We start from the raw sequence: 72,089 nt of genomic DNA, 5'->3' as shown, positions 1-72,089 counted from the left end.
CTACTACCCTTACCAGTGTCTCCTAGTCAATCAAAATTTACTTGTCTTACATTACTTTCCCTCAAAGCCCTGATGGGTAATTAAAACCAACATGACAAATCCATCACTATAAGGTTTTAATGCCTGATTGCTATTTGTTAACAACATACTACATTTCGGGGAACTGCTGCAATCAAGAAGAGAAGAGATTTTCAGCACACCTATCTACGACGTCAGAATTATTGAGTGCATCATCTGGGCTGCCATATTATTCTGTCTAATTGCTAGGACTGACCCCGTAGTGCACTTTTCTTTGTTGGTTTTGTTACCTGCTGGATGACATTTTAATGTAAGACAAAGTACTTATAATTCGGCCTTGTTAAGAAGGTCTTTGAAAGATGTCAGAGCAACCCTCAAGCTAGCCCCATGGTGGTTGGATGTTCACATTGACAGTGCCTCTGGATTTGGCCCCACATTTTCCAATGTACGTGACATTTGGGATGGGTGGGGGAACTCTTGATTTGGTACTCTGGGAAAAGTGAGAGGTCATCCATCTTTCTAATGTGTAGGTCACTTCTTACTGATTTGTTTGAGTATCAGTGGTTACATTCCAACATGTGGAACAAGTAGATTTGTCAGACATTTCAGAATTTGTAGCAAATAGGTACAGTGTGACTGCATGGACTAGGAAGAGAAATTAAGGGGAAATTAATTATTGGCCACTGCTAAAGACATTTTTTTACCCTTTTCAGTTAATCATCAGTCAGTCATTTAAACCATCCATACATCTTACTTGAACATTCATTTTACCAAAGTCAAGATGATGAAGCCACATGAAAACTAGAAAGAAGTATTGGACACTGTCCTTGCCCTCAAGGATCTCATAGTATGGTCAATGCAAGAATTCCCAAAGAAGTGTGGTGTGAGGTGGGGTAAAAGAGGGGTGGACACTCAGCAGAATCATCCAGACAACTTTTTCAAAATACGATTTCCTTGGCATTACTTTATATTTTCTGGATAAAGTCAACAGGAGCAATGCCACCCTGACATCTGTACTTCGAAAGCACTTCCCCAGGTCATTCTGGTGGGTGCTGAGGTTAATTAGATAAGGTACACAGACATGTGAGAAGTTAAGTAGGAACATGCGCCATAGGAAAGACTTCCTGGTGCCAACCGAAGGTGAGTGCAGGACAAGGTGAGAGCACCACGGATTCGAGTAGTCTGAGGGCCTCGGAGACAATAAATCTGAGTTACGTTCGGAAGGACAGGCAGGTTTTGAGCAGAACAAGATAGGTGAAGGGCGTTTCCTCCACTTTACTAGTCATCATATTTCCCAAATTTGTCGAGCCATTAAAATCATCCTTTATACTTGTGAAAAGTCAAATCTCAAACTCTATCCCAGAGCTAAAGGATCAAGTTTTCTTGGAGCAGATCCTGGGAAACTATATTTTAAACAGCTGCCCCAGATTATCCCAAGAGTTAAATAATTTTGTCAGACACTGCACTTTATCTTGACTTCATGAATCTTGTTAGGATTTTCGAATTGTGTTTGAGAAACAGGAAGTAAAACGATAGGGTACCATTGCTTCTCTTAAAGTAGCGGGGATAATGGGATGGTTTTTAGGGTTCATGATATGGAGAGTTTTCCATAGCAATTCATAAATTTTGAATTTAATGAGTATGAGGATGCCTTTAAACTTTTTCTTTTGAATAGAGGAAATCCAAGATAATATATTATTTCGAGTGATTAGCCTAATAGAGATCCCAAGGAAGGAGATAGGGAGGGAGAGAAAGAAGCTTGGATAGCTCAAATCAGTGCCAGGAACCTTTTGTTTTAGTGTGGAGTGAAGAGCCCAAGAAAGAACTGCAAATGTTGTAAGATACAGGTTAGAACTTATAGGCCGGGGGTTGACAGTGGGATAAGCACAATTACTTTCATTTGCCATCCCATGGAGAGGTCTATGACGGGCTGGGCACAGTTGGACACTCTACGAGTCCTGCTCCAGGAGAGGAACTCTCCTCTTATTTTTCTCCCTTTTTAATAGGTATTTTGGGAATGCGGAGCCTCCTATCAAGAGTATGAGACTGGGAGGTTTTGCTGTCATGAGAATACCCTGATAGAAAGGACCGACATCTTATAGGCAATGTCAGCTGCTTGGAGAAGTCACACACCTATGCTTACAGCCCCCAGAGACTTTGTGGGAAGATGAGACTGCTGAGGGCAGGAGAAGCCACTGGACTGGCTAGCTCTTACCAGGCAGTCCAGAAAGAGCTGCCAGAGTCATCCTGGGGTAACCCTAGTTCCAGGCAGGCTTCGGAGGTCTTATGGGTTCAGTTCCAGACCACCACTGTATAGTAAGTACTGCAGTAAAGCAAGTTGTAATCTTTTTGTTGGTGGAGGTATCTGTCTTTCATCTTTAAAAAACACAACATCTGTGAAGCGTAATGAAGTGAAGCGCAATAAAATGAGGTATGCCTGCATCCCTCCTAGAGCAGTCGCCCAAGGTTAGGAGGGGAGGGCGGGTTGGGAATGGAGGGCGTACTTTTTCTCTAATGCCTATCCTTCATCTAAATGTTGTGCAATTCTGTAAAGGAACAATTAAGGAAGAAAACTTTCCAGAAAATCAGTCAGTGAAAGCCCCTTCTCTCTCTTACATCATGGGTATTTCAACAGGTAGGACAGTCTCTGAGAGTTTTTAATTAGAGGAGGCCACACCTTCTAGTAAGCCACTTTTCAAATTCCTTCCCAGGCAAAGTCCTCACTCTGTAAATAAACTTGTAGTCACTTTTCCATAAAAGCATTTACTATATTAGCGTCTTCTCTGAAGGCTGGGTCAAAAGAAAATAGACAGGATCTCTTTCTGTCAGTTAGGATTGTGTTCATCTGCACTCTGCAGAAAGCCGGATTTCGGTGGCTTAAATCAACTAGGAGTTCCCCCCCCACCCCATAACAGGAAGGTCAGAGGTGGGTGAGCGTTGAAGTTGATTCTGAGGCTCGACAATGTTAAGGCTGACACCCTCTGGGGTCATCTTGGTTGGCCTAGTTGTTATGATTCGTGGCGGGTCCATCCACACATGAGTGTTCAAGGTAGGAAGAGGGTAGAGTGAGAAGAGGTGCGTTAGGTACATTTGTGTCTCTTTCTATCAGAATGCGAAAAGTGTTAAAGAAATTGCTTCTTCTGACCCAGCAGAACTCTGACCCTTGGCCCAGACCTGGGCATACAGTTACCCCTAACTTTAGTGTAAGTTGAGAAAATGAGTCATTTTTCCTTCCAGACTTCATGGAGGGGAATGGCAAGGGAGAAGGGCTGGAGATGACTCTTGGGTTGTCAAATATCAGTGTCTGCCTTACCACCCAGGCTCATTAAAGTAGAGCAGTGATTCTCAATTGTTGCCACACATTAGAATCAGCCAAGAGAGCTTTAAAAATCCAGAAGCCCAGCTACATCCCAGACCAATTTCATCCAGATCTATGAGGGTGGGACACAGGTATCAGTATTTTTTAAAGCTCCTCAGGTCAGCTCAGTGTTCAGTGAAAGTTGAGAACTACTGATATGACCCACTCCCCTGGAATTTTAAAAACAACTGCCCCAGGTAATATTGATGCAGGTAACTCATAAATCCTTTTGAAAAACAGTTAAACCCTCATTCATTGACAGCTTTTATCTTCCTTCCTTCCTTCCTTCCTTCCTTCCTTCCTTCCTTCCATTTCTTTTTTTTCTTTTCTTTTATTCAGAAGTATCTACTGAATGCCTCTCATATCTGTGAGTATAGAAGAAAAATAGGATTGTATTTATGCTTTATGCTCAGTTACTTCCAATGCCTTCTGATCGTGTAGTACATTACAATGAAGAGAAAATACTTTTATATACATGATCTCATTTAAACTTCAGAGCTAGGCTATGAGGCATTATTATTTTGGTTTAAGAGCCAGAGAAACTTGATTCTCAATAAGGTGAAGTGAGCTGCTCCAAGTCACTTTGCTCTGAGTTGATGTAAGTGGAGGTGTCATTGGAAAAGAGCTTCAGTCTCTGCCTTCAGTACTTTAGCCACTGGAAGTTAAAACCCACATGTACACTATAGCTAAAGTGTGCAAACTGAAATTCATTTTGCAAATGTGCCCAAAGTGAATGATGCAGGAATATGGTAAACATTGATTGATGAATTACTATCTAAAAACAATATTCTCAGTGCTGTATTGCATGCACTCACTCATTAGATCCTCATAACAAGCTTATTTGACAGGTACTCCAATCTCCACATTACTTACAAGGAAACTGGAGACTTAATTGCTTGTCCGAGGTCATAGTGTTAGTTGGAAAAGGAGATATGATTTGGACCCTTGCATCTGGTTCCAAACCTATGCTCTTAACTCAGAGCTGCCTTGTACAATTGAGCAGGATTTTCATTGCATAAAAGGGCCTAGCCAAGAGGGCTAGCGGGAGCTGAAATTCAGTCCAAGTTCAGTACACTAAGCCTCCATCCTGGCACAGGGCTGTATGATCCCAGAGGGACAGTGTTTCTGTAATTCCTGTGCAGGTAACCTGTAGACTGTGTGCATTCTGGTCTTAACCACTACCTATTGCCCCCCCCACCTCGCTTTTTTTTTAACATGACTTCATTTCATTCATTCATTTACTCACTAACCCACTTACTCATTCACAAATATCTGTACAGGCACACTTTACTGTGCTTCACAGGTGTTGCATTTTTTATGAAATGAAGGCAGAACCCTCCACTAGCAAAAACATTATAATTTGGTTAATTGTGGTACTCACTTTATTACGATAGTTAGATATGTAACTTGCAGTATCTCTAAGGTACGCCTGTAGAGGGCCTTCAGTGCTAGGGCATCTCTAGGAGACATTGACCAATATAGACTCCAAGTCCTTCCTGCCGATATCTGCGCATATTACTCATTAGAATTGATTAGCTGTATACCAAAGATATGATTGTAGGAATTCTTTTCTTATTCTTTCTCATCAAAGAAATATATATGTATATATACAGTAAGAAATCAGATAGTTCAGAAAAATTATGATAAAAAGCAGTAATCTCTCACATTGCCTGCTTTCTAGCCCTACTAGAGGTTCCTTTGATTTGGTCTTACACATCCTGATTCATAATGCATTCTGTGCCTTGAAGATGCTCTCAGGCTGTCTACCCAAGTTCTACCTGGCCGAAGGAGACCAGTGAGCTTGAATCTGAATATGTGGTTTTGACTTCCCTCATGTGGGTAGAGTCTCAGAAACTTTACTATAGTGTAACTTTATATTTGCCCTTTTCTTTACCCTATCTTTTCCTTTCTTTATTTTTCTCTCTCTCTCTCTGCTTAGCCTTTTGCATCTAGAATGGTATCTGACACACAGTAGGCCTTTAATAAATATTTATGAATGAGTAAAGGAGGGGATAGCAGTTATGGCTAATATTTATGTAAGACCTGACAATTTTCAAAGTGTTTTTCACATTGCAAACCTCATTCAATCTTAATAAGTTATGGATTTAACTTTATTATTAATATTAAATCTATCTTATGTATATGGAAATCGTATTTCAATGACATAAAACAACTTTCCCCGGTGTAAAATGGTGGACAAGTTCCTGAGCTGATCTTCAACTGAAAACAACTAAATATGCTGAATAAAAATTTAAATCCTTTTTGTAATTTGTGCATGAGCTTGCAAGAAGGTAAGGAATACCCAGGTATAGGACAGGATGAGGTGAGAGCTCAGTTACTGCCATGGGGGAATTTTCTGGGTAAAACTGACCATCATTTTTCAAATGGGGCTTGGGGTTGGAAAGACAAAGCGCAGGGCCTACCCAAGGTAGGGAATCTAATAAAAGACTCTCCAGAATGCTGCAGCTTTGTGGGGCTACGACAGCAGTGCAAAGGTGAATTAAAAATAAACAATTCCTCTGTCTACTCAGGGGACTTCAAGGAAAACCGTCTCAAACCTTGCCAAAGAACTAAAGGGGCAAAAAACTTCCTTGAAAATAGGTAATCATAAGCCATTTCTCACAAAGCTTCGCAGATCAAATTCACATCAATTCACATCATTTAGGGTGGCCTAAAATATCTCAAGCCGATCAGTTTCCTTAAAGTTTTCCAGTATTGGTACCAGTATTGGTAATGTCTCCATTCACTGATAAAAGCAAACACTAATCTCTTCTTGAGGAATCCACCTTCATCCTAGGCCTCAAAAATTTTCCACAGGTAAAACACTAAGATCAATTAACTATTTATAGTCGAAAGTCATTAAACATACAAAGAGATAAGATATCATTAACAAGAGTCAGGAGAAATAACAGATAACAAAATGAGACCTTAAAAAAACCTTCAGGTTTTAGAAAGATCAGCCCCAGAATATAGAATAATGTGTTTCATCAGACAAAGTAAAATATGAGTAAAGAGCAAGTAGATTGGTAAAAAGAATCTCTAGAAATAAAAATATGATACTTTTCTAATGACTGTTTTTACATATAACATTTTAACATCAATACATTTTTATACATATTATAATATGGTTTTTATAACATTTCTGTTATAAAGCCCTAATCTGTGTAAAACATTCTGTTGATGTGATATTTGCTTAAGACACTTATTTCTCTTTCCCTAATATTTCTATTTGGATGCCAATTTATACATGATCACGATGCTCTCAGTTTTAAGGACCAACCACAGTGAGAACCATCATGTGTTTCTGTTTAATGACTTGATGGTACTCTCTGGGAGGTACTTCAGCATGTGTGTGAATGTTTATTCACTAAAAGGTGGTGATAATAATACCACCTTTGTAGAGTTGTTCTGAGTGTAGTGATTGAGACCTTGCCTACTGGAGTCAGACAGACTGGGCTTGTATCCTGTCTGTACCGCTTACTACCTATGTGACCTGGAACAAGTTTTTCATTCTCTCTGTGCCTTGGTTTCCTCATTTGCAAAAGGGCATACTACAGTTCATGTCTCATAATGTTGTCAAAGGGGCAAATGAGACAGTGCATATCAAGAGCTTTGCACATGGCTAACACATAATCAGTGTTAATTATTGTGATTATATAGTGTATTAGTGTCTGGTACATAGCAGGCAGCCCATACAGTTCACCTAGTCCAGTCCCCTATCTTTACAGGCAAAAAACTTCAGGGTGTTGGAGTTTGAATCAGAGGCAGTCTTTCTGTCCTTTAGATCTGTGGAAATGGCAGGGAAGGAGAGAGAGAAAAATATGAGAATTTTAAACGTTAGTGGGTGAATCAAACCTTTATTCCTTTGCAATAAAAAGATATACTTGTGTTTCAGTGGACTTTTTCTCATGGAGCAGGACTGTCAGTGGAGCTGACTGGAATTGCCAGGAATAGGCAGAGATTTTAGGAGACGCTGAACATTGGAGCTGCTCTCATCTCCCGGGAGTATGACTGGAAGCAGGCCGGGTAGTGAGCCCAGTCAGCAGAAGTGCGGGCAAAGCCAGGCACTGAGTAAAGGTTAAACCTAGAAGGAGAGGTTTATGAGAGATGGAGGAAAGGGAGGTAGAGAGAATGTGAAGGCAGGGGGAGAGAATGTGAAAGAAGAGGAAAGGAGAGGTTCAGACATTTTGTATTAGAAGAAGAGAACCTCTGTGGCCAATTTATTATTACTTTAAAAATTATCCCATTTCACTTTATTCTAGAGATTATGTACAAAGTTGTTTTGAGCTTGAATGGATTGTAAAATATACCCCCAAGGCAATATGAAATCTGTCCATCATGAAACTGAGTTAAGTCTGTCAAAAATTTACATAACTTTTTGTCTTAAAAGATATCTGCTCTGCATAAGGATATAGGTGCCTTCATCAAGCAGTTTCTGAGGCTTTTTAAAAAAGTATCATTGAGACATTTTACAAGGCCGAAAGATCTGAGTACATTGCTAAGGTAGTTGAGAGCTTGATGTGACTAATTAAATCCTCTATAGAAATTAGTTTTAACAAGTTCTGCCAGATGCTCTCATTGCAAATAGCTGCTTGGGGATTAGGAAAGTTGGGACAAAAATGAATAAAGTAGAAACTTAACTACTTGTAGTTGTAGAGAAATAGAGAAGGCGGCTTGTGTACTCTTTGCTGTCACAGAGAGTAAGAGAAGAGAAGAGAAAGGAAAGAGAGGCTTTGAGTACTGAATTCATTCCAGCAGCCTGGAAGAGGTACCTAGAATATCTGTTAGTGAGACAGAAAGAAAATATATGGATGTTAGCAAAGCCCAGAGGGCTAGTTTAATCTGAGAGAACTCAGAAATTTTGGACAAATTGCAGAGAGGGGATTTTGATGCCAAGCTTAGCAATTCAGATCAGATTAAAGTTGAGCTAAGAATTAGTGAAAAGGTACTTAGTTGTACCTTAGATGTGTATTTCTTTAAAACCTGCTCTAAAATATAATCTTTGAGATCATCTATTTAAACATGGCTGTTAGTATCTCAAATATAGAAGACAATTCTGTTTCCACTTAGCACTTTCATTCTGAAGGAATTTATGCTAGAAGACAAGGAAACATTATTAGGTGGCTGCAAGTGTAGCTGTTTTTGACGTAACAGTGGCGGGAAAATAAGTCAGTAAAGAGGTCTAATAAGTCTATAAAGAGAAAGGTGTTAGTAGAGGTCTACTTCTGAATGGCAGGCAAAGCCAAAGGTTTTTTGTTTGAATCAGGTGACTGTACAGGACTGCCACTTGGTGGCAGCATTCTTAAAACGTGTGTACTAGTTTTCGAGTTGGAGTGATGAATAAAGTTCTTTTAAAAGTTGAAAGTGTGAAATAAAGGTTATGAAGTGACAAAAAAAGTTATAGCAATAGTGCTTGAATGGCTTAAACATGGCCAAGAAAATATAAAGTATCTCTTGTGCTACTAAGAATGAACACAGGGCTGGAAGAGATGTTTCCCCCCTATATTTTGTCTAGTTCTTTAAATTGTGTCTATTTATTCATTTTTTAAAGTTGTTACTTTCCTTCCCTTTTTGAGGAATGGGGAGAAAAAAACAAGTTATGATTAATCAACCTTTTGTAGACCGGAGAAATTATTTCCTCTTTTGGCTCTTTAATCACTGGATCACAGCCTTTAAGTGTGGGAAAATATGGATATTTACTTTACTCGAGAGGAAAAATATTTCAATGTCAGAAGAGATGTTTTTTGTTTGGTGGCTTGTTTTTGTTCTTAACATGAAAATCCATGGGTTGAACTAAATGAACTGTTGATTTGCTTTAGGCCTAGTTCAGAGTATTTTGGTGTTTCAGATTTGTCTAGTTCAGTAATATGAGAAAAATATATAGACCAATATTAACTGAACCAAGGTATGGCACTGGGTCTAGATTTGGAGGAGAAAAGTATTTCAGTTGGTGACGTCACTGAAAATGTTAATATTTGTGTTTACTGCATTTTACCTTAGTTTTGTGCTCCTACTTTGGTAGATTTAAGTTTCTCATAGGAAATAACAGGAATGTTGAGAATATAAATGTAGAGATATAAAGCATCTTTAATTAACAATATCTTGAAATAAGTTATTTTATTTTTGCTGCTGTTTATTAAAACATGCTCAATACCTCTTAGTCTTTTTCTGTACTGTATCACATGATGATTTGTAATCCTAAATTTACTGGGCTCTTATAATCTCTTCTTTCTCTATGACAAATGAGAACCTGCGACACAGAATATCAGTGCCTGGCTCACTAGCAGCCACCTTCTTCAGGTAGCAGCAGGCTCAGGTTGACAAATTCTGTTCACAAATCAAACATAGAATTATTATCTAGAGGTAATTGTTGGGTAATACTTTGATATCTTATAAGGACTTACCATGTGTTTGACCTTGAGTACCTTCTAAACCATCCCACAATAAAGTGAAAACTTGAAAAGTCTCTGATCATATTCTGAGGTCAAGCCATTGTGCCTCAGTGAGAAATGTCCTCCGAAATGAAGGGGAAAATATTAAGCCAGCATCATCTTTAAATTCTACCCTTCTTCTGCCTTGTGAGAGGGTGGCATAATTCATGTCATGGGGGTCAGAAATGTTGACACTGCATCCCTTCCCAGAGCTGATCCTAATGGGTGTTTGGAAAGCGTGAGGCCTGGAGCAGATATTGCAAGATGTGCAGAAGCTTTGGGTGTGGCCAGAGTCCAGCCTGGGGTGTAGACTATAGAGAATGGACTTATTCTACAAAATAAAATACAAGGATTTTTTTTTTTTAAAGTAACTAGAGGTGGGAAGAGAGAGGAGAGCCATGCAACATGACAGAGTGACTAAATTGTCCAAGAGAAATTGGGGTTTAACATTAAATTGTACCTTATTTGCAACACTGTGTTACAAACATCCCACATTACTATAGATCTTCAGTAAGATCCCCAATGCATACACATTCTTTGGGAGAGTGGTCTTAGTTTTGTGGCAATCAAGAAGGGTGCTGGGTTTTCGGCCAGTGTTGCTACAAAGCATGGAGAAAGGGGACTACCATGGAGGTTGGGCTGTATGAGATTGAGGCTGATCATCTCCTAGCAGCTGGCGCTCAGATCAGAAGTGTCTGTGAACTCCAGCGAATGTGTGACATATTGGAGAAGACAAGAAATAGAAGCCTTGGGCCTCAAGTTTAGATAGATGAGAGAGAAAGAGAGAGAGAGAGACAGACAGACAGAGAGACAGAGATAGACAGAGACAGACAGAGAGACAGAGACAGACAGAGGTAGAAACTTCCACCAGTATGTGACTGCTATGTGTTGAGAGCCCTCGCTGTCCTTTGTTCCATGTTAGGTACTATGCAGTGATAGAAGAATAACACTTGTGCCTTGCCCCCAAAGAGCCCATGAGCCAAGTTGGGAAAATCAATTTATCATATGATATGGCAGCAGTATTACTTCATATTTTCTAATATAGTAAAACCAGAAAATACTGAAGCAGAAGCAGCTTGGGAAAAATCGAGAAAGTGGTATCTTTGTGGCTTTTTTTCTAAGTAGAATTAGAGTCAGCAAAATGATGGAAAACTTCAGGGTCATGAATGAAGCTTTGTGTCTCTATAGAACTTTCCTCTTTCCCCAGGCTTCCTCAGCAAACTCTAGGATTCTAAAGAACATTCAGAATTAGTAATTGCTATGATGACTTGGAGGAACTACCATTTGATACCAACCCAACAGTGACACAAAAAGCTAACATTTGCTTGCAGCTTGATTTATCTAAGCATTTTGCAATTATTAATATTTAATTCCCAGAGAAATACTGATGAAGTAGATACCACTGTTTCCTCATTTTATAGATGAAAGCTCAAAGAGGTTAAGCAAACTGTTGAAAGCCATACAGCCAGTTGACAACTAAAATTTATTGGTCATCCCTTCGGTTGGTCAGTTCATGTCATTGTTTCTTTACAGGGGTGGCACCACCCTCCAAGAGACGTTTGGAATTTTTTGTAAGCACTTTTTGGTTGTCACAATGGTCAGTGGGCAGGAGCAGCAATGCAGACAATCTTAAGCTACAGAGAACTATCCTGTATCCATATGGCTTATAAATATCCCACTGGATATTCCCGGAGGTAAAATACACATGATTAACCAACATACTATATCACTCTGCATTTGTAGCAATTCATTCTCAGTAATTTGCTCTAAAAAGGCAAGAATCTGATGATTTTTTGTTTGTTTGTTTGTGCGTGTACCTTCCAGGGTAGCTGTGTCCCAGCAGTTACACATTGAAATCCATATATTTTTCGCATGCATCAGCCATCATTTACTTGTCTTTTACATGATAGCTAGGACATATTTAAATTTTTAAATTAGGTGTATAGGTGGGCTATGTTACCTGTAAATTTTATTTTAAAAGAGGAGAGAAGATGCTTCAAAATATTTGTTACAAGAGTGAGGCACTGTGGATGTCAGAGATCAAACTGATGGTACCACTGAGACCACTACTCTCAGGTGAGAGATTACAAAGTGATGGCTGACAAGCCAGATCGAGCCCACAGGCATATTTGGTATGATCTACAGAATATTCCAAAAGGTGTTCAAATATATTGCCAACATTAGAACAAGACTTTCAGAAAACTTCTGCATTTTTGATTTCTTTTGGAAATTCTCACAGTCTAGCAATACAAGGACCTAAATGGTCATGGCCACCCCATGCCCTTTGGAGGGACATCAGCTCTCTAAATTGGCGTGGTCCTAACCTGGCCAGCTTGACTCACGGAAGTTTCTGTCTAGTCCCCGGGGGCAGCTACAGCGTGACTCTTAGACACAGGGTGACTTATTTGGATTGTGCTTCTGGTCACCCCTCTTTTTCGTTCTGCATGGTATAAGTTGTGCTGAAAAGACTAGAATCCAGCTTCCTTCATCTGCAGTGCAGATGCTCCACCATAAGACTCCCTTACCTGCTCAGTGCACCCAGCTATCTAGTGCATGCCTGCAAGTGGCTGCTGCCCACTGTGATTTGGCCTCAGACTTGTGGATTAGACATGAGAGGTTTTGCTATCCGTGCCTAGCCTCCTGAATCATCCTCTCCCCCAAAGTCTCCATAGTTAATCATGATTTATAAGTACCCCGTTCCCTTTCATGTTTTTTTGTCATGTTAATTTGGTGTTTGGATTTTGAAGTTAGTGTTAAAAGAGATGAAGCCTAATAGTTGAGAACTTTTTTTTTTTTTAAGCAAGCAGAAAAACACTGCTGAGAAAGGGAACATGAAATACCCCTAAATTCATTTACTATAATTTTCTCCTACACAGATTTAAACTATTATTGTTTTCTGGCTATAGAGAATGAAGAAATAATTAAGGTCTAAAACATGGACTGTGTAGAGGGAATTATGAATGCCACATGTCTGCAATTGAAACTAGATAAATTTTGAAACCAAATTAATTGAGCATATAGTAAGAGGCTCTGAAAGTTTAGGAAGTGAATGGTAAGGCAACTTATTTTTTATTTTGCTTTATTTTTCTATTCCTAAACTTGTCTTTGGTATGTCCTTGATGATTTGTTCTCTAGGAGGCAGGCCTAGTTGGGGACAGCCTCTCTACCTGTTGGAATCTTGCACAAAAAATCAGACAGGCTTGGGTAGATTCTCTCCTCCCGGCTAAGGAGAGGCCTGGTTGGTTCAGTAACCAGCACCCCTGCTTCACTAATCATAGTCTGGTGGCTTAGTCACTCCTGAGAATAAATACTCCGCCCTGTTTGAAAACACAAGGAGAAAAGAGGAGAAAAGTATACAGTTAGAGATGAAGTTAAAACTCCCTTTTGATAAATGCTCTCACACTTCATGGGTCAGACCTCACTGACCAAGTCTGTCAAACAGGAAATTGTCATAGTGAGCAAACTGTGTCTTCTCATCGCCGGTGACCAAATCCAGGCTTTTAAAAAATAAGCATTTGATAATGTCTGTTGAAGGAATCAGTGACCAATGAAAATTGGTTAGCTTTAATCTCTCAAGATATTAATTTCTTTATAGCTTTATTCAATAACTCATTTATCCATGTGACAAAAGTATGCTGAATATCCACTCTGTTCCATGTGTGGGCACTGTTCCAGCTGCTAGGGATAGAGGAGTGGGTGAGACAGGTTCATGCCCTCAATTTTAGGAGACACAGAATAGACCAGGAAGCAACTACACAGGCATATACAGATAGGAGGAGGTGCGCTGAGCAAAATGAAGCAAGGGCTGTGGGAGCAAATGACTGGAGATGGGGCTAATTTGGATTGGGTATTCAGGGAAGGTTGCAGAGATGAGAAGAGATTTGAGAAGATTTGAATAAAAAGGAGTCAGGGATGCAAATATCTGGGGATACAGAACTCCAGGGACGGGGAACAGCACGTGTCCTAAGGTAGGAGTGAATCTGGTGTGTTCAAGGAACCAAAAGAAAGCTGGAGAATCAAGGAGAGTGGAATGAAATGAGATGGGAGAGGCAAAGGTAGGTCATGAGAAGAATCTGACAGAAAATCGCAGTAGGAAACCTTGGAAGGCTCCAAGCAGGGAATATCATGGTGGAACTACTCTTTCCTAAGATTAGTTGAAATGTAAATGGATAAATGCATTGTGGTGTATTCATGCAATGGGATATGCTATAATAGAGAAGACAAATGAACTACGAATCTGTACTTGTAACATGGATAAATCTCAAAAACATAATGTTGAGTGAAATAAGTAAACCACAGAAGAACATGCACAGCAGTATTCCATTTATGTGAAGTTCTAAAGCAGACCAAATTAGGCCATAAACTTTGGGGAAACAACTTGGGTTCACAAAAACCTAAAAATAAATAGCATCTTTTCTTAGTACATCTCTCTATATAAATGCACAGAAAAAAGACTAGACTGATAAAAACCCAAAACTTATGACAGTGGGTACCCCAGAAGAGGGAAATTGAATGAATGGGAGTAGAGGGGATGGTCGAGAAATATTTAAACCTTATCTATAGTTTTTGAACTTTACATTGTATTAGTTTCCCGTGGCTGCTGTAACAAGTTACCACAAACTTGGTGGCGAAAAGCACATACGTTTATTCTCTCACAGTTCTAGAGGCCAGAAACCCGAAATCAGTTTCACCAGGCTGAAATCAAGGTGTTGGCAGGGCTGTGTGTCTAAGGGGAATTTGTTTCTTGTCTCTTCCAGGCTTCTCGTGGCTGCCTGCATTCCTTGGCTTGTGTGTATCACTCCAACCTCTGTCTCCGTGGTCACATCACTTTCTCCTCTTCTGTGTCTATCTACTCTCTCTCTCTGCTTTTCTCTTTTAAGGACATTAGTGAAGATATTTAAAGCCCACTTGGGTAATACAGGATCATCTCATCTAGTTCATTTGACAATCCTTAATTACATCTGCAAGGACCCTTTTTCCACATATAGTCACATTTACAGGTCCAAGGTTAAAACATGGATATCTTTTGGGTGGGCACATTTTCAGCCTCCCACGGTACATTTATGTACTTGTTGCATAATTAAAAAGAAAAAACATTTTTCTGAAGGGTGGGTAAAAAACAATACCCCTGGCTGCTATGTGAAGACCAAGTAGGAGGTCATTGGACTTGTCCAGGTGACAGGTGACAGTAGCCTGGACTTGGGAGGTAGTGATGGAGATGAGGAGAGTGGAAGAAATTGTGATAAAATCTGGAGATAGATTTTAGGAGTGGCTGGTGGGTCAGATGCAGAGGAGGAGGGACAAAGGAAGAAACAGGACGACTTATACATTATGGCTTGAGAAACTAAGAGATGCTGTGTACTGAGATGGAGAACATGTAGGGAGGGGCAGTTTTGGAGGGACATTTGGGAACTTCAGCTATAAGACACTGGTAAATATTGCTAAATATATTTTCAGCCTTTGGAAAAATGCTCAGCATTACTGAGTCAAGAGAGTTTAGCATTTTAATAAATTGAGCAATTTCTCATTGTGGGCTACCGAAGTCTAGGAAAGAGGTTTGGTTAGATCCCAAGGAAGGCAGAAAGTTTAGTAGATGGTTTGCAGAGCACCTGACCCCTTTAGCAGATTGAGTGACGCAGGAAGAATTCTAGACAATGACCGCTGAAATGAGAACAGACGGAAGTGGGTTGGTCTTAGGTTCTGAGGTCTTTAGGTAAGCTTCCTTAAACCTGAACCCTGATATTTGCTCTCCACAGAGATAGTTCTTATTTTGTAGCTTCCACCTGTATACGTAATGATAGAACAAAGGAAGATTCTATTTGCATCTTCTCACCTCTCCCCTCCCACCCGATAGAAACACTTAATAGAAAACAAAATGTTTTATTTTGCAAATTCTGTACTCTCTGGCCTAGTAGGGGCTTTGGAGTCAGACAGATGCAGATCACAGGTATGGAGAGTGGCTCTGCCGTCTGCCACGTGACCCTGAGCTCATTACCCAGTCTCTCCAGGCCTGCACTTCCTCGTGGGATTGTTGTGAAGGTCAGATATGTGCTTGGTAAATGTTTGATGTTATTACCATTATCAGCTCAGCTTCCTAGCCTTTGGATGTCTCCCTGTAATTTACTTTATTTAGAAATGCTAAAAGGTAACATTTCCTTCATAATAAAAACAAGCCAAAGACAATTCAGGTACCTTTTTTTTCTCTACCCTGTGCAAAGTCTACCTTTAAAGATTGTCCATAAATGAACAATTGTAATATTTCTACAAACGGCTTAAACATTTTCTCTTCTAATAGTTATTCTTTTTCTACTCTGCCCAGATAGACTCAGCTGCAGTTATCTGGAAAATGATTGCAAACTAACCCACTTGCTTTGGCTTGATTTCTCTAGATCCCTGAGGCAAAAATGGGGATAATTACTGAGGGGGATTATCAAGGAACAGTGATATCATCACCTAACCCTTCTCTAGGATTCCTTAGTGCAGACTTTGCAAACAAATCAGCAGAGAGCCTGTGAAATTACATTTGGTATGAGTGTTTTTTGTTTCTAAAGCTAAATAATGGCATGATCTCTTTGGCCCCTACCCCCTCCTCCCACTTTTTTTTTTTTTTTTAAGACGGAAAATATAGCAGGAAATTCCATGCAATCATTGCTTTCGTATGAATTAACCAAACAGGGTCTGGCCTAAGTTTGCAAATGAAGACAATCCAAACTGAATTTGGAAACATCATATTTGTAAACAAGTAGCTGAAATAAATGACAGTTGTTTAAGGATAAAAGACATGATTACAAAAGGACAGCTTTAACCATCATGAAGTGTTCGTTCTTTTCTTTCTTTCTTCCCTTCCCTTCCCTTCCCTTCCCTTCCTTTCTTTCTTTCTTTCTCTCTTTCCTCTTTCTCTCTCTCTCTCTCTCTTTCTTTTCCTTTAACAAACACTGCTTTCTTTCTGCTTTCTTTCATAACTTTCTTTCTTTTCAACTTTAACTCTCTCCTCTCTCTCTCTCTCTCTCTCTCTCTCTCTCTCTCTCTCTCTTTCTCTCTCTCTTTTTCTTTTCTTCTCTCTTTTTGCTCTTTAAGTGAAGTGATTTTCCTAATGAATATGGTGAATTTAACAATTCGGTGCCTTTTCTCCCAGATGCTAGAACATCTGAGTCCCAGGCTGCTTCCTTCTAGGTTATAAACACTAATCCTTCCCCTAGTCAAGAGGCTTGAGGGCTCCTGTGAAGACAGGCCCGTCTAGGAGGGGATTGCTTTCTTAAAACGAGCTCTGGATTCGGTCTTGGACGGACCTAGGCCTGCGCTTTTTCTCCCTCACACTTATTTCCAATGACAGCTCTGATGGAGTCTAAGAATGCAACATCCGGAAGTCACAGTTTAACTGTGTTTAAGGAAACAGAGGCCATAGCTGCAGCTCATGGATTCTCTAAATGCACTGCCCAGGACCAGCAACATCAGTATCACCTGGGAACGTGTTAGGAAGGCAAATGTCTGGGCCCCATCCCAGATCGCCTGAATCAGAAACTCTAGGGCTTAAACAGGCCCTGAAGGTGATTCTGACGCATGCTGAGATTTGAGAGCCGCAGGTCTAGTTCTTGGAAAAATTCAGATAAATTGAGTCAAAAGTTATTTATTCTCTCACCTTCTCCCAATTCTTCTTTTAGACATATACAAATTGGACAGGCAGAGTCATTGCCAGGCAAAGTGTTTGATTCTGGCAGGTCCTCTAAGATTGGCAGAAATGCCCCTGCTGGGGTCCAGCCTCTCAAGACAAACATCTGGAAGCTTTATTTCTGTACCTTCAGCCCAGACAAGTGGGAGGTAGAGAGAAAAGTAACTATCCCTTTTCTGTTTGAAAATATTTAGCTTGAGTGATGTAGAGATTTCAGTAGATCTGTGACAAGATCAAAGACCATAAGTTATTTAACATAATTTGCTGTTCAGCTTCCCATCCTTCATTTTCAAATATGGAATTCTGTTGGGAGTTCTCATAATCACTGAAAAGTATAATATTACAGGCTGGGTATAAAAATATTCTTTTAATGACTAGCAAATTAGTGAAATGTCTTGACCTGAGTGGAGATCAAATAGAAGATGGTGTTTTTATGAAGGGGGGGAGAAGACTAAATTGTCACCACATTGTTATTCTTGTTGAATTATCCACTCCTTAAAATGTCAGTTGATTAGATAAAATTTGTAACACAGTGCATCAATACGTGATGAGGGACTATGGCATACAGAGGGATCTTGGAACTTCTGCAGTTTTGGTTTGGTTTTAATTTTAGCATGGATAGTCTGAACATCAACCTCAGGTGATTCATTACATTGATCGTATATGGACAGTTCTAGGGACTCTTCTCACCTGACCAGGGTAGGAATACCAGGGTTCAGGACCTCTCCCTTGCCCCCTCACCCTCCAGAAAAGGCTTTCTAAGACAGTAGGCAGATGGGCTCCTTTACAACTTTCCCTTGTAAACCAAATAGTTACTTGCTACACATATTTTCCAGTGTGTTATAACTTCCCTAACATTTAACCTAAGGAGTCGTAAATTGAGCTGTGTAGATCTATGTTTCAAAATAGCATGTGTTCCATTCACAGTAAAAGCAGAACAGGTTTTGCCAAGTTTATAACTTCACAAATTCAGAGTTTTGAAGCAAAGATTTGAATTTCTTGTGGTGTTAAGACTATTTTCAAAAGCAACTGAGAGTCTAAAGATATTGCTTTGACATCAATTAACTCTTTCTGAACGAGAGTCTTAATGAATTAATTTTAAACCAATCAACAATGGATATACCATACTTGCCTTGGAATGCACATGCATTCAAAGTGAAGGGTCAAATGCACCTTATTAACTGAGACATTTGAGGCTCTATTGGTTCTGTACTTACTTTTTAAAAAATTGGAAATATTACACACAAAATGTCTCATGTTCAGTGGGCCAAAGACAAGAATGTAAGAATTTATTGTAGTCTATAAAATGCTGTTTGTAACATCTTTTAACCCATTGTGCCTATGCCTTGTACAAATCTATTCAAGGAAGATACTGTATGCTGAAAGCTGGAGTGTTTTATTAAAATTTCCCCAAATGGTCTGGTATTGTGATACAAATGGCTAGTTGTTTCTTTCAGAGGAATGCCCCTGAGAAGGAAGAAGGGCCACTCCTGCCTGCCTTCTCTCATGCCTTGTCACTCTCTTCCTTGTCTAGCAGTAACTCCTCTGTTAGCCACAGGTGACCCCAGGAATCCATTCCCAGGTAGGTCTGTTTGATCCTGAGGTAGTCAGAATCAGTCACATGATTCTCCCACACACGTGGTATGATCACAGGCTCTCACGATAGGAGGGACCTGGGAGTTCACCCAGTTCATTTGGTCCATTTAAACTAGCTCAGAAAGATTATCCCAGACTCTTAGAAAGTCTTTGGTGATTCATTCCGCAGGCAGGGCTTGGTTTATTCCCCTTCCCATTCTATAACAGTAGCTTTGTATTAAGGCATCTTAACCCACATCATCTCAATTAATCCCTCTGTTTACATATTTCAATTGGCTAATGGAGCCCAGATTTAGAACTAGGCCTTTGATTCTAAGTTTAACTTCCCACTATGCTCTGCTGCCTCTTAATAAGTCCTGAATACATAGCAACTACTGTTTTGAAGGTACCTCCCAGTTCAGGGGCACTTTCTTATTTAGAACCTGATGGATGTAACCCTCACAAGAGTCCCATGAGTGGTGTGTATTAACTCTGTTTTACAGATTAGGAATTTAAGGCTTGAGAGATTATAAACTACTTGTGTGAAATCACCGAGCTATGAGGTGGAGTTAGGATTCGAACTCAACTATTCTTATGGCTATTGCAAAATACATTTTCCTTTCATGTTTATATAGATTTCTTGATGCCTAACCTAAAGCCCATCTGCCATTATTCCTTATTCTTTTCCTTTCTTCTACAAATTTAAAACACATTCAGAATAGAAATTTGGGGGCTGAGTATATATCATTTGTTCATTTACTAAATAAATGAATTGCATATATTTAATTATGTGTATCAATTCATTATATATATCACGTGTATAAAATGAGTTAATATATTTCTATTCTTAGAACAGTATCTGGTATATAGTACACAATAAATATTAGTTATTTTCATTCATTTATTCATTCATCACTTACCGACTTCCCGAGAAGTCTGTCTGGGGAAACCAAAATAAATGATATATGTTGTCTACTTTCCTGACATTTCACTTGTCTCTTTTATCTACTAGATTGTAGTCTTTGTGGGGTCAGGGGCATACCTGTATCATTCCCATTTATATCTCTAGTGCCTAGCACAGGGCCTAATGTATTTTTAGTACATAAAAATATTTGTTGAACAAATAAATGAATAGTTGGACATTGGAGATTTGATAAATTTTAAAATTATTTCAATCTAGAAACCAGGTCATACCATTCAGATTTGGTTGTCATGATTCTCCCCCCCACCCCGCCTCCCCACTTGCCTGAATGGCATTTATTATCTGGTGAACATCCTCTTTTTTCTGTGTTGAGACACACATTCATCTTTGGCAGCAGCCAGAGAGGTGGCCTCCAGGCCCAAATCACTAAAGTCGCTGATAGACATAGGCAACCCAGGGTGGGGCCAAATGTAATCGAGGCTTAAGGAAGTCTACTCAGGGCTGGAAAGGCACGCTTGGAGTGATCTGTTTGTCGGTTTCAGCCACTCCTTAAAGGGAGAGTCCTGCCTTAGCCTCCCCAGTTCTGAGATGTGAGGTCCATTCTGACACTCTCCCAGCGGTTCCTTTTTAGCTCCAGGCCAAATACTCCACATCCTGCTCACCCTGGCGGTTCCCCTACTTCTCAGTTTCCCTCTCTGGAGGAGTGGTTGTGCTTCCGCCCATATAGGTTTTTTTTGGGGGAGGGTGGGGGGTTGAGGGGTAGGGGGTGGCATGTAGGGTGTAGAGGAAAGAGATATTTCTAAATGCTTTGACATACTTGGCAACTGTTACCTCCAAATAAACTGAGCATCCGGAGTGAAGGGTCAATTGCAGCTGCTGCCTGAGTATTTTAAAGGCTGAGGTCCAGCTCTAGCTTCTACATCTCCTTTTGTGTGTTGCAGTCCTGGCCAGCAGGGCTCTGACTTGTATAATTTTGCTGTGGCGCTTTCACAGAACAGAGATTACGAAGGCAGAAATTTGCCCAGGGATCCCCATCCCCCAAGTGTAGCATGATATAAGCAAGTGAGGAAGGTGTCAGCCTCATCTTACAGTCAAAACACATGGCGTAGAGAGGGTAAGTGGCCAGCCTGCCCTGGTTCAGGCCTGAGAGGAGGCAAAGGAACATCCTCTCTAACTTATTATTGTAAGAGCTGCCATTTTGAGCACCTTTTGTATGTCATGCCCTTTACATAGATTATGTTATTTAAATTATTTTTTTCTGGTGCTATGGAGTTTGAATTGAGAATGCTTCCCTTCTGTGTACTTATTTCTTTCTACAAATAAGGCAATTAAACCTTGGTAATGTTAAATATTTTCCCGGCAGATTATAAAGAACTGGGATCTGAACCAAGTCTTGACTCCAAAGCCCTGTTCTGAATCATTTTACCATTCCCCTCATTTTTCAGGCAGCTCCTACTGGAACGACACCGCTTTGAAAGCTAATATGAGTTGAGGGCAGGTATCTTTGTAGCTATCTTGTTCTTCTATGTCTTCCTTCTTGAAAAAACTGTTGAGCCATGCAATCAAAGTTGCACAAACTGCAGATCGTATAAAGGAGTTGTCGCGCCTTATGGTCTCCCTGGGTTGACTTCCAACAGGTCTTTGTAAAAACTTTTTTTTTTTTTTTTTTGGTGTCCTATTTGCCTATTTTTATTTTTTTTTTAAATTTTTCAATTACAATTGACATACAATGACCACATTAGGTCTGTTTGTAGGTTTCAGCCCCTCCTTAAAGGGAGGGTCCTGCCCTTGTCTCCCAGTCCTGGACCAGGACAACAAAGTGACTAGATATTTATATAGCTTGCAAAGTGATTACTCCGATAAGTCTAGTACCCATATACAACATATGTACTTATTACAATATTATGCATACTTTACATCCCTGTAACTGTTCTTATAACTGGCAATTTATACTTCTTAATCTCTTCACCTTTTTCACCCATCTTCTCAAACCCCGCTCTCATCTGGTGACCACCAGTTTGTTCTCTGAATCTATGAGTTTGTTTCTGTTTTATTTGTTTTTTAGATTCCACATATAAGTGAAGTGATACAGTATTTGTCTTTCTCTGTCTGACTTATTTCACTTAGCATAATACCTTGTAGGTTCATTCATGTTATGATGGACAGATTTTGTTCTTTTTTTATAGCTGAGTAATATTCCAATGTGTATTTGTACTACCTCTTTTTTATCCATTCATTCATTGATGGACAACTAGATTTTTTCCATATCTTGGCTATTATACATAATGTTGCATTCTGTAGAAGCTGTGATTGTGTATATGAGAGACAAAGCTAATAAATATCTATCTCCCCTCTACCACCCAGCCACCCCAAAAGTTAACACATTAGAGTGAGTACAGGAATGCAGTAAATGTGTTTCTTTGGATGGTTCGTGCAAAACGTACTTGAATTCTGAGTGGAGAGTGGGTGAATTCTCACACTGAGTTTAACATAAAAGATCTCCAGATTGCATTGCACTACTCCAGCCAATTAGAAATGGGATATCAACTCTCCTCTCATAATTTACCCATGCAGTTTGATCAAAAAATTGAATTTCTATCAGGACAACACAAGAGAGCAGGAATTCTGAAATGTCTAGAGATGACATGAGACCCTATGTCAAGGGTCAGCTGTCAAAGTGAGAAAGTGGGGACAGTATGGATCTTCAGAGCCAGACCTGGGCCCATGGCTTAGTTTTGCTATTTGCTGTCTACAGGATATTATCAAAGTTACTTAAATTCTCTTGAGCTTTTAGTTTCTTCATCTGCAAAATGCAGAATATCTACACTGCAGGGATATGATGACTATTAAATCACATAGCTTAACAGTGTAAAACCCTGAAATAATGTGTGTACTCAGGAAATGTTAGTTCTTTCTCTTCATTCCCCATCGTATCTCCTACAGGATAACCCATCTCTCTCTGTTAGAGGATAACCCTTCCAGAGTATATTAGTTTGCTGGGGCTGCTGAAACAAAATTCTAGAGGCTTGAAGTCCAAGACTGAGGTGTTGACAAGGTTGATTTCTTCTAGGACTGTGAAGAAGTTCCATGCCTCTCCCCTAGCTTCTGGTAGTTTGCTGTCAGTCTTCAGCATTCCTTGGCTTGTGAAAGTATCACCCCAAACTCTACCTTCAGCTTCACATAGCCTTCTCCCTGTGCGTTTGTCTCCAAATTTCCTCTTGTTATAAAGATGCTAGTTATATTGAATTAGGGCCCACAAAAATGACCTTATTTTAATTTGGTAACCTCTGTAAATACCCTATCTCCAAATAAGGTCACCTTCTGAGGTACTGGAGGTTAGGAGTCTGTGAATTTGAAGGGGACACAATTCAGCCCATAACACAGGGCAAGTAGGTATGGCGCTGGTTGGAGAAGAAACAGTATAATGGATTGAAATTTGAATGTTCATCTGGGAATTTTGTCTGTGTTAGCTGCAGGCTGATTTAGCTATATAGTGATTTCCTTTATATCATGGCCCCTTTGGGAAAAATGGAGTTACTGCAACAACAGCAGGAAATAAATTTCTAGTGAGCCATAGGGACAAGCATCATCCCTACAAGTATTAAGGCTGACTTTACACACACACTTTAAGGCGGGGCGGCCAGAATGAATATTGCGTGCAGGGCTTAAGAAATAGTTGAAGGTAGGCAGTTATGCTTCTAGATAGCAAAGAAGTTGGAAAGAATTGGCTTTGGTATAAATTTTTGGATAACATCGTATAGCCCCTTCCAATTCAATCATAAGATCATGGCATTTTATCGGTGACACTTTTTAATTGCTTACCATGTAACAGGAACATTTGTTATCTTGCTTGATTCCTAAAACAACTTGTAAGATAGCTTTTTACAAATAAGAAAACTGAGGTATAGAGAGGTTAAGAGACTTGTGGGTTGCGGGTCCTTTGACTTCAAGAGCTCTTTCTTATACCGTAGTTGTCCTCATTGAGGGGCTTTCCCTGGGTGACAGTCCAGGAAAAACATGTCCAGATACAGTAGCACTGGAATTTAGCAAGCATCTCTGCCTTGACAAAAATTACAAGGCATTTTGCATGTCACAATATAGCCCATGGGAGACTATTCCAACTGCCAAGCCAATCTTATCATCCATGGTTTGTCTACACAGTAGCGCAATTGGCAGCAGCACAGGAGTGTTAGTTACTCTGTTTATAGTGACTTTGGAGACCATGACTGATCAGTTTAGACCAAAATTCCAGCCACAATAGTTCTGGAAAGTTGTGCTGCCGTGGCGAATGTAGAAATAGTCACAGTCAGAAACTGCTTCCATCAGACATACATTTTGTTTATTATTGGAACCTTAATGGACTGGTGGTTTTGACTTTCCACAGTTATCGTGACACCTCAGATAAGACTTCCATCCTGCTCTGGAGTGAAACTATTCCTTTGACTGCCTTCAAGTCATGGCTTCCTCTCTGAATAAGATTATCAGTGACAGGCTTGGTACGTGCCCTTTAGATGTCTAATTGATGTGGTAGAGAAAGGAACCTCCCTTGTCCTAACATCTGTGGACATTGTTACTGTTCAGGACTCTTCTGTTGTTACTTTCTAGAGTTTTCTGGATTTCTCCATTGCTTTTAGACTTAAGTCCCTAGAAAAATTTTGTTCTTGGAAGGAAAATGCTATAGTAATTATCAACTAAAGTTTGAAAAGCTGCATCTCTTAGCACTGCCATGTTCAGTCTAGTCCACCTTATCACTATGCCTGCACAGAAAAATAAAGTGTATGAGACATAATCAAACAGACCCAGAATAGTTTTTTCTTAGATTTTGTTTCAATGGGAACAAATGGCCTTAAAATTGGATGGAGCCACAGTACTTATTCAGTGCACAGGGGGCAACTTTTCGTTGTTCACTTCCCAAACGTTACAGTTTGGTATTTTGTGACATAGTGATGGCTCTAGTATATATTATGTCCTTTGAGATTTGACAAATGTATGAGATAAAGGTGGTCACATGGGATGTCTCAGGTACCACACAGACTCCTGCCATTTCTCCTTTCCTTGGCTCAGCCTCAGATTTAAACTGACATTCCTAGCCACATGGGGTCCTTGTGGCAGCTGCAAAGCCCAGATGTCCAGCTGGGGAAATGTGGCCCATATCCTATTTATCTGACAGACATGTGATTCTGAGACAAGGGAAGCTGGCAGTTGAGTTGTCGCTCCTCATATTCCTTTGAGTTGGTCATAAGTGGGTATGTTGGAAGTTCTCAGTCTGTTTCTTTCACATCCAGAAAGATACAATAAAGAAAAACAGAAATGAATTGTCTGTTCAAACCCAGAAATAATTTTCCTATTGGGATACTGGTCAATGGTGAAAAACAGATTTGAAGTAATTTTTCCCAAATCATTGACTCTCCAAATGAGGAAGAACAGCATTTAAATTAATAGGAAAACCAAACCAAAGTAATAAATATGATGTGAGCCAGAAAGGAGAATGTGGGTAGTAAATATGAATATTTAGAACTGATCAATGATTTAAACGATTTATGAACTAAGTCAAAAACTTGAACTCTAGTTTATGCAAAAGAAGATTCACAGTACTAGAAACCAGAATCTCCAAAAAGATGAAAATGTTTTCAACATTGAAGCTTAACAGACACTGTCACTCTACCAGATTTCACTGCCTTCACAATTTAGATTTTACGTGCTGCCAATAAGAGGGTGTTTTCCATGCATTGATTATTTATACCAGTCTGTTCTGATGCCTTTTTATAAAATATTTTTGAGATCTTCATTGCTTTGTGAGTCTGTTCATATCCCTATGAGTTACATTGAAATCTTTCACCTTTAAGCGAGGTGTCGGTAACTGATAAAACAACCAGGAGAACATAGGTTATGATTTATAACTGCACTGACCAATATGGTAGCTACTAGATATATGACTATTTAAATTAAAATTAATTAAAATTGGATGAAATTTAAAGTTGAGTTTAAGTGTATTGGATACACAGGTATAGAAAATTTTACTGGACAGCTCTGATCTAGAAAACTTGCTTGTTTTGAATCTAGAACCTTTGAAAAATTGCCAGAATTTGCTAGCCAGCATTTTTAAGTGCTTCGTGCTCAGTTCAAAAGATAAGAGAAAAGCAGGACTGTATTGCCAGACAGGAAATACCAAATAGCTTTTTCTTGTGGAAAACATGATTCTCCATTGTGACTCAATGTTTAAAATAGCATGGCAGTGACTAGTTTGTAGCAATCTATATTGATATTGACAACTGGCATCTGTGAATTGTATATGTGGTCTCTGATACCCTAATCCAGAAGTTAGAGAACTTTATAAAGGGGGCAGATGGTAAATATTTTAGGTTTTGTGGCCTATACTACCTCTTTTACTACTACTCAACTCTGCCTACCATTGGTATGCAAAAGCAACCATTAACAACAGGTAAACAAATAGACATAGCTGTGTTCCAGTAAAACTTTATTGACAAAAATAGGGGTAGGCGACAGTTTGCCTGCACCTGTCATAAAATACTTTTTATATTCCATGTCTCAGAATTTGATCAAGAATGTAATTAATATATTTGCTGAGACAAACTAATGTTTGCTCACTAATTATCACTCCAGTGCTGTGATTCAAATGTAGATAACCACCCGTTTTAAGCTTGCCTTCTTTGGGAATCTGCTCAGAGAAATACATACTGTTAGCTTTTCTGTCTTTCACATTAAACATTAAATAAATTGTTTTATTTTTACTTATATATATATTCTCTAGTGCTAACCTCAGGATAACAAGAATTTAGAAAAAAATGGGTCTTGGAGAATGTAAATCAGTATCAGGCTGAGAGTTTTTTATTTGGTTGATTTTTGTTTTTGTTATTTTATTAAGGCCTACATTGCAGGAATATGGTACTTAGACTAGTACGACTAATCCTACTTCAAGATGCTTTTGGAAGAGATTAGCTACTGTCCTGAAATACCCAGTTTTGTGCTTTTCATCATTCCATTTTTGTATCAGCATTAGGTGGTTCTAGGAGTCATTCCAGAAGACCCAGCCTAGAACCTGCTCCTTCAGTTCATCCAGTGATTTTGAAAGCCCTAATTCCCTGTATTAAGTCTCTTCCTGCTTAAAATACCTAGCATATCTGTTTCCTGCCCTGATACAACAGTGTATATTATTTTTATAAATTCTGAAATGCACCTAAATTAACCTTAATTTTTGGAAGGTTATATCTCTAAATGAGTCTTCAGCTCCATCTTTCAGAACCCTAGGTTTACCTTTTACCATCTTTTTTTTTTTTTTATGGTGACATTGGTTAACAAAATCAATGTTCACTGCACAACAATCAAAGACATATATATATTTACACTGTGTGTTCACCTCCCATAGTTAGATTTCTTTCTGTCACCACGTATTTGGCCCCCTTTACCCTGTTTACTTCCCTCCTCCCACCCCCTCTGGTAACCACTAGTCTATAGTCCATGTCCATGAATCTCTGTTTGTTTGTCCTGTTCATTTGTTGCTTTTAGGTTTATAGCTCACATATAAGTGATATCATGTGATTTTCAACTTTTTCTGTCTGGCTTATTTCACTTAGCATGATCATCTCGAGGTCTATCCATATTGTCGCAAATGGTAATATTTCATCTCTTCTTATGGCTGAGTAGTATTCCATTGTATATATGTATCACAGCTTCTTTAGCCAGTCATCTATCATAAGACACTTCAGTTGCTTCCATGCCCTGGCCACTATGAATAATGCTGCTATGAACATCGATGTGCAAATATCTTTTCAAATATGGGTTTTCAAGTTTTTGGTTACCACCCTTTTTGAAGTGTCTTCATGGTAGCCTTCACTCTTGTCCTAGATGGGAAATTCTTCACTGAGGGATGAGAGCCTGAATACCAGTTGACCCTCGAGAGAGTTGGGAACCATTACATCCTATCCATTTAAGTCTTGGACTAGATGAGAATGACGAAACTGAACACTAAGGTCATGTGCTATAAGGCCGCCATTAAAACTGGAGGAGACCACCATTTGTTTGAAGCAAATACCTATCAATCTTCAGTAATGTGTCTCCAATACAGTCCCATGACATAGTTATGCGGTAAACTTCAAAGCCTTTGCTATGTTTGCAAAATGCATTAAAGAAACAACTCATCACCTGACTTTTATGTTTTCAAATTAGGTTGTTTCTATACACTGGGATCCAGTCAGCTCATGTGGTTCTTTCCTTTGATCTGCTTAACATTTCCCAAAATGCCGTCTTGACCTTCTTAGATCCCTAAAACAGCAGAGATTTTTAGTGTGCTTCTTGTGCTTGTCCAGAAAGGATTCTCAGCCTAAGCATTTATGTGATATTCACAATGCATCACGGATAGCTTTTTCTTTTTAATTGTGATTCAGTGGAATGCCAACCAGAAGTTAAAAAAAACACATTACAAAGCAATAAAGCTTTATGATTAATTACCTTGAGTTCAGATATAATTTAAACATATTGACTTGTCTGAAATAAGTGCCAGACAGTGGAGCTGGGGAGACAGGAAGTGCCTGGGTGAGACTGCTGAAACAGGCTGGAAGAGAAGTCAAAGGGGGGTAAGGACATCATCATTTAACTGTTCTCCACAGCCGGGCAGAAAATGGCCACAACTGCTGATGGTCAGTGGAATCAAAGGAATAAATTATGGCCTAGCTCTGCCTTTGAAATTAACAGAAAGTTAGTCAATACTTCAACTTTGCACAAACATAAAAAATTGGTTCCGAGACAGTCCATTACAACTTATTTTTTTCCTCCATACACATGATCTGTACAGAGATTTCTCTGAGGGGCTGGAGCTGCTTGGCTAATTCCCAGCCTCCTCATTCTAAACTGGCGGAGTTTCACAGTCCCTGCTTGGCTGGGGCCCCCAGGCTGGAGGTAGAAAGGCACTGGCAGTGGAGATGGGCTGAAAATTCCTCAGCATGAACAAAGCCTAAGACCTGCATGATGGTCCTTTATTTGAGGAACCGGGCTGTTCCCAGTGCTTTCTGGAGCTGGATTGTGAGGAAGAACAAAACTGATTTCTTTGCAGCAAACTGGGACCAGATGCGTTTCTCTGTGTAGAAAGTTTAGAAATCCAACCAGCTGCTTTCATTTTTTGATAATGGATTATGGTGTCGAGGGGCCTGCACTAACTTTGATACCCATACATAGGAAAGCAGAATGTGAGCGTTTGGGCTAACCTCACTAGTGGATTTTTAACACACCCAGGGTGCATGTGATTCAGAGTTCCCTTGAAGCCAAGCGTAACTGTTTAATGCCATCTGGGTAACAGCGATGTCATCTAAGGAGGCCTGGTCATAGATTCCCATTCACCCCTTATCCTGGATCCATGGTTCTCATGGAGGTCCTTCAATTCAGCACTGAGACCTGAATTCTGATTCGAGGCCCTGAAGTTTCTGAAGATTTTGGGATCCAGCCTACTGCTCCTCTTCCTCACATTGAGCCTCCCTTGAAACCTGCAGCTGTGCAAAAATTTCACACATGCAATGAGAGTAGCATCATTTGTCTCTTGTCTGGTTTTTCAAATAAACTCCCCATCCTGTCTCTGATAGTAAAACCCAAGCTCCAGGCAGTGGGGAAGAAGGCATATTTGTGGGTGAATTCACCCTTCTTGAGTGAAGTGGCAAAGGGAAGGTAGGAGGGGGCCCATTCAGCTCTTTGAAATCTCTTGCTGAGGCTGTGTGTGGAGGTGAGCTTCTGAATGCATCTTTTAAGTCAAGACAGAGCGCCCAGAAAGCCATATAGAACTCAGAGAAGATTCCAGAAGTATTTCATGAACTGATTACATAATGAAAAATAGAATTCAACCATCTTAACTGGAGATTTATTAAGAGATTTATTTTAAGCAATTGGCTTACTTGATTTTGGAGGCCAGTACATCTGAAATCTGCAAGGTAAGACAGTAGGCTGGAGGCCCCAGGGAAGAAGTGGTATTGCAGCTCAAGTTCAAGGCAGTCAGTTGACAAAATGCCCTCTTCCTCAGAGGACTTCAGTCTGTTTCTTTTGAGGTCTTCAACTGACTGGATGAGGCTCACCCACATTATGTAGGGTAATATGATTTTCTGAGTCTACTGATTTAAGTGTTAACCTTATCTGAAAAATACCTTCATTGCAACCTCCAGCTGGTGTTGGAGCAAATATCTGGGTAGTATAGCCTAGCAAAGTTGACACATAAAATTAACCATCAAATTTCAAGTATAAGAATATTTATATTTGTTTCCCCCTGCTCCTAAAAAGAACTGGAATGCAAAAGAAGTCGTCTCCATATCATACGAGATAGTAAAACCAAATGTATTCACACACATCCATATATGTACACACATTATACGTACACACACACCTATGTATCTCAAGCACATCCATATAAAAGCACAAATGAGCTTCAGGGAAAAAGTAATCAGTAAAGAAAGAAAATCAAATGTACATAGCTCCCCATTTCCCATACATTTCCTCTGTCTGGATGAGAAATGGAAAACTTGGCCCTGGAAACTCTCCACAGCCTTCACCCTTTCCTGTTGGAATTTTCTAAGGTGAAAGTATGATTTTTAAAAAACCCTTGCAGCTCAAATATCACTATATTCAAGGAAGAAACCTTTGCACAGTGATACTCCCTTTTGTTTTTGAAAGTCCTTAAAGATGATGGATCACCTTAGTGAGAATTATTTTCAAAGAATTCCATCTGAATTTTAAAGCTCAACAATGATCTTCATTCCAATGGGAGAAAACTTTGGTTTGAGAAATGACCAAGATTATGTTTTTGAAGATGCATACATTTTGTGTGTGTGTGGAATTAGATGTACTTTTGTAGTAAAGGTTAATAATGAACAAAAAGCTTTCTTTTCTTTTTTTTTTTCCTAAAAATCTAGAAGAAAGTATAGCAAACATTTGATGATATTGAAAAAAGCTACCTGACAGTTTTTTTTCTTCCTCTGACTTTTGGCCAAGATTTGGGCTGGTATTCTGTAGAGCCAACATATGAATATTTCTATATGTCTGGGAACAAAATACAAGTCAAGGGGCCTATGGCTAACCCCCCGTGCAATGATATTTGTAAATCTGGTTATAATTAGGCCACTACTTTGGCCATTTCTGGGAGATTCCTGCAGGGAGTGAGACTAGATGGCTTGCAAGGTCCCCTCCCAGGCCCAAAGACATTGATTGATTCTATTCTCAGATGAACTTCAGCTTCCCTGCATTTCTGATGGTTGTAGTATCCCACAGTATCCTACCACCTCAATCAGACCACGGAGTGGAGCATCTAAACATAAGAGATGTCCACTAATTTCTTTCCTTCACATTAGGAGAAAAAAAACAAAAAACAAAAAACCCACAAGTTGCCACTGAGCCACTGGCTAGTTGTCCCTTGAATAGGGTTGCCAGATTTTGCAAATAAAAATCCACAACATCCAGTCAAATTTGAATTTCAGATAAAAACCAAATAGTTTCTTAATATATAATGCTTGGGACATATTTATACTTAAAATGTATTTATTGTTTCTTTGAAATTCATATTTAACTGGAAATTCTGTATTTTGTCTGGGAATCTTATCTTTGAGGAGTGCTGTTTCTACTGCACTCAGAGTAGCATGGATCTCATTTTGTTGCCTGTGGATTTGTCTCCTAAGTCATGTTCTCATCACAATATTTCTACTAATAGTTTCCTACTATTCCGCAGAGTTGCCTGGAGTCTCTGCTGTTTTCCTATCTTGGCATGTCTTCCTTGCTTTCCAGTCATTGCTCTGGCTTTATCTCTACCTGAAATATTTAAATAATCAGTCTCCATTCTTTCTCAGTTTTTCCCAAGATGCCAAGAGTGTTTTAGAACAGCAGGGATTCTGTGTTGTAAATGCAAATGCTTCAGGAGCCATTAGGTAATATAAATGATGAAACAGGACAGGTGATGTCCAACGGATAATGGCGGAGTCTGTGTCCAAAAGCTTTATAAATCACTGTGCTGGCCAAATTGAGCATATCTGCTTAGCTAATGTGCTGTAATCGTGCATCTCTTGGTTTAAAGCAAAGTACTTCCCAAAGTCCTTTTCTTGGAACACTTAGGTCTTGCAAAATACTAAAATAAGTTTGAGAAACATCATGTGTCCCCTCTTGAGTATCAGTGAAAAAGCTCATTAACTAGACCCAATTTCCAAGAATCAGCAATGACATCTGTCATATTATCTGCTTTAACCCCGGAGCTTAGTATATAGAAACCTCTCAATTAATAGTTGTTGAATGAATAAATGAAGAATGAAGCCTAAGTCTATCCTCCACTGTCTCATTCATCATGAGAAACCAATATTTTAAACATAAAGTTTGGATGAAAACCAAGCTGTATAAGATTGTCAAAGATTCTTGTGGTTGAGAAATTAATTGAATTTAACATACGATACCTAAACTTTGAACCTGAGTCTTGTTAGCTGAATCTGGCCCTGGGATGTATTTTATTTGGCTGGTGCAGTGTTTTAGAAAAATGTGAACTTTTATGCCTTGAGACAGACATGAGTCGATGGCTCACCAATGGCTTCACTATTCCTTATTGTCTCATTAGCTCTCTCTCCTCATACCACTTACCCGGCCTCTGGAGGCATTTGAGTTTCAAGGTCTGCTAGGGGATGATTCATCAACTTTTAGAATACGGATTTTGATGCAAGACAGTTTCAGATTCAGAGTCCCAGATCTTCCATTCACTAACTGTATGACTTCGGACAGGTTATTTACCTAAGCCTGAGGTTCCTCATTTGTAAAAAAAAAAAAAAAAAAATGCTGATGATAATAGTACTTACTTCATAGAGCTGTTAAGAGTATCACAGGGTATAATAAATGTATACCGTTTAGCACAAATCTGGTACATACTGAATGTCCTACAGATGTTATTTATATAACAATAATAGAGTTGTTGTTGTTTTTACATGTATGAAGGTGAGGTTTAGAATTAACAGAATGACTTTCAAGAAGCCCAGAAATCAGAAGATGTCAATCTGTTCTTTTAAAAATCTAGAAAGAAGACAGATGAACAAATATACTTGCGCATTGTTTAGTTTTGCTCTCTGATATATTCCAAGTATTTGAAATGTGCCCAGCATAGAATAAATGCTCAACAAGTATTTAGAGAAATAAATAAATGAACTGTAGAATTCTAGATGAACCTCTAGAAGTCACAGCACCTCGTGAATTTCAATGGCTTGGCTTCTTCTAATTAATCTCTAGGCTTGGGCAATCAGACTTCTGAGTGAAGACAATACACTGCCCCACAACGGGAATGGGAGCCAAGGTCTACATATAAAATACCCAAGAAAGCCTTCAGGATCTCCACTGATCTTTGTAACCCTCACACCTTGAATCAGGGCTGGACTGTGTGACCAACAGAATACAGCAAAAGTGATGTGTGACTTTCAAGGCTCAGTCAAAAACATGTATTGCAGTTTAAGTTTTGGTCTCTTGGATAGCTTGCTCTGGTTGAAGTCGGCCATCCTACTGTGAAGATATCTGTGTAGCTCTGTGGAGGAGCCCATGGAGAGAGGACCTGAGGCCTTATGCCTATAGCCAGTACCACTTGCCAGCCATCTAAATGAGTTACTGGAAGAATAAGTTCCTCTAGCCTCAGGTAAGTAGTCAGATGATAGGAACTAAGGTTGGCATATGATGCACCTTCAAGAGGGACCCTGAACCAGAACTGCTCAGCCAAACCACACCTGAATTCCTGACACACAGCAACTGTGAGGGATGACCGGACAATAATTACTGATATTTTAAGTCACTAAATTTTGGAATAATTTGTTATGCAGCAGTAGATAACTAATACTAACTGGTGTTTCAGACAGTGTGTTCCAGACAGGTTATCATTGAATTACAGGGAACACTGACATAACATAGTTTTCTGTCCATTATTGACAAGTATTTCATAGACCTTATCACATTTATCACTGCCCCAAAGAGGTGCCAAGATGCACATGGCTTGTGGGGATCAGCCCTTCCATGCTCATCTCAGCTCCTGAAGTCAGTTATTTGGAAAATGGAGAGTATTTGAGGGGCCCCAAAGAGTGATAAGAAAAGAATATCACTGGATAAATGAGTCAGGGGATCAAGAAACACCACCAAGCACCTACTTGCAAGGCATTGGACTAACAGTCATGCTTACTTCTCTTTCAGAATACAGTAAGAGACAGAATACATAAATGAATTAATGAGTAAGTCATAGTATTCAGTCTGTGGCCAGCTCACACCTACAGTACTGTGATCCGTTATTCCTGTGACATATATAGAGGGTCACTGATAAGAGGACACCCAGAGGATGTGCTTTCTGAGAAAATAGGGATATTGAGCATGGAGGAGGGAAGTGCAAGTGAAATGAAATATCTGAAGGAGATCACAATGACGATAGACGAACCTGCTTTAACTTTTCTTGAGCATAGAACAAAGAACAGTAAGTGAACTTAAAGGAGATTAGATCACAACTCAACAATAAATTTTCAGTCAAAGCTGTCCAGCATAGTGGGAGTGAGCCACCATCACTGTTGGGTTGCAAGAAGCGGGTGATGACCCTTGTTCAGGAATGCTGTAAATGGGTTTGCTGTAGGTGTGAAAAATAAGATGACCACTGAGTGTCCTCTTCCATGATTTGAGGCGGCTATGGTTGAAAATGGCAACAGAAGGATAAAACATCTTGTCACATGACATAGTAGGAAAAGCATGGGCTTTGGAGTCCAACATATATATATATATATATATATTGATGTACCACATCTTTACCCATTCATCTGTTGGTGGACAGCTAGGCTGCTTCTATATCTTGGCTATTAATACTAGTGCTTCAATGAACACGGGTGCATATATCTTTTCAAATTAGTGTTTTTCTTCAGATAAATACCCAGAAGTAGAATTTCTGGGTCATATGATAGCTCTATTTTTAATTTTTTGATGAATAGGCATACTGTTTTCCATAGTGGCTGCACCAATTTGCAATCCCACCAACAGTGTACGAGGGTTCCCCTTCTCCACATCCTCACCAGCACTGGTTGTTTGTCGGTTTATTGATTATAGCCATTCGACAGGTGTGAGGTGATATCTCATTGTGATTTTAGTTTGCATTCCCCTGATGATTAGTGACGTTGTATATCTTTTCATAAATCTATTGGCCACTTGTATGTCTGTTCAGGTCCTCTGCCCACTTTTTTAATTGCATTGTTTGGTTTTTATGGTATTAAGTCGTGTGAGTTCCTTATATATTTTGGAAATTAACCCTTGACCAGAGGTATCGTTTGCACATTTCTTCTGAGGCATTGGTTCTCCCTAGATGATTCAAAAATGCAACAAACATTGCAAATCACTGTGTTAAAATATCTTCACAATGATCATGCAGTTACAGAACACTGAAGCAGATATCTTCTCCTATTCAGTGGGTTGTATTTTCATTTTGTTGATAGTTTCCTTCACTGTGTAAAATTTTTTAGTTAGATGTAGTCCCATTTGTTTATTTTTCCTTTTGTCACTCTTGCCTGAGTGGACAAATCCAAAAAGATAGTTGCTAAGAGCAGTGTCAAAGAGTTTACTGTCTCTGTTTTCTTCTAGGAATTTTATGGTTTCATGTCTTAAATTTAAGTCTTTAATCCATTTTGAATTTATTGCTGTGTATGGTATAAGAAAGTGGCTTATTTTTTTTTTTTACATATATCTATCTGTTCAGTTTTCCCAGTGCCACTTATTGAAGAGACTGTCTTTATCCTATTTTATCCTTTGTACTTTATCACCTTTGTCATTGATTAACTGACCATATAAGTGGGGATTTATTCCATTCCATTGATCTGCCTATTTGTTTTTATGACAGTACCATACTGGTTTGGTTATTGTAATTTTGTAGTATGGTTTGATATCAGAGAGCATGATACTTCCCACTTTGTTCTTTCTCAAGATTTCTTTGGCTATTTGGGGTCTTTTTGTGATTTCATATAAATTTTAGGATTAGTTGTTCTAATTCTGAGAAGAATGTCATTGGCATTTTAATAGAGATTGATTTAATAGGGTTTGAGCTTATATATTGCTTTAGGACATTTTAACAATATTAATCCTTCTAGTCCATGAGCAAGGTATATCCTTCTATTTATTTGTATCTTCTTCAGTTTCTTTCTTCAGTGTCTTATAGTTTTCAGAGTATAGGTCTTTCACCTTTTTGGTTAAATTTATTCACAGATATTTTATGCTTTTTGGTGCAATTGTTAATGGGATTGTTTTCTTAATTTCTCCTTCTGATTGTTATTGGTGTATAGGAACACAACACATTTCTGTATATTGATTTTGTATCCTGCAACTTTACTGAATTCATTTATTAGTTCTTATAATTTTTTGGTGACATCTTTAGGGTTTTCTATATATAGTACAATGTCATCCACAAATAATGAGTTTTATTTATTGTTCCTTTCTCATTTGGATGCCTTTCATTTCTTTTCCTTATTTGATTGCTGAGACTGGGACTTCTAATAGTATGTTGAATAGAAGCATGCTTGTCTTGTTCCTGATCTTAGTGGAGTAGTTTTCAGCTTTTGACCATTGCGTATGATATTTGCTGTAGGTTTGTCATATATAGCCTTTATTATGTTAAGATATGTTCCTTCTATACCCACTTGGTTGAGAGTTTTCATCATAAAAGGATGTTGAATTTTGTTAAATGCTTTTTCTGTGTCTGTTGAGATGATTATATGTTTTTTTTTATGCTTTATTTTGTTAATGTGATACATCACATTGATTGATTTATGGATGTCGCATCATCCTTGCATCCCTGGGATGAATCTCACTTGGTCATAGTATATAATCCTTTTAATGAATTGTTGAATCAGGTTTACTAATGTTTTGTTGAGAATTTTTGCATCTAAGTTCATCAGGAATATTGGCCTGTAATTTTTTTGTAATATCTTCATCTGGTTTGGTACAGGGTAATACTGGCTTCATAGAATGAGTTTGAATTGACAGTGTTTTTTTGAGGCTCAAAGAATTTTATTGAATGTGGTAGATAGCATGGTAATGTAATGTACTATGAGATATCAGTGAGTATTTTTTATGAGGTATCTGGATGCTCCCTGAAGAGCCCAGCAGAATGCCTTTTAGGTAATAGGTGTCTGAGGAATATTTGTTGGATAAAACATCTTAGTATTTATTAAGAGATGTTATATATGAAGGCACAAATGCAGTCATGCATATGTGTTTTGGTCATTGGAGAGGTTGGTGTATTCTATCTGTTCCAGAATATTGAAAACAAAAACAAAAAACAAACTGTAATTCTTCTGGTAGTTTAGCCTGTTTTTAGTTCTGAAGACTCTACAGCTGAATGCTTTTGATTCAAATGCTGTAGTCCCCTGAGGCTGGAGAAAGTGAAAAGTAGGGTTTGGTAGGATCATGTACAAAGGTAGAATGATGTGTCTTCCCATTGTTTTAACAACTTTATTAGCCTTGAAGCATTAAAGACAGTTTGGAAAACCACCCTGTTGAATCAGGATAATTTCAAACTCCGTTTCACCCTCCCTGTTCCATGTGTGTGTGTGCATGTAGGTGTGCATGCATGTATGCGTGCATGTATGAATGAGTTTAATGTTTAGTATTTATGTTTGCCTGTTTACGAGAGCTATGTATATGAACAAAGGAGCTTTGCTGCTTATGACTGCATCAGCTCTTGTTCACCTGTCTTAATTCTGAAATTCTGAGTTTATGAAATCATCACTTGCCATGGAGACAATCATGATGTCTCAGAATGAGCATAGTAAATTCAGGTGGGTAATCAAGTAGAGGAGCAGCGATGATCCTATCACAATGTAAATGTTCTTCACAACCAAAACCACAGAAGCAGAGGCATAATGTAAAGACTGGTATATCAGCCTCCATCGTTGCTCAACATGACCCTTCTCAAAGCTTTCTATCAAAGACTTGTGTCTTGTTAACACAGCTGGTAAGAGGTAAAAGAGGAAATCACAACAAAATCTTTCTTTTTGATCAGCAGAATCCAAACACTTTACTTTAAATGGTCGTCTGATTAGTGAGTTTGTAAAATATTTAAACCTCTTGAGTTGTTAAATTTTAACACTTGGTTTTGTTTGCCCACTTTTCCTTTTTGCTGGAGTGCCTGAAATCAGTGCTTCTCAAACAAACTATGCATGTGAGTCACCTGGAGGTGTTAAAGTATGGGTTCTGAGTTAGGAGGTCTAGGGTGGGGCAGGACTCTGCATTTCTAACAAGCTTCCAGGAGATAGTGATGCTCACGGTCCACAGACCACACTGAATGATAAGGCCTTTGAAGTCACAATCCAAATTTTGAGTCAAAATAAGGCTCTTAAAGCTGAAAAGCTTCTAGGAGCAGTTACTCTCTCATTACCAGTAATATTACCGTGTTTCCCAAATTCTAAGCCACATATATTTTCATATTTTAGCTTTTCTGAAATTGGTGTGTGGCAATCATATCAAAAAATTTTACAGCTACTGAGCAGATGAGTAAGTTGTGACATATGGGTTGTTATCTGAATATGTGTGAAATCTGTGGTTGGTAGAACTTGTTCATCCATTTGTCACCTCAGTTATCTGAATTGGTAGCTCCACATGGGGGTCAAATTTTACTTCCATTTGTTCACTAATACTTTCATAAAACACTTGGTTCCACATTGAATTCATCTGGTAAACTTTAAAAATTATCTGTGCCTGGTTCCCAGACCCAGAGATTCTGAGGCACTTGTTCTCCGCAGATGATTCTAACATGCAGCAAACTTTGAGAATCACTGCGTTAAAATATTTTCACAATGATCATGCAGTTACAGAGTACCGAAGCTCTATGTTACTGTGTACATGTCAGGCCATGTAAAGAAGGAGAAATTGCCACATCTCTTAGAAGAGATCACAGACTTCTCAAAGATTAGAGAGGTGGGTTGAGCAGGACTCTGAGCGGGGGGCGATTACCTCCCAATGATCCTCCCCAACTCTGTTGCAGTGGTGTTGTTTCATATCCGATGATACCTCAAATCTGTGAATTTACCCAAGTCAAAAATGCAGGTGAAATTTTGGTTTCATTTAGGATGCCTCAAAATCATGCCACCCCTGAGGAGGCAGAGGTCAGAGAAGCCACATGCCGTGACACTAAGCATGACTGCATATGGCCAAAAATTAGTTCAAAAATTTCTTTTATCCCTAATGTGAAGAGAACCTGGACTTAAACTTTTTTGTGATACTAAAAAAGAAAAAGTCCTTGTTATAAGAGAGATGTTTTGTGGGTCTCAGCTGCTGTTGATGGACTAGCTGAGCCCCCCGAGCTCTGCTTTTCTGTCCCTGTGACACCATCTTTGATAGGCTGGCCTCCATCCTCCAGAGGATAACTGAGAAAAGGGCATCATAGGCTGATGCTCCAATGAGGTAAAATTCAAAACTGGAGGCCCTGACATCATAATCACAACTGCTTTCTTTGGGTGTGGAGTTTTTAGTTCTTACAGAATAGGGATGACAGACACTTAAATGCCTCTTGGCCACTGATTCGGTGGTCAGCCTGAGCCTGTGATTCAGGTGCACTACCAGTCATATAAACACTGGCAGCTTCCCACCCTCAGGTGCCTGACTTTATCTAAGGCCAACTTCTCCTCTTGTGCTTTGCTTATCATTCCCCTTCTCAGGAACTTGAATTCTTTAATTATTACTATTCTCTTCCCAATCATCAATTTATCCCTATCTATGAAATTATCCCTATTAGCATATAAAAAACCTTGATATCATCTCTTTAAAAAAATAATAAAACATATTTTCATCAAAACTTTCCAAAAGTACTTCCTAAAATTATTTTCTCACCTCTCATTCTTTCTTCAAACTAACCAAACATTTCACCCCAATCCTGAAATAGCGGTTACTGGAGTCAATAATGACTTACTTTTTGTTAATAATCAATTGTCTGTTCTCATTTTACTTTAAAGGGTGTTTTGATATGGTAGGCCACACCCTCTTTCTTGAAAACCTCTCTTCTCTAGATACCCCACCTCCACCTGATTTTCCTTCTGCATCACTGATCTCCTATTTTCTTCATTCCTCCCAAATTCTAAACCTCAAGTTGAAATGCCCAAGAGCTTTGTCCTTAGCCCTTCTCTTTTCACTGCCTCTTATCAGATCCCTGGAGTAGCAATCCAAACCATTTCAAACTGAAATCCCTGAGATTCCAACTCCTATATCTAATGGCCTACTCACTGCCTCCACTCGGATGCCCAGGAGGCATCGCAAAGTTAATATGGCCCAGAAAGAACTCTTATCTCCTCTAGATTCTAAAGCTCCTCCACCATCTCCATCCCTAGTCTTTTCCATCTTTGCTTGTTGGATTACCAGAGTCCCAGTTTCTCAGGCCTAAAATCTGTTAATTCCATTCTTCTCTCCCACCTTTCATCAGTAAGTCCCATCAACTCCACCTCAAGACATCTTTCAAATCAGAGCATATCTCATTATCCTCACTATCACAATCTTGGTCTAAGTCACCTTCAGCCTAAACAATTGCAGTGTTTCCTAGTTGGTCTCACTGTCTCTACCTGTGTCCCTGCTTCCCTTCCCTTATTTCAGAGGGCAGCCAAAAGGACCTTTCAAAAACACAAAGCAGATCACAGCAGTCCTTTCCTTAAAACCCTTTCAGTACCTCCCGTGGCCTCAAGCTCTATACGAAACAGACTCCTTGCAATGATTTAGAAGACTTCACAGAACCTGGTTTTGGCTTACCTCGTGTTTTTTGTTTTGTCTTTGTATTTGTAGAGTATTTGTCTAGAAAGACTTTTTATGTTCTACTTGCAGTGTTTTGTGCTATTATATTTTAGGTGAGTGTCTTGAAAGTGGCATGTGACTGGATTTTGTTCTTTTTTTAAAATTCAGTCTGCTAAATTCGATTAAAATGAATTAATTTATTTTGTTTCTTGCCATTATAAATATATTTGGATTAATTTCTACAATCATATTTTGCTTCTATCTGTTCAAATTTTTCCATGCATATTTTACTTCTTAGATCGATTGAGTTTTTTTTTCCCCCTTTCTTGTTTGGAAGCTATCTATTCCGTGTCTCGTCACATTAACATGTTTTAAAAGGGCTTACTAAGGTAAATTTCACCCTTTTTAGGTATGCAAGTATGTTAATTTCGATAAAGGTAAACAGTCATGTAACCACCACTACTACATCAAGATGTAGGATACTTCCATCATCCCCCAAAGTTACCTCATGACCTTTTGTAGTCAATTCTCTTGTTAACATATACCCATTAGCTACTACTAATCTGTTTCCTATACCCATAATTTTACCTATTCCAAAATGTGACTTAAATGGAATTGTAGAGAATGTTATCTTTTGAGTCTGACTTCCTTAATTTAGCATAGTGCATTTGGGATTCATGTACATCGTTGCATGTATTAGCAGTTTGTTTTGTTTTATTGTTGAATAGTGTTCCATTGTATGGATGTACTACTGCTGTTTATCCATTCAGCAGCTGACAGACATTTAGGTTGTTTCCAGTTTTTAGTGATTATGATAAAAGTTGATATAAATATTTGCATACAGACTTATATGTATACATATGTTTTTATTTCTCTTGGGTAAATACCTAGGAATAAGATTGCTGGGTTGTATAGTAAACAAATATTTAAGATTATAAGGAACTCCCAAACTGTTTTCCAAAGTGGCTGTACTATTTTGCATTCCCTCATTTAGTGAGTGAGAGGTTCCAATGTTCTGTATCCTTGTCAGCACTTAGTATTTTTAAGGGCTTTACTTTTCAGTAATTCTAATAAGGAGTAGTATATTTTCTTATGGTTTAATTTGCATATCACTAATGACTAGTGATTTTGAACATCTTTAACATGTGTTTAATTACCATCCATATATCTTTTCTTGGTAAAGTGCATCTTATAAATTTTGATATATTATGTTTTCATTCAATCCAATTCTGAATATATTCTAATTTATCTTGTGACTTCCACTTGGAAGCATGAGTTAGAGGTGCATTAATTTGTGTCCAAATTTTTGGGAATTTTCCGAATACCTTTTTCTATTGGTCTAATTAAGTTTCAATATGGTCAGAGAACATATGTTCTACAATTTTAATTGTACAATAAAATTTGTTAAGGCTTGCCTTATTGCCCACAATATGTTCTATCTTTGATGAATGGTGAATATTTCATGTTCACTTGAATATTCTGCTTCTTACACTTGAGGATTTATTTCTGCCATCAGTCCTAGAGAATTCTCCCTTCAAAAATATATTTTCTCATACTCACTGGGATGGCTGTAATCAAAAAATGTGATAATAATAAGTATTGGGAAGGATATGGAGAAATTGGAATCCTCATACACTGCTAGTGGGGAAGGTAAAATGGTGCAGCCACTTTGGAAAACAGTCTGGCTATTTCTCGAACGATTAAACATAGAGTTACCACATGACTCCACAATCTCACTCCTAGTTATATGCCCAAGAGGACTGAAAAACTTGTACATAAATGTTTATAGCAGCATTATTCATAATAGCCTCCAAATGACAACAATGGAAATGTCCATCAACTCATGAATAGAAAAATTGTGGTATATCCACACAATGGAATATTATTTGGCCATAAAAAGAAGTAAAAAACTGATACATGATATAATATGGATGAACCTTGAAAACTTGCTAATCTATAGAGACAGAAAGTACACTAATGGTTGCTTAGGTGTGGGAATGAGTGGAGTGAGAGAATAGGGAGGTGATAGCTAAAGGGTATGGAGTTCCTTTTTCAAGTGATGAAAATGTTCTAAAATTGACTTTGATGGTTGCATATATCCATAAATAAACTAAAAAACATTGATTATTTACTTTAAATGGGTGAATCTTATGGTGAGTTATATTTCAATAAAGCTGTTGCAGATAATAATTCTCCCCCTTTCTCCCCAGTTTCACCTTCTGAGGCTATAAATAGATATATAAAGAATTGGTTACAACATCCTACAGCTTACATCTTTCTAAAAAGATTAATAATAATTTAATATTCTAATCTAATTCATAGGCCATATTTCTCTTTCCTCAATTAACTATAAAATATCTTTTTTAGTATTTTTTTAAAACTTGTTCCAATCATTTCACAAATTGCATTTGGTTATAATGTCTTTTTAGACTCTTAATCTAAAACAATACTCTCTCCTTTTATTTATTTTTTTGTGATATGATCTTTTTCTGAATAATTCAGGCTACTTGGTAATAGAAAATCATCCATTGACTTTTTAATGTTAACTTTTTATATTTTTCATTTCCAGAAATTCTGTTTTCTTTTTTCCGAATTCTCATTTGAAATGCTTGTTCTTTGCTCATATTTTTCTATTGTATTTTTAGCATGTTTAAATATTTTATACATAGTTATTTTATGTTCTGTATCTAAGAATTCCATCCTCTGAAGTTCTTGGAAGTCTAAATGTTTGTTTGTTGTTTCTGGTGGCTTGCTCAGTAGTTTGATTGCTTAGGAATTTAGTAATTTTTAATCAAGAGCTCCTATTTCACTGAACTAGGATCCCGAAGGACCTAAATAGAAGATATATTTCTTTAAGAAAATTTACATTTTCTTATAAAGGGATCCAAGGGGACAGGTATAGATAGAGCCATTTTAATTTAATTTTTCCTTACTATTCAAGATATGAAAAATTTAGACCCCAGACTATTCTTTTCTCCAAATGGAATTGCAATTGAGAGATACAAGTTTCTATTATGGATGCTTTTTGTAGCCTTTTTTCCCTCTAGCCTTTTCTTTTACTGAAGACTGAGGCCCTCATTGTCTTCTCCCCATCTTGCGTGTGCCCAGTCTAATCTCCTGTTCCCCCATATGATCATTAATCCCCAAAGATCTAGAGACCTAGTAACAGTTGCCTCAGGTTGGACCCAGCTTCCCCATTAGCTCACCACTCTGGTTTCAGCTCACTAGACAGCTTTCTACCCATGTAGATCTATCTACCTTACTTTCATGCAATTTCAGCTATGCATTAAAAAATATATTGTAATTGATTCAGCACTAGGGGCTCTACAGCAGTAGGATTTTCAGAGTATCCGATGTTCCACACTGCTGGAAGCAAAATTCCCTGCCTAACTGTGACCTCATCTCCCTTGAGTCTTATCTTCTTCACTCTGCTCCGGCCACGTTGGCTTCTTTTTGTAACTCAGACATATAAAGCTCACAGCTGTCTTAGAGCCTTTTCACTTGTTATTTGTTTTGCTTAAATGACTTCGCCAATTCTTTACAAGTTTGCACTTTTTTCAGGTCTCAGCTCAAATATCCCATCCTCGGATTCTTTCCTGATCACTCTCTTTTCTCTCACCTTAGCTTAATAAATCTTCTGCATAGAACTTTCCAGAACTGAAAGTTAATTTGTGTGTTTTTTAGGTTTTGTTCTCTAGAATGTAACCTGCTTTAGGTAGGGAATCCTGTTCTGCAAAAGTGCTTGTTACACATAGACACTCTAGAAGTAGATGGTCATTGACTGGTTTGGTAGTATCCTTGTTCTTTATCTTCAGCTCAGATACCTCCCTATGATCTCTTTTAGGCTAGAAACCAGGGCCATTTTCATAGTCAAAATAGTCAGACTACCATAGCAGGGTCACCATGGCAGTGCCAGTCTGTTTATTCTTAGGAACAAATACTCAAAGTCTGTGTGTGTCTCTGTGTGTGTGTGTGTGTATAAATGTGTTTTAAGTGTAGAAAACATGTATACCTGCACAGCCCACACCCATAACCACTTGAATCATCAAAAACCAAAAACTATAAGCTCTGCCTTAGCACCCCAGGGAAGCCTTGGGGAAGGGATACAGTGGACCGATCGCTCCTTTAATTCATAATTCAATGCCATTAGGTAGTTTTTAAGAGTTCTGCAGCTAAGGCTATGGGGGAATCTCCAAATTTCTCCCAATGTTCAAAACACTGAAAGGGTCTTTCTGATTTCAAGCAAGCAATAAACTCACTTATGGAAGTCTCTTTGAAACTCAAATGTTTGATTTTTTTGATTGTGAATGAATGGTTACCTTTTCACTGGCAGTGCTAAACAGTTTCGTAGGTGTAATATGACACCAATAATGTAGACGGTCAAAAGACTACTTAAGAACCAAGCATTTTGAGTTAGCATAGATGTATTACTCATATCTTATACAGGGGTGACATTAAAAATATTTAACAACTGTCAGTGTGGACGCTGGCACATGGCACAGGAGCAGGAAGTCAGTCTCCTGCCATGCCAGGTCAGGTTTGTGGAGAAGCATCAGTGAATTCAAAGCAGCAGCTGTTCAACATCTGATATGGAAGTGTTTCAGTATTTTAACAACCAGTACGTATTGACCGAATGTCAGCCTTCATCTATGGGATCATGGCTATTCTGAGCTTCCAGGGATCTTAGAGATCATCTAGTCCTAAGGTTTTCATATTTATTTTTAAACTATGGAAACTGATGCACTATAGTCGATTTGTAAACTATTCTTAAACTTTTTCAAACAATGCTTCTTAGGATTGTTTTTTCACACATTAGGATTGATTTTTGTTGATGTATAATCATGAATTTTAGAGAGCTTAGCTATTTACAGCTCTTCCTCAGAAGCCTGTCTGCTTTCGAAAACTTCTAAAATGACTGGCCATGGAGAATTATCTCTGCGGAGAATCTCCCATCTATTAAGTGTACAAATATAACCTCCCTTCTATTTTCCCATTACGGGTGAACATAGCACAGTTAATCCAGAAACCCCAATTTAGCCATAAGGTTTAGTTTAGCCTTCTGCTTCTTCAAGTCTTTTATCAGTACTGCACATATATTCATGTGAGAGTCATCCTCTTTCTTCCTTTCTCCCAACCACCTGGGGTGGAGGTTGCTGTCAGATAATGGAAAAAGCCTGACTTTTAGAGTCTGATAACTTTGGAGAAGACAAAAGAGGCAGTTCCGAGCAAGTTCCTGTAATATACAGTAGTTATTCATAAAAGTTTGTTGAACCTGAGGTAGGAAAGGTCAACCAGGAGGAAATGAAAGAAGGCAGATGTTCTTAATAAATCACAACGTTAGGTAGTCAGACTCAGTATTGTGTCTTCAAATTACCAGCCTTTTGATGGAACCCAAGAACGTAGTTGGCTTGCTGTTGTCCTGTGCACATCTCACGCAGATATAAAGTGCCAATACCTTTTCCAGGGTCTTCCCAAAACACTTTTAGGATTACAATTATAGTTTTTCCACAAATTTTGCCAACATGAGGGAGTTTGACAACCATATCAAAGGGAAATGGAAATATCTTTTATAATTTAACTGGACCTTTGGTTAAAAGAAGAAAGTAACATTTTTTTTTTTCATCAAGTGCACACTGTGTCATGAGAAAAGGAGATGGAGATAAATTTGGCATTTTGCATCAGGAAAGAAACAATGAACAGAAATACTGCATTTGCGGTAAGCGCAACAGCAGTTGAAGTTCGGGAGAGGGTGTGCTAAGAGAGGAGCAGGTAAGAAATACTGTTTTACAAATGAGATTTCTTTAGCTTCCAGAAATAAAGTAGTTTACACTCCTGCACATCTGTGTAGACTTGTGAAATGTGCTTCGCCTAATTCTTAGGCCGGCCGCACTGTTTATGCCATTAGTATGCAGAGCACCAATGCCATTTTAATATTTATGCTGTTAACAAACTCCTCCTGTCTCAGCCTCTGCTTCTAATGGTGGATTGGGACAAGCACTAGAATTTCAAAGATCATCGAATTTACAGTCAGAGGGGACACTAGATATCAACTCCTATTCTTTAGGAGAAAAAAGATCTCTTTTCTAACTTTAGCAGAAAATTTTATTTTCTAGGTAATGTCAGCAAGATAGTCACAAACTATATTGAAAGAAAAATTCTTTCTTGTTGGAAACTACAGCTGTGTTGAACACTGTATTCAGATACTGAAATCCAAATATGCTGACAGGTTATCATAAATATATTCTGCCAAAAAAACCAACCTCCCCACCCCTACCCCACATGGAATGTCCCTTCTAGATTTTCCTCACATTGTTTTCATTGTTGTAGCTTTTTACAAAGATTTCAAATACTGCAGCAATTTTTAAATTTCATCCCGTTTCTCCTCCTCCCCTCAGGATGTCTCGATTGCGTTCCCACGGTCCGGTTACTTGTGCACATTCATCTGTCCTTGGCTCCTGCTCAGTGGAGGGCCCTTAGCCTCACATCTTTCCTGCAGATCATTAAAATCCTTTCCCTTGACTGGGAGTTTCAGTGACAGCAAAGCCTGATCACTTGGCCTCTGCTGCTGCTCGTCCCGTAGCCCTTGCTAGGAAAGAAGACTCCTTCCGTGGTCCCTCCTGGCCCTCCAGCTCCCTGACCAGCCCGCCACCCAGTTGGCTAGCCACCTCTGTAAGTGTGGGATCGTGCACCAGCAAGGCTGCCACTGTAGTCAGAAAGAAGGCTTAGCTCACTCTGATTTCTTAGGTGTCGCTAGAACTCTCATTTCTTTTGAAAATAACTTTTCTTAAAAAAAGAAAATACACGGAACCACTTAGTGCGTTTACCACTTCATTCCACTTTGGATCCAGCAATTATAAGAATGAGCCCATATTACCTGCTCATAAAGAAGCGTGTATGTAGTGAAGGGTTGTCTTTGGGAATAGAGCTAGGGTCAAACTCACCTTGGCTCACCACTCACCAGCTCCAGGCTGCACTTAAGGCCAGGAGAACTGGCTCTGCCTCCTGTGCATGGATGGCTTTCTAGTTCACACGTGTTTGAGGGGCACACATTTCCACAGAGCTCCTCTCCAATCCTGGTTCCCTTTTCCCTGTGATCTCCTGTTAGTGTTTGATCTGGGAATAATTTAAAAATGAATGAGAATAGCATCAAGGCAAGTGGGTGTTTCTTTTTTCTTCTTTCCACTTTACTCTGTTGTTTTCTATTCCCTTTGTCTTCACCTTCTCTTATGTCTCAACTTTCTCCTCTGCTCAAAACAGGAAGCTCTGTGAAATAGTTAAGACCCTCCCAAGCAGGGTGAGAGGGAGCCAGGCACCAAGTTGGGAAGGTCATTTTGCTGGCTCCGTATCCCCATAAGGTTCAAACTCAGAAGTTTATCTCCAAACAAGGTCCTATATGCAGCCTCAGAGAGACACCGAAGGGCTGAAAGAAGGCAGAGTGTGTATGTCTTGCCCAGGGTATGCTATGCTTTAATTTAAAAAAATCCCAATTATCTTGTAAAGGGCACAGTTTAATTTGTTAAATACAAATGTACAAAAGATATGAAATTTCTTGTAAACTTATTTTGGTATTACTTTCTTTAATGTATTTTAATTCCCCCCATCCCCCCCCTGCCCCCCCCAAAAAAAAAGAAAGAAAAAGAAAAGGAAGGAAAGAAAAATGGAAGGGGAGAAAGGAAGAAGTAGGCTGGCCCTCTCTCAACTTTGAGAGGCCTTGACTGTGGAGTAACAGAAACAGGGTCAGCTGACTAGGTAGTCCTCCCAGCTCCACCACCAAACATCCTGGGACCTGGAAAATGTTCTTTTCTGTGCCTGGCTGTGCTCAGATCTAGATTGAGGTGATGGATTGGAGGTCTTTATGGTCTCCTCCAGAAACAGCAACTTTTCATGATTCGGAAGCAATCTTTGAAAAAGTAATATCTTTAAAGTTAGGGCTTTACCCTCCAGATTTTTGTGGAAAAGGAAAAAAGCCAATTATTCTCCCTGCCTTGCCCTGGAGACCTTTAGAGCAGGGGTCCCCAACCCCCAGGCCACAGACTGGTACAGATCTGTGGCCTGTTAGGAACTGGGCCGCACAGCAGGAGGTGAGCAGGAGGCCAGCAAGTGACGCTTCATCTGTATTTGCAGCAGCTCCCCAGCGCTAGTATCACCACCTCAGACATCAGGCATTAGATTCTCATAGGAGCACTGGTCCCTCGTGCCAGAAAGGTTGGGGACCACTGCCTTAGAGAGAAAGCACTTCTCAGGTATCACTTGGAGCAGCCAAGTTTAGCAACATGGCTAGGTCAGATGACCAGGAGCAAAGCCAAGCATGGGGTTGAGGACTTAACTAAACTCTCTGGTAGAGGCCTGGGAGACTCAGTCTTTTGAGAAGCACACTGATGGTATCAGGAATCGAAATGAGCTGGAGAGGTTGGTGAAAGCATGATTTCTCATGACAGATGCAGATGTGACCAGCCTACAGGAAGAATAAACAAGGTGGTCTTTGGAGACATCCATCATACCTACAAATATTTCCTTAAAGGCTACCTTTAAATAATGGGAGATTCATGTTACTGTGTTTAGACAATGGAAGTTTGGGATAGATAGGCCTCCTATTATACAGTATGTGGAGTAATAACTGAGCTTCAGTGTCCATTGAGAGGCCAGCTGTCTACAGCGACTGACGCTGACTGTGAAGTCTGGGTCTGCTTCTCACTTTGTCCATCACAGCAGTTCTGACAGTGAATAATTTCTCAGTCCCCTTCAGGGTTTTCCAGTTCTACACCCTTTATACATTCAGTGGTGGTTTCAACATTCTAATAAGTCCTCCTCGCCACGGACGTGTGTTAGCCTGTGCGCCCTGGGATCCATGCTGCGGGAGGTGAGCAGGTTCAGATGTGGAGTATAGCAGTGGCGGGGATGGTACCATCTGAAATGCAAACCTTTGTGCAGCATATTCTAGTGGAGTTTTTATTGATGTTCTCTTAAATTAGGTTGTCCATCCAGAAATCCAAGAGTCAGGACAAAATGTTAATAAAATGAAAAGGTTAACACCTGAGCAGGAATGACTGATTTAGTCTTTGTACATGTGGTCACACTCAGGAGGTTGCCTTACCTGCCAGAAAGCAGGAGCTGAACCAGAAGATATGCTATGTTTCCTTTAAGGATGAAGATTTAAGATTTCATTACTATTCCTTAGGCTACTGTGCAGACAGAAGGAAAAAATAATATTTGTATGTTTCATTTATTTAGGGCTTACCAATTGCCAGGCATCTTATCTACTTTGTCTCTTTTATTCCCCAAAATAACTTTATAAGGTGTATTTGTCCATCTGGCAGGTAAGAATACTGAGGTTTCTCACATAGCTAGTAAGGGGTAGACCAGGACTCAGATTCTGGCCTTACTACAGAACATTTGCTCCAACCATTGTGTAGTACTACCCCAACCTTGAGTTCTGTCATTCCTCTAGGAAAAAAAAAAATCCCCAAAACAGAGGATTAGAGTACTACAGCCCAGGGTTGTAATTGAGGACCCACCTGAAATTCCATCTCTAGGATATCTGAGAAGGATATAAAATGGCTTGATGGTCACTTATAGCTGTGATTCAGTTCTTCAGAGAGTCTGTTTTTGAGAAGGATGCTGACCAGATCATCAGCCACCCTGAGTGGTACAATCACTTTCTGAAGTGGCTACTCAAATCAACTGTCTGCTGGATCTTCAGTGATATAACAGCATCAGGCATCAGAAAAGCAGATGGCCATCACCCATCTAGATTTAGTCCATGTGGAAGGAGAGGTTTTGAGTAGATGGTAAGAAGGAATCCTTGGGTAGAATAGTAGTCTAGGTAACCAAGAAAGAATGTAGAATGAAAGCCAGGGCTCAGGCACTCACGTGCCCTTCCAGTTCTAGAATGTGTTGTAAAAGTCTCCCACATATGATATCTTCTGGTAACATTTTACTCTTCCTAAACACCTCTACGACATGACTGACACTCGCTGTTGTGCTACCGGTGGTACACATAACTGCCTCATTTGACATTTTGTTGTCTATTTGCCTGGGCATATTTTTGGCTTCACGTAGATTATAAAGTACTAGAGGGCAGGGGTCATTTCTTAAATTATTTTATAATCATTTTCCCCCATGCCTAACATTCATTCATTTAACAAATATTTATTGAGTGCCAACTCTGTGTCAGGCACTGTATTTATAAAGCAGAATAAGGTTCAGCTCTAGTCATTGGAGAGCTTACACCTAAGACACATAGCAGATAAGTGGGATACATTGTGATTAGCATTATGTATGTAGAGTTCTTATGAGAGAAGAAGGAGTTTTGTATTATGCACAAAATAGATGCTCAATGAAATATTTGTTGGAGAAGTGAAATATATGCTTGTGGAATATATATAACAAGTATTGAAAGCTGTGCTGTACTAAGGATTACTACTGTGGCAGAAAGTTTATTTTGGATAGAAGACAGAAGGCCGCTGGCTCGTATCCCACTTATCCTGTGCCTTACAGGATCCTATAACTTTAGGTTAGAAGGGGCTTTATTTCAATTAATTGGACCTCTACATCTTTACCAGGGAGAAAACTATGACCCAGAAAGATTGGCTTGCCTCAGTTTACATCATCAGCTGCATTTTCTCCTTCCTCATCAGCTCTTTCCTTCAGACAACACAAACTCAAAGGACTACAGGCTAATGCAGCATCCTTAATAACCCTAGTTATTGCCTTGATTGAGCTTTCCCTAATCAAAGCACAGCCCTTGTAGGAGGGAATTTCCAAAAAGCTGCCTGAGGCTGCTGATCAACAATTCATTTTTAGCATTTCTTTTTAAATCGCTCTAAGTCGTTGCACCTGGGTCACAGTGACAGCTGAATAAGGGGGCTGAGAGGCAACATTGGGGCACCAGGTTGGTGAGCCCCCTTCGCCATGTATATGCATGAGCTTATCATTTGCATAAAGTGAAAAAGCATTGCTCCCATTAATCACTGCATTCATCTTAATAATTAGTGGCAATAATGTTGAAGAGCGGTGGTCTCCACATCGATCTCAGAGGCACCATGGGCTATTTCTGTTGCAGATGAATGATCATCAGGAGTGACAAGTTGATGTCTTTGGATCGACCACCCCAGTTCCACGTGCTTTACAGCCTGGCAGCTGGTCAGGAAACTCGGGTGATCTGTGGGGCTAATGCTGTTCCTCTAACAAGACCAGTAAAAAGGAGTGATGTGACACCTGGGAGGGGGCTTGAGAAAAAGTCCCTGCCCACTTTAAGAGGCCCTCTCTCAGCCATATGCATAGTAAACTAGCCGTAACTGCAAAGCAAGAGGCTATTTGTCATAAAGATTATGATTCTATGGTTAAGCACTTGAAAGGCTACCACTTGCTCTCAGACCTTCTCCATAAAAGATTGGCTTGGGGTCTGTAATTTGCCAATACTTCTGGGTCAAGAGAAAGCCGTTTCAGATCAGAAATGTAATAGAATGTTTTAAGGCCGTGGTACAGTGCCAGAAAGGATGGAAGTATTAATAATTTTCATGGGTTTTTAAGAAAGGTCCTATCAGGTAAAAAAACAGAAGTCACAAAGGAATCCACTTGAAGATTTGAAGAGAGACTACAAAAGACTTCATTAATACAGAAGAATAAGGAACAAAAGAATAAGGAGATTAGAGATTAGAGAACAAAAGAATAAGGAAAGAGGCAGTGAATGGAGAGAGGGAAGGATTTGTAATAGTGTGAGACGGGGAGACCGGCTAGCACAAACTAGGGAGGAATTAAAAGACTCCTCAACTTTTTAGATCCACAGATCATCCTGGATATTTCTCCTCTGTGATGAGCTGAAGACAAAGTGTGAGTGCCAGGAACTTGGGTTTTAGATATAAATATTTTGAAAATGTAACAAAAACTTCTCCTGAGGTGCAGGGTAGCAGAGCGTCATCAGCACAGCATTAAGGTTGATTTGAGAAATTTGATACTCATTCTTTTGCTTTTCAGCTTCTATTCACAAGTAAAGGTTTGAACACACCTCTGTGAACTCTCATTATGCTTTTATTAGAAGGTGAGGTTTATATTATCTACAAAAAAATTGATAAAAAGCTCCTAAAAGCAGTTCAGGTATTTCCAATGGCTGTTTGTTTTCTTGGAGGTTTTTCAGATGAAACCGTCTTCCTCCATCTCCCCAATGACATAAAGCAAGTCCCCTTCATCTCCTCCGCTGCTTATTTGGTTTCTGCACTTGCACATTCTCTATGACAGCACATTGAATCTGGTCAGTGTCTGCACATAAATCATCTTGGAGAAAGAAAAGACTTAATTTATTCAAGCAACTGGCTATTTCGTACACAACTGGTTGACCTCAGTAATTCTTTTTCTAGGGAGTGTGTGCGCGCGCGCGCGTGTGTATATGAAACACAGACGACACAACTTTTGAGACAAGATAGATGACTCTTAAAGCTGAGCACTTTGAGAATTTTTGCTTGTTGCTACACATCCTTTTCTCCTCTTTGCAGTGTTATCTGGTTTCAGTATCTAGCAAGAATCTTTGTTATAGCTCTGTGCTGGGTTTTGAAAGGAAAAGAAGGGTTCAATTGTAAAACATCTAATAAACGTGTGCGCGAATAAACACCAAGGCTGGCATTCGTCCTCCTACATGAAGTCCATAAAGATTGGGTCTTACGCAATCATTTGAACCAATTTCTTTTCCTCCCTAGAGATAAAGGATGCTGAAAAGGAATAGTCTCTTATATACAGGTTTGAAAACAGGACAAGAATGCTGAGATGCAAACAATGGCATTCTTCAAGAACCCTTACTGTGTGGTGGCAGGAAGGGTGCTTAGTGATGGCAGGATCTGGCATTTTTGACCCCAAGAATCACAACATTTGAGCCAACAAAGGAGGAACACAGTGGAGGTCATTGTGCTGTCCATTCTGACCTTAGAGTGGGTCGATGCTCCTCAGCCAAAATGGCCACATTCCTGGGGCATGGAGAGCTTGGCTTGCGTCTTCTGAGTGAGCTCCAGGCATTTTTCAAGGCTAGATCTTCCCTTCATGCCCTCCTGCCGGATGTGTCTTGCTGTGCCTGGTTCCTCTGCCCTACTGCTCAGTGTCGAGTGTGCACGGGTGTTTTTGATTGGATTCTCTAAAATGCATTTCGGATACTGATTTGGTTATATTATACTCTATTCTGTTATCAAACAAATTTGCTGTCAAACAAAAGATCAATGTTATTGTAATGTCCTACTTGATGGATTAAATAGGGTATTATTCAACTCTTATTAAACAATCAAGAAAAACACACTGGGACATGCTTTCATTTGCAGCTGCTGACAAATACAGTGTATGTGATCTGTGATTAAGAAACAAAGCAGGAGCAGTGATTTTCAGATTAATTAAACAAACGAGTAGGATTTAGGGACCAGGATTTTTTAAACCCAGTACAATTCTTTAAAACATGTTTAGAAAAGGACATAATTTACTCTAACTACATGAGTGAACACTTAAGAATATAAAATCTTTCAGTGACGCAATTCTGGATTAATTGCCCGGAACTATATCGCGGCACCATAAACAAAACCGTTCTAGGGATGGACCTTTCCGAGGAATTTTTTTTTTTTCCTTGTGAGTAAATGTCCATTTAGAGTGCTTTTCTAAATTTAGAAGCAATGTTCATCAATCATTTATAATAGGCACCCAGTAACTCCACTCAGCCGCCTGGATGAGATGCACCTTCCTTGCGGGGAGGCTCCCCTCAGAGTGCTCGCATTGCTCTGCTGCCGTTCACTCCATTACCAGGGCTTGACCTTTGTGTTTCTCAGACTTCGCTCTCAAGATGCCCAGAGAAAGCAAATATTAAATCAGTAGAATCTCTCTCTTATCTCAGCCTGCCTGGCTCTATATTATCTTTTTAACCCCCCCCCCCCCTCCTCCCCATCACCACCGCCATCGCCAGCTTTACATACAGTTGGCTACGTTTTGGCTCCTTCTGTCTGATGCTGTTTCCGCTAATGGCTGAAGAAATGGAACATTACACCATTTAACGTGTGTGGGTCACATTAATCACAGAAAATTCTTTTAATGTCTCAGAAGTAACTGTCAAACTGGACATACTGAATCTATTTAAACTAAAGCATGCCATTTTTTATCTACAGTGATCTTTAATTCCCATAAAAGGGTCAAGAAAATGTGATTAAGTGACAGTTTTAAAATGTACTATAATATTAAATAGCTTGATTAAGTGACAACTATAAAATGTAATACAATATTAAGTATCTGGCTATGTCCCAAAAGAACTTTAAAGTATTTTTGAACGGTTTGGGAATTCACTAACCCATAATGGGTTACTAAGGAATTTTTTTTTTTTTGTGGGACATAAAATAGTTGAACTTAAAACACATACTAAAAAAAAAAAAATAAAAGCAACAACAAAAGCTCAAAACATAGGATCGCGGAGTCTGTCTTTGGAGCCCCAAACAGTGAGTTTTTGGCAATATAGAGTAATCATTTTAGGATTCTGAATTTACCAGTGCTTGACTAGAATTGTAATGCCTGTAACACAAAGAATAGAATCAAAAGTAGTTGTGGTTGAGACCTCACAGCTGGGTGGAAAGGCACAGGGTTGTCAGTGTCCTTTCAGGTTACCTCCAAGGGGCTGGTCATCAACTCCCTGGGTCCTAGCTTACTTTGTATATTCTGTCTCTGTTCCTGTGGGGGAAGGAGTAGGAAATACCAGCTTGGCTGAGCTCAAATCTTCCAGCTTTCCAGCTGTCTCCAGTAGAGTAAGTCAGTAGAGACATTGAAATATAAGATGGGGCCCATACAGGGCTTCTTGCTCTGTCTGAATTTTAACAGAGGCACCATCAGGGGCCAGAGGGTTGGGGTTGAGGTTGGAAAAGGACAGTTTTATGTAATGCCTAGAATAAATGTCTGGACCAGGTTCCCAGGCCAAACGATTAAAGTTTATGTCATTATTCATACAATTTAGTAACTCTTACGTGCGGATTATTTGGTCATATCTTAGCCTAGGTTCCCCCAGAAAGCAGAACTTTAGGCAAAAGTTTCTGTGCCATTATCCTATTAAGAAGTACATCCCAGAGATTAGGAGTGAGGGGAAAGAAGAATGAGGCTGGGAGAGCCAGTATGAGGATGTCTTATCCTGTTGGCTGCTACAAGGCCCAACCAATTGCTTGATTTTGCAATACTGTGCCCCAGGAAACCATAACCATACAGTATATATGTGAGGAGAAAGGAGAAAGGCTATCTGCCAGCTCCCATGATTCTCATGGGTCAAGTGTTTTCCTTACTGTACATCAGCTCATCGCTCCCAGTTGCATTTAGGTGGGTTCGTGGTGAGCTCTTGAGGCATTCTGAACCACTGTAGCAATAGGGAATCCTCAAGGCAGGAGGCAAGGTGGATCAGGTGGAGCCTGTGTGATGTAAGTTGGAGCTCATGGAAAGCTGGTCTCTGCAGTGGCATCTGGAATAAGGAGAATCTGAGAGGAACTGAAGTGGCACATAAGAGTCCTGATGTAGGTCAGAATCAGACAGAGGCCCTCTGGATGTAGTCAGATTCACGAGAACATTTCCATATGCTCCTGCCGAGAGAACCTCAATTGAATTTTTCAAGTGTCTCCCTGGCTTCTGTATTAAGCATAAGCCCAGGGAGATTCTGAGCTGGGTACCATGGACAAGTACACTCTGCTCCTCTAAAAATTGTAAAATAGATAGTAAATTTTGGTTATGGTTAGCAAGTGGCTATGCCTAGAATTGTGGACATGGGCCGCATGCCCTTGAGAACCTCCCAGTATCCCATAGAAATAAGGGTTGATTCTGACTTTTAAGGACATTCTTTAAGAGAAAGATGGAAAGCCATGATATCACTGTGGGTCCCACAGTGACAGAGATGTATGGCCATGACACTCACTCTTTCTTAGGGTGATGATGAAGCTTCATTTGGAAGATTTGCTCATCTGTCTAATAAATCAGCGAGGAAAGTTTCCCTGATATTTACTTGGGCTTTCTTTCCCGTCTTCATTTCATTCCACTCCTCCAATTGCTCACCCTCGTACCAGGCTACATAAATCTCTCCTCTTTCTTCTGCCCCTTTGTCAACCATTAGCCTGCTCCCCCTCTGTCATTGTTTCACCAGACCATAGATGTAACTGTTCTAATTTTCCCTGATAAATCAGACTCTCGGAATCACTCCTTGTTGCTCCCTCAAACTCCCTGGAGCTGGGATATAGGGCTCTGAGCGCCTGGTGCAGACGTTTCTTTTATAATGGGCCCTGAAAGGTTGTCAGCTGCAGATAATTAGGATCTCACTTCCCACCATCGAGCTGCATATATCTTCCATGCAAAGAACCCCCATCACCTTCAAAAGAATTAACACATGCAGAGGAGATATATGAGGGGGCTGGGTGACAGGAGGATGGGGCCAGCTCTTCTGAAGGCAAAACTGCTTCATGTTTCCTGTGAGAGAGAGGCACTTTCGCTCAGGAGGAGAACCTGACCCTTTTCACACTATTTTATGGTAAAAATCTTATGCCTCAAGTCTGGATTGTGCAACACAGAGTAGTGGGAAGAATATTTTTTAAAGTAAATTATTTTATAATAGTACTGCGTCTTCACACTGCACCCTTCTCTCTTTCTCTTTCTCTCTCTCTCTCTCTCTCTCCCTCTCTCCCTCCCTCTCCCTGTTGAGTTAGAATTTAGTCTTGCGATGAAAACTCAAGTGTATTTTGTCTATGGTTTTTATGTTCTACCTGATGATAACTGGCTCGCATCTCTGTTTGACATACTGCTTAGTTTTTCTTTAACAGTTACTGAGAAATATCAAGGAAATAGTTTTAGGAAAGCTGGGTAGGCTGTCAAATGGAAATGACATCAGAACACAATGTTGGCCCCATACACAGCCTGGCACGGAGAAAATTCTTCTTGGACAGCTGATCCATGGGACCTTAGGTCCTACCGTAGTTGGGGGCGGGGAGGGAAAAATCAAGTGGGACGGGTCTGAGACTCTCTCCCCATACCTGTCAGAGCAGATTTATTTTTATTCAGGCTCTATATCCATATTCTATGTAAGATTTTATATTTTAAAAGAAGGGGAAATAACTTTGAAAACTCATGATTCTGTCGCCTTGTACAAGAAGAAGGAGACACTGAGATGTTAAAGTCACATGGCTTATTAGTGCTAAACCAAAGTTAGAATACAGGACCCCAAATCCCTGAGTTTTTTCATCTTTCTCTACCAGTGTCCTGCATCATTATCCTCATAATATTGTTCTTGAGTGTTGTGTTGGAAATAGACAGGTCTATGTATTCTCAGAGCCTAATGTTAATAATACAGTGCCGTTTGTGGTCTGAGGCGCTCCCACTGACCTGTGTTGGAGTGATTTTTCTGGTGATGGGGACAGATGTGCACTGAGTCACTCTCATAATGACCATCACCTGAGAGGTGATTGATGAGTCTTAGGGGTGTGATCTTTGACTATGAACCTCAACAAAGGGAACTGATGCCTTGAGGGAGAAAGCAACTTGGCATGGGCCTCATAGGAATCACTGCTGGGCCTGACCATAGCATTTCAGAGCAAACTGGATCACAGCATCCAAACTCAACTTGTTTTAAAGCTGAGGACACTGAGGCCCAGAAAGATCAAGTGGTTTTCCCACACAGAGTGGGAAAGTGTTCAGGACTGGTGAGCAACCTGTCGATTCCTGTTTCCTGGCTGGCTAGAGCTTGATTTGTCTCTTTTCCTCCTTCTCTTTCCATTGGGACCAGTCCAAGACTGTGATATGAGTAAAGGTGTCTGCTCTGTAGATGAAAACTCACTTCGGGCCTTCTGTTCCAGGGTCTAGATGGCAGAGAGAAAGGGCCATGTGGGAAGTTATCGTTTATGCTTTCTTCTCACCCCAATCTGTGTCCTTCCCCTAGGTCTTATCAGCAGTATAGATGGTGGTTCAGCCTCAATATGTTAACTCATTTTTCTATTTCCTTTGATTCAGAACTTGGATGAGGAAGAGGGCTGTTATTTATTGGGTGCTCTCTCACCTCAAGTCTTTTTAGAACTTAGGTTACCAGCCGTCTGCTGGCTGGCACGTCCATGAATCTAAAGTAACTTCCCTGTGGAGAATGGAGCCAGTTGGAATCGTTCTTAATAAGAAGCCCAGTGGTTGGCAGCATTCGTCGAAATGGATGAAGACCAAAGTCATAGTGGGTTTTGACTGAGATTCCTTTTCTAAGCAGCATTTTTGAAAACATTTCTTAAGAGTAAAACTTGAAACAAATGGGAGTCCTTGTTCCCACCAGGACTTAAAATACCAACATATGTATCAAAGAATTTGTTCAATTTGATAAGTCAGTTCAAAGTGACCAGGAAATAACAACAAGAGGCTAGGCATGGAAACCAGCATTTGGTGTTTGGAGAACATTAAACACCATCTGTACATGGGTTGTTCTCCAAAATCCTCAAGTTCAGAAACATTCCTCCTCCCCTTCTGTTTTTTCTTTCTTGTCAGAAATTCATTTATTTTTAAAAATTCAGAGGGCTTTCACTGATTAGGTCAAGGTGTCACATAAAAAAGAAGAAGAAAAAAGGAGTCTCCTTAACAAGAAAGCATCTTGACCAAAGATAGGATGGACAAAGGAGGGAAACAATGGAGAACATGAGAAGAGGGAGCGGTTAATTAGGTCAGAGGTGTTTCTGTGAAAGCCACGCAACCGAGGAAAGAAAGTCACTTATTATTGAGAAAGGCAATGATTTTTCATAAGTTTCCTCTTCTGGAAGGATACTGATAACACCTACCTCACTGAGTTTGTGTCAGGGTAACATGAGGTAATTATGGTTAACACTTCATGAACTGGAAAATGCTATAAAAATATAATGTAGGATTAAGAGAGGTCGTTTAAAACTCTGAAAACACCACAGCTTCCTGAAAGAGTGGACACTGGCTATTGGCATGGAGGATAGTCTGGGAACTGATGCACCAGAGGTCCGTTGACCTGCTTTCTTCTTTATAACGTCATAGAAAGTACGAAGCACACATATAGCTTCCTCTGAGGTTGGTTTCTTTGTTCTTTTTCTTTCTCTCTTCTTTTTTTTTTTGCCTATAGATGAGCTTGGTATTGATTAAAATTGAATTTAAATATTAACATTTAACAAAGTGAGGGCATCTCCCAGAAGTCACATGCTTATTCGCTCCCCAAATTTTTATTGAGCACCTAGTATGTGTTGCTCTCAGATAGGAATTGGGAAGATGCAGCTCTTAAGGAGGACAAGAGCCCCCATGGATTTCACGTCCTGGTGGGATGCCAAGAAGACAGGCACTGTCTCAAACCGGGAGGTGACTTGCCTCCCCCACACACCCCTGTGGTTTCCTTAAATAGCATAGTCTGTACAGATCGATTCTGATATCTAAGGCAGGTAAGATTTTTCACTTTTTACCTGAAATCCCATTTATTCTTTATGCTTATTTTTTTAATTAAATGAAATTGTTTACTTTCCAGTGACATTTTAAGTCGTTACTAGAGAGCATCTGGCCGGGGTATTTTTCATTAACATGGAAATTCCGACGGCTGCAGAAGGCGATACCAGCAACTGCGCTGTGAGAGAGCCACTTCATTCCCTCTCCAGGCAATGCATCTTGCATTTCTCTAGAGTAAATAAAATGATGATTCAAAGAATGTTACCCATTAATGAGTATCTGATTTAGAATAAAATAAAATCCATGCTGGGAAGTTGATGAGCTTGATTTTGCTGAACTGCTTCTAGCGTGCAAGTCATATTTATTGGTCTGTTCCCTTTGACAATTGTCACCAATTGTCTGCTGTTCTTTCTGCTGAGTGGAAAGGGAGAGGGCTAGCAGGTTGATTTTAGTTCTCTGTAACTGGAGGTGACATTTGAAAGCTCAAAGCTATTGAAAAGGTAGGTGATTATTAAAATGTGATGTGTTCCTGCTTTCCTGACTATGACCTCCAGGTCTTGGAATTTGCTGCCAAGCACATGCTAGAGCTGGAACACAGGTGGCGACGCGTCTTCCCAGCTTAGGGAGAGTTTTAGAGCATATTAACCACCTACTCGTTCACCTTTCTTAGTTGTTTTCAACGACGGATAAGCTAAAACAGTAAGATACAGGGAGAGAGAGACAGGGAAGGTTATCTGTGGTGCCTTTAATGAAGAAGGAGGAAGGAATGGGGAACAGAAAGAAAGGGGGGGAAATGGAGAGAGGAATGGAGGGAGAGAGGAAATAGCACATAATTAATCAGAAATAACACTTAAAAACAATTGCTGTGGAAGGGTATTTCCTAAAAAACAATAGAGTCCGTTCTGAGCACATACTCCACTTGCATTAACCACGCATTAAAATTAGTGGCAGTTTGCTTCTGCATATTCTCTATTGGTTCTTTGGTAGGCTGCAGCTTGCCACTCCAGTGTGTTATTCAGATGGGAATGACTGGATGTATTACAGAGAGCAGGAATCAAGGTCAAGTGAGAAAAACGGTTTTACTGGAGATAAATGATGGGTGCCCCACTCAGAAGACTGGGACCCGTGATCATCAGGACACAGAACACAGTGCCTTCTGAAAGACTTAATGGAAACAACAGGTCGATTTTCCTGACTAGGCTGTGGGAACTAGGCAGGCTGGGACAATTGAAAGAGCAAGAGCTCTATAGCTTGTGCTGTGTGGTTTCTTTGCCCGGGAAGCTTCTGTTTTCCCATCTGTAAAGTGGGAATCATACTTATTTCAAAAGTATAAGTAAAGATAATGTTCCTAAGCACTTAAAATAATTCCTGGCACAGTGTGCATGCTAGGTGTAGAAAACTGGTGCTATTAGTTATGAGGCTTTGGCCAAGGGATAGTTTTAAAACTCTGCCCTTTGGTATTCCATCAACAGGTAATTCAAAAATTTAAATTAGGGCAGATTCCAAAAGAGAACATATTCTGCTAGATAGGCTGTGTCTGGAGGACACAATTCATATTGCAAGCCTCTTGCTTTTATGGCTGTTTTCTTATTCTTATGGGCCATTCATTTGATGATTGATTTATGTTCATAATCCCAGACCCCTTCCAACTCCCCTGCAAAGCAATATCACGTTAGAAGCCACCAAGACATTATCCCTTCTGAATTGGTTGAAGTTTACACAGAGCTGGGCCCACCACTTAAGGGCAGATAGACTAGGGCTAAATGACTGCCGACTTAGAGAATCACGTCACTCCCTCCAGTTTCAGGTCACCTGTCCTTCTCATACACTAGAACATGGTCACGTCCCTTAAGAGGCTCTTCTGCAGGTCTGGGTGGGGAGCGTGCCATCCTCGTGGCTTTCGCGTGCAGCTCCCTGGACTCTCAGCCTTCCCCTGCTATGCGCCAGGACTGTGCCCCAGGCACGCCCGACTCCCAGGGAAGGAGCATCACACAGGCTCCAGGAGGGAACCCGCACACAACAAAAGCCACCGCCTCCATGAAATTGGATCCATCTCTGCCCCTTTAGGGCCAAGTGGCAGTTGAGTGTGCTTATAAACGAAATAAATCACTTGCAGAACCTCAAAAAATTATTACCTCGGGTTGAAAATAGCTGCTAAGGTTTCACCTCCTTGCGTGTTTACATCCCTTCACTTCAGCTTTTGGTTTTGAAAAAGGGAGGATTAAAATTGTTCTGAAGGCAAATTGCAAGGAAGGGCCAGTTAGCTGAGGCATCTGTTTCACATTCCATGCAATTTGAATACTCATAGCTTTGCCTTCTTAAAATATATACTAAAATATATACTAAAAAAAAAAAAAGCCTCCCCCCACCAAAAAAAAAGGAAAAACAAATTAATTGATCCTTCCGAAACATCAACCTGGCAGTGTAGAGTAGTAGTTCAGTGGATTTCAGTATAGAGATGGGGATGGATGGATGGATGGATGGATGGATGGATGGATAGATAGATAGATAAAAAGCCTCCAAAGAATCTTCTAGAAAGAAACCAAGCTAACAACAAAGAAGACTTTATATGTTTCTTTAGATCCACCACAGCCCTGTGTCTCCTTCACTTTATATTTGCTGAGGCATCAGTCACTCTCCCATTATGGAGCACAGGAAGAGCTCATGAAAACATCGAAGACTGGGGAGTTTCATTTTTTAAAGAACTATGCTAAGAGCCATTGCTTTTTTATTTTGAAAGAGTAATTGAAGGTTTTTCTAAATTATAAAAGCAATATAAATTTATGGAAGAAAACTTGAAAAATACAAGAAATATTCGAAAACATTAAATTCATCTCTGTCTTCACTCCCTGACATTTTGATGCATTTCTTTGCATCTGGAAAGACCTCATACACAACTGCAGTTGGGAGGAAGTAGGAAGTGGGTCAGAATTTTTGGAGGACTGGTTGAGGACTCAGGAGCCCAAGACCCTGCTTCCTGATCAGCCAGCTGAGATGTCTCGAGGCCGAAGCCAGGGGGCTTCTGGGTCTGTTCATTTCTTCATCCAGAGGAGGATGCTTAGACCACATCCTTCCCACAGTCCCACTCCTTAAGTTCTGCAACTCTTTATAAGCAGCTGTAATTGCCCCAGAGGTGAGAGAAAGCAAACCCAATATCTAATCTGTTTTTTTCTTTCTTGGAATCATACAAGATGCTCTCTTCTAATATTCTTTACTCTCCATTTGGCATTAGCTAAAAGCCCTTTCCTTCCCCTGTGGTCAGCGTCTCTAAGCGAGACAGAGCACAGCAACAAAAAGCGGATCCGAGCTGGCCTTTTCCCCACCTGCCCCATTCGCAGCAGCATTTTTCTCCCCCCAGTAGAAATTCTTTGGTCGAAAGAACAGAACTGGGAAGCAGGGGTCTTGGGTTCTTCCAACCCTATATCTAGCTCTGTGATTTGGGGCAACTTGCTTCATCTCTCTGGGATTTGGGGGAGCAAGTAGAAATTAGTTCAATGGCTCATATGTGGCGAGGACAGAAACACGTCACAGTCACCTGGGGAGTTTCTTCAAATTAATAAGGCAAAAGATCTGTAAATATTCACCTGAGTCAAGCCCTTTGTGACTCACTGGGAGTGTGGAGAGAGTGGAGGGAGGAGGCAACAGCAAGTGGGGACATGACCGTGGGGACTGGGAGACCACACACTTCAGGGGAGGACACTTACTCATTTCTCTTTCGGTTGAGCAGCCATGTCACCCGGACAACCTTCAGCACCAGACATCTTGACAGATTACTGCGGGGAGAAAAATGCTGCTGTGAATGGGGCAGGTGGGGAAAAGGCCAACTCAGATCCGCTTTTTGTTGCTGTGCTCTGTCTCTCTCAGAGACACTGAACACAGGGGAAGGAACAAGTTTTTTTCTCTCTCCTCTGGCTTTAGTGCCCATCAAGACTATTTCTTGACTCTGGTTTTTGAAATTTCTAGAAAGAAAGGATGTCTCTGGAGTTATCTTAGTATTGTGTTGCTTTTTCTGTGCTCTTTTAAGTTTTTTTTTTTTAAATTATCTATCTCCTTTCCCTATTCAATGGGGTTGGCAGGAGCTAAGTTTTAGGGACCCTCGGTACTAAGCCAGATAAAAGCCTATCTGATTTGACTCAATGGGTAGCATCCCCATGCAAGAGAATCAGGTACCTCATGTACATTTGCTGACATTATTTTGGAGCCCAGTTGTGAAAGTCTAGGCCAGCATGACTTTAATAGTTTTCTGTTTACACATATAAAACCCCTTCTATATTCGGAAAACTTAGCCTTGTTACTTCCACCAGAATAAGCCTGTGGTGAACTTTACCATTTAGGAGGTTGATGACAAGAGGGAGAAGAAAACTTTCAGAACCTATTACAATTCATTCATTGGTTCAGATGCAGGGAAGGACTGGAGAAATAGTGCTTAAAGGGACTCTTAGTTCATAGGCATTTATGCTTTTTTCCCCCTGGAGTAAGAAGAGTTCTTTTTCTTTAACCTCAGCAGTAAGGAATTGGGAATCTAGTGACTGCTTAGTGATATTTATGTCCTCAAGTTTTATATTTAAATAAGAGATCTTTGATGTCGTTACTCAGTTACACAACATATAATTGAAAACCCCAAAACCAGCAATTGGCAGCAGCAATGATACAAGTGTGGGCATTAAATTAGGACAAAGCCTCTGAGTGACTTCAGGCTGAGGCAAGACACTGAGGCAACGTAGATGGATCCAGTGACTGACTGAATAAATAAATGTCCTGACTTCGAATTTAACAGGGAATAGATTTGAAAAACAGTATTAGCAAATCTTTCATCATGTTATAGCACCATTAGTCTGAAAAAGGGAAGGGGGTGTGTCTTAGTCTGCTCAAGCTGCTTTAACAAAGTACCATAGACAGAAATTTATGACTCTCAGTTCTGGAGGTTGGGAAGTTCAAGGTCAAGGCACTGGCAGATTCAGTGTCTGGTAGGGACTTGCTTTCCGGCTTGTAGACAGCTGCCCTCTCACTGCGTGCTCACATGGCCTTGCCTCAGTGCATGCTTGAGGGTAAAGAGAGAGGAATCTCTCCCCAGCTTCTTAGAAGGACACTAATCCCATCATGAGGGTCCCAGCCTCCTGACATAATCTAAACCTAATTAATTCCTGAAAGCCCCATCTCCAAATATCATTACACTGGGGGGTAGGACTTCATAATGAACTTTGGGTGGACGTAAACATTCATTCCATAACAGGGTGTAATGAATCAAAGGAATGTTCAGCAGAGGGTTGGGGCTCAACTCCTATGTCTATGAGCAGGTTACTTAACTTTCTTGAGACTTTTATGTTCATTTATCAAGGGGTAATACCTCCCTTAAGGATTATTCTGACAGTGCTCTGCACTTGGCATCAAGACTGGTCAACAAATGCTCAATTAAGATGCTTAATATTACTTCTATTGCTATCGCTAATACCAGTGCTTCTATCATTTCTCATTACCAAAGAAAGTTAAACAATAATCACGTCAGACTTACTTCCAAGAACCTCAAGAGCTTCAAGGCTTTCCTAGAGTGAGAGTTTCCATCTACTGTGTTTTTTTCTCCCCCGTCTTGTGTTTTTATTTACAAAATGCAATCGTTCCACTGATTGCTAAAAACCAAATGCTAGTAAGTTCCAGATGCTGTCCTTGCCATTACTAGAACACTTTCTGGAATGTCGAGTATTCTGAGTCTGTGCCGGTGCATCACAGCAAGCCCGAACCCCTCGTTCTTAATTACTTTATTTTGCAGGGTGAGTGTTGAACATAGGCCCCGAGTGGAAATAGCATTGGAGTCTGGTTACTTACTCAGAATGTCATTTACAAAAGGAAGCTATCTATGTAAAAAGCAATAAAGAAGCCCTTTCTGTTCTTGCAGGAGTCAGTTTCACAAATGTCTCTGTGATGATGTTTTTATGAATTGAACATCTATAGTAGGTTTTTATTTTTGTTTTTCTTTGTTTTCTTTTGTTTTTGTGTTCTTGCCTTAAGAGAAAGTTTGCCTTTTAAATTATTATCACCATGTACTAGATAGTAGAGAGTCTCTCAATTATAAATAAACTATACCTTAGTTACATCTCTCCTTAATTAGAATTAACAGTGATTGATCTTATAGACTTAACAGAAATCACTAGGAAATCTACTTCAAGTATTCATATAAATTTTTCAAAGCATACTGGGGAAACCTTTTTTACTGTGGTAGAGTTCCCTCACAAAATGGCTTTAGAGCTCCTAGTTCTATCACACGGAAACTGGAATAGACTCGCTCACAGTACACCTGCATTTATGTCATTGGTTTGAGGGAATTTGTAGATAGGAAACCTCCCTGAGTTGTCACCACCATACTTTACCAATTTGAATTGGGGGTTGAGGGGGTGAGGAGGGGGAGAAAAGCATTCCAACAATTTGGTCCTGAAGTAGAGAGGAACTGACCAAAACTTTTGCTGAGTGTCTTGTCACCCAACATGTTCCATGCAAGTAATCAGTTGTGTCGAATTAACAAACACTGAGGACATATGTTATGACTTCCTTTGACTATATCTAACCAGATAAGATGAGGGCTTACATAATCAAGAAAAACATTTTCAGGATACTGTTTTGACTGTGTGTGTGTGTGTGTGTGTGCGCGCGTGCGCGTGCGCGCATTCTTTGAAAAACTACAAATCTGTCAGACCAAATTGGGCTCAGCCCTTAGGAACAAGGTGACTGGGCTGAGCCATTCCAGATTAGGAGAGCCAGTTAGGTGGTGAGCCATGTTCCTGTCAATCACCAACTAATATGTTCCTGCGTTTGCGATGGGGTAACCACACAGCCATTAGACCAGCCCTCTGGAGCCTGGCATTGTTATGCACTGCACCTCCTGCCGAGTATCTAGGGTCACAAAGAAGAGGAAACGGGAATTTTGATGTGACCTCCAGAAATACTGAAGTGCTATCGCTTGCTGTTTCAACACCAATTTATGAAGTTGTTCTTGACTTGTCAGTGCATCAGAATCACCTGGGTGACATGTTTAAAAGGGAGATTCCCATGCTCCCTCCAATAAGGCATTTTGATTCAGCAAGTCTGGGGTAGGGCCTAGAAATTTGCAATTTTATTAAGAACCCAGAGTGTTTTTCGTGTGTGTAGTGCATGGACCATACGACTGGAAACACTAGCCTAGCACAATGGCTCTGAAATTTGAACATGCATCAGAAGCACCCAATGGGTTTGTTAAAACGCTGATTACTAGCTCCAACCCCCAGAGTTTCTAATTTAATAAGTCTGCCTTAGAGCCCAAGAATTTGCATTTCTAACAACTTTTTGGGTTCTGTTGCAGCTGGGAACCACACTTTGAGAATCAGTGGCCTGCTAAAACACACAGAGCACCTTTTTCAAAAACTGTTAGCTATGAAGGTAGGTTACTCTTTGAAGAAAGAAAAAACATCAAATGGACATTTGCTGAGTATCTACTAGGAGAGGGCACCTGGCAGAGTGAAACGATACTTCTTTTATCCTGGTAACAATAACCTTTATTTTATTTATGTTTTTTACAGATGAGAAATCCAAAGGTTAGGGTAGTTATTTCCTTGTTGAAGGTCACATGACTAGCTAAAGTAATTTAAAATTGTCTTTTTCCTTGGAATTCCTGTAGTTATAGAAGCAACAATTTAGAGTAGGCCTTGGCCCAGTAAAGAGGCTGCGTTTTGTTACTTCCCACCTCAGCCCAGGTTTACTCAGCCTTGTCCGGTGGAAGGAAGTGGCATTCATGCTACACACATCCTATGATCACAAAACATCTCTTCTGGAAAGATGGCTGGATGTCATCGCTTACATTTACCATTTCAGGGGCCAAGAAGTTCTCCTAGGAGAGGGCCACCCTGTAATTAGCAAATCAGGTCACCAGGCATTGATTTCATTAGTTTATTCATTCTTTCATTCACTCGAATATTTACTAAGGATGACTATATTTGCTGAGCATTGTGTAAGGTACTGATATAGTAGAAAGTTCAAGAGTGAGGCCAGTAAATCAGAATGAGTATGCTTCCCTTTCTACTTACAAGCATCATGTTTCTGATTAAGTCCCTTCAGGTTTCTGGATCTCAATTTCTCTACTGACAAACTTGGAGAGTAAGATGAGGTGATCTCCAGGGTTCCTTTACTTTGGAGCACTCCTGATTTTATAATTAAACCCTCCCAGTGTGCCTAACCCTTCAACTGTAGGATGTGTGTATTTAGGGGCAACATGGTGGATGCAAAAGGAAGTAGAAGGAAGGGTCCCTGTCTTTGAGAAATGAAAAATCAAAATACGCACACATGATATCATTGGAGAAAATTACAGTTTGGCCTTGAGACCCAAGGTTAAGTTGGGTAGTACATCTTCCTGTGGGAGAGGTGGTCAAGGATGGCGGCATATGAATTAGGGAGAGAGTTGCATTAGTAGAAAGGAAAAGGAATGTTCGTGATTTCATACCCTGTCATGGTCCAGAGTCCTCTTTTCTGTGCTGGTCACATCATCAGTTGCCTCTGGGGCTGCGTGAGCCATCTGTTTGTGATGTTACAAAGGTTAGCAAATAAAAATATAGGGCACCCAGTGAAAATCGAATTTCAGATCAACAACACAATTTTTTTAAAGTAGAAATATGTCTCCAAAATTGCGTGGGACATTACTACTTAAAATTATGCATAACAGTTATGAAATTTAAATTTAACTAGCCATCCTGTATTTTATCTGGCAACTCCGTGCTGTGGGATCTCTCTCAGAATCTGGGCATGCCTGCGAACAGTGAGGAGAGAGCAGTCTCAGTTGTTATTAACACTTTAGCTGTTTCTAATTCCTTAACCGATGGCTCACTCAGAATGCCTAAATAAAAGTTTTCTCTGGCCTGAGAACAGAAAGAATCCAGCTTCCCTTCCCTCGGCTGCTCATCCTCTCTTCAGGCTGGAGTTGAAAGCAGAGCAGCCCTTGGAATCCTCTTCTCTCATGAACCTGCTTATCACCAGGATTAACGTATAGGAGTCTGGCAGCATTAGAGTCCTCTTGATCTCCCTTCCCCATGGCCTCGGAGGCTCCTAGACACACGAAAATCTCTCTTCTTGCTTTCTCTTGCCTCCCTCTTATTCCCATCGTTCTGTAGCTAAACAGTAAGTATGAAAGCAGCTGCAGGAGTAACTTTCTGACACTAGCTATTTTTTTCTAGTTATTATTTTCATCTATTTAAGAAAAATAACCCCTGGCTTTCCTGTCCTTCTAACGCTGCACATCAGGTCGTTGGATTGGGGCGAGATTTTGTCTTTATTTTCTTGTCTCCCTGTGTGCTTATGTTTGTCTTCCCCTCTGGGTCCTTGAGTCCACTGCTTGAGTAGATTTGGCTTGTCCGTTAGGTGGTCTGTCTTCTAGGACACCTCAGACTAGAGGCTGATTGAGCAGCCTGAGCAGCACCATCCCTGTCCTTACCCTGGACTGTCTTCTTCTGTGTAATGCAGTTGTTAAAGAGTTCCTTTGGGACACGAGGATATCTGAGCTTTCTTCTTTAAGTGATCAAGAGTCTCTCACGGGCAATCAAGTTCCTTTCATTAATTTACTCCTCCAGCATCTCTTCAGTGCCTGCTTTGTGCCATAGCAAATGTCTTCAAAATGAAACACTGTCCCTCCTTGCTCGGAACATTCAAGCCTATAATCTCCTGTCTTGCCTTGTCTTAGGGTGTGATGGAGTGTGACCCATTTTCCTGCAATTGGGGCAGCCCGGAAAAGGTCAGGACTGAACTTTGACCTGCCTCCTAGAATGGACTGAGCACCAGGAACTCTAGGTTGGCAGTAAAATATGGCATCAGAAGAACAAGGCAACAGCGGGTTGTGAGTGATATGGCATGGTGCCTAGTGGAGAAGGCCTCATAATCCAGGGAGGTCTTTTCACAGTTAGGGCCTCAGTTGTAGACTCAGGTTCAAGAGCAGGACCTCTGCTGAGAGGAAGAAGAGGAGCGTCAGAAGGCCTGGAGGACAACTTCAGGCAGAGGCCCAGTTACCTGATACAGGGCATAGTGGCTCCTGGGTCTCAGAAATAAGAAAAATGCCCTTCGTTGGACACAGGGACACAAGTTGGAAGCCACAGTAGAAGCAAATGACTTAGGAGTAATTACTCTTGAGTTAGAACTGCTTAAATTCTACTTTTCCAAGGTCAGAATTGTTCCTTTGCGTTCCATGAAGCTCAAACTGCAGGTGCGGGTTAAGTGGTTTAAGAAGGAGGCCAGGTGGGACAGGTGGGAGCTGGGCAGGACCTGCCATTACTATCAGCCCTTCATGGACTTCCACGATCACAGAGATTTAACGAGTGTTTTGGGCATTGAAAATGATTTCCATTGGGTGGATCAGCCTAACGAGACAGGAGTCCTGGAAAATCTACAAGGCAGCAGATTTACAACTTCATTCAGACTGAAGAAGCAGACAGATAGTTCCTGTTTATAGAGGCTCTGTCTTCCTTTGTTAATAGGAACTTTAGCTCGGTGCCTGGGTAAAGAAAGGAAACTAGGAAATGACCCTAGAGGAGTCCTTTGAAGACTGATACAAGTTGAGTTAGGATATAGACTGCCCTTTACCCACCTGTGGTGGGCCCTGCTCTCCCCAGAATGCCCTGGTCTTTGCACAGTCAAGGGCTGGCTGAAGAAACCTGCTAGGGACGTGGGCCCTGCAGAGAAGTAAAGGGGAAGTGTTCCAGTCACAGGCCTATGGGCCAAGCAGGCGAGGCCCTCAAGTAGTGATGAAGCAAAATGCCAGCAGGTGCTTCTCTTGCCTGAGCTCCTGGAGTCAGTATGCGAAGAAGCCAGCTGAGTCTCTGGTGATGAGTGACTGTTCTCTAGCTCTCTGAAGCATGGAGTCATCAAAGCAGAAAGACCAGTCTACGGTTGAGTGCAGGTAAAGCAGAAATGCTTGGTGCCCAGCAATAGCTCGAAGGGCTGGATGAAGGACACAAAGGAAGAACAGGCATCTGTAATTTCCCCGCAGAGGGGAGGGAGGTCAGTGGGGCTGGAGGAAGCTCCTCAGCTTCAGAGGCCATCGATAGCAAGAGTGCTTGTCATCATCTGTACTCAGAGAGCAAGTGTTTGTGGCAGCAACTGGTCTCCTTGGGCTTTGCCTTGCCTGCTCTGTCCTAGAAAAGTCACAGCCAGCCCTAGATGGAAAGAGATCTTAGCTAATTATACACTCTCAGGACTTGAGTCGATATTTTTAAAGGTTCCTAAATAGACATTTACAAATGAGGTTTTCCTTTGGGACTGTTGTTACAACTTATATAATTTGTAAAGATTCTAAAAAATACTCTTAAGTGTTCCATGTATTTATTCACATCATAGGCCAGGTAACCCTTCTGGCCCGGCCCACCCTATGCTGATGGCTGGGTTCTGCCGCTCTGGGATAGCGAGGCAACAGACTTCTCAGTTTGAAATTCGGGAATTCAGTCACCGTTCATCTTCTTATGCTGGACTACTTCAGTGCTCCAGCCTGGAAAGAGTTAGTGCAATGTCGAAAGATACTTAGACTGAGAAAGAATGTATCATGAGAGTAATCCTGAACGCCTGCCTAAGACCTTTGACTTTTCAAATATATAACAACATCTAATAGCTCTGGTTGAGTCTCAACAATTCTGTGGAGGAAATCAGGTCATTATCATCTCAGTTGTTCTGAGTCAGGAAACTAAAGGCCAGAGAGGTTGAGTGACTTGCCTAAGGCCACACAGCTAGGACTCAGGTGGGTCAACATATTTCAGTGCTCTGCTCTTCTCAGCCCACCATGAAGACTCCTACAAGCAATGCAGGTTCCAGGCTCCTGTCAGGTTGCTCGTTCAAATTGTTCTTGATATTCTCCCCCCACAGCCATTTAGAATATTTGAGCAGGGTTGTTTGCCTCGTGTTCTAGATTGAAATCTCCAGTGCTGCTTCTCCCCAAGGATTTCGTTTCCTGATCCTCTTCTTCATGCTCGTTTCATTCACAACTTAATC

The sequence above is a fragment of the Pteropus medius genome, unplaced genomic scaffold (assembly GCF_902729225.1).
Source record: "Pteropus medius unplaced genomic scaffold, Ma_sr-lr_union100, whole genome shotgun sequence".
In the NCBI taxonomy this organism is placed as follows: domain Eukaryota; kingdom Metazoa; phylum Chordata; class Mammalia; order Chiroptera; family Pteropodidae; genus Pteropus; species Pteropus medius.
Note: the sequence above shows the minus strand (reverse complement) of the source record.